Source organism: Lactuca virosa, chromosome 3, assembly GCF_052849685.1.
Source record: "Lactuca virosa cultivar CGN04683 chromosome 3, Lactuca_virosa_CGN04683_v6, whole genome shotgun sequence".
Taxonomy (NCBI): Eukaryota; Viridiplantae; Streptophyta; class Magnoliopsida; order Asterales; family Asteraceae; genus Lactuca; species Lactuca virosa.
The window spans coordinates 346,089,339-346,161,427 of NC_136428.1; the positions used below are offsets into that span (position 1 = coordinate 346,089,339).

The 72,089-nt window shown below is 37.3% G+C and overlaps 2 protein-coding genes across 3 annotated transcripts; both read right to left on the reverse strand.

Annotated features, from left to right (window-relative positions):
- Positions 1-4,656: 4,656 nt before the first annotated feature.
- Positions 4,657-11,935, reverse strand: LOC145167536 (casein kinase 1-like protein 10). Of its 2 annotated transcripts, XM_079086755.1 has the most exons (15): positions 11,154-11,935; positions 11,034-11,074; positions 10,882-10,951; positions 10,635-10,783; positions 10,366-10,461; positions 10,218-10,288; positions 10,038-10,099; positions 9,889-9,952; positions 9,690-9,774; positions 9,469-9,595; positions 8,527-8,606; positions 8,379-8,439; positions 7,816-7,949; positions 4,856-5,173; positions 4,657-4,771 (listed from the first exon to the last, which is right to left on the reverse strand). In XM_079086755.1, the coding sequence occupies exons 1-14, from the start codon at positions 11,227-11,229 to the stop codon at positions 4,889-4,891; spliced, it is 1,401 nt and encodes a 466-aa protein (XP_078942881.1). In that variant the 5' UTR covers positions 11,230-11,935; the 3' UTR covers positions 4,657-4,771; positions 4,856-4,888. The 2 variants fall into 2 exon arrangements, with proteins under 2 accessions (XP_078942881.1, XP_078942880.1); XM_079086754.1 differs by having other exon boundaries at positions 4,657-5,173.
- A 37,572-nt stretch (positions 11,936-49,507) lies between these two features.
- Positions 49,508-51,588, reverse strand: LOC145167537 (putative pentatricopeptide repeat-containing protein At3g23330). The gene has a single exon (XM_079086756.1). It carries the CDS (start codon positions 51,537-51,539, stop codon positions 49,650-49,652), a length of 1,890 nt encoding a protein of 629 aa, XP_078942882.1. The 5' UTR covers positions 51,540-51,588; the 3' UTR covers positions 49,508-49,649.
- Between the last annotated feature and the right edge of the window lie 20,501 nt (positions 51,589-72,089).

A 72,089-nucleotide genomic window follows, 5' to 3' on the forward strand; every position in this document is an offset into this window, starting at 1 on the left:
TCATTCGGGCCATCCCGACCCTTATCTGGGTCAAAAAACTACTTGAAACGGGGTAAAAACGGGTAAAATAGGCTTAAGGACCCAAAACTGAAGCTTCAGGACCGAAGTCCCTGTCATAAAGGAAGACGACACACATTTGTCTGTCGTAACCTTACGACTCGCGTGTTGATGACACGAAATGAGTATCAAGGAAGCCCCTGTCATAAAAGAAGACGACATGCATGTTTGCGTGTCATAATTTTTCCGGTTTTTCGACTACGACTTCGTTTTAACTCCGTTTTTCATTATTTTAACGTGGGATTTTCACCCAAAACTTTATTTTATAAACTAAGGCCCCAAAATATATAAATCTCCAGGGTTTTTATAAAAATGTATTAAAAGAATTGGTGGTTGGACTAATTATTGAGGGAATATTTGCTTTTCCTTATTTTATGACAAAAGCAAGCCACCACCACCTCACTCTATGATCATCCACTCTTTCCCACTACTCCTTGTCACCTTAGTGGACCTTTACACCCAATCTCCAGCTCTTCCCATGTTCTAAGAGCTGGAGGATTGATCCTCTCTCCTCATTCTCCATAAAGTTCTTTCATTCTACACTTAGCAACCAAAGGACACTCTCCAAAATTCTCTCATCTTTTCTCTCAATTTCAAGAACTTCAAGGCTTTCTCCAGGGATTTCTTCCTTCAATTAGTAAGTATCTTCATCATTCACATAATTATTAAACTCCATTCTACTCAAATCATTGATATCTTACACAAATTCCATCTTATTCGGTGTTAGATTCTCGAATCATCAAGACATCTTCTTAGTGTTCTTGGGTTGAACACTTCCTCTATCTCACTTTCATCTACTGAAATCACATAAGGTGAGTTCATACCCCTACATTTACATGTTTTTCTTAAGTTTTAAGGGGGGAATACAAGTAAAATCATCAAGAACACAATTAAACTTTTTCTAACAGATTACATCAGAAAAGATGGACGTTCATCACGGACTGTTTTGGTCAACTTAAATATTTTAGTTTTCAAAACGGTTCCAGGTGCAAGTAGTTCAAACTCTTAGCTTTAAAATGGCTACTTGCACATCTCCATATGATTTTTCTACAATTTATGGTGATTTTTACAAAACTGTCTGTCATTTCAGAGGCAAACCCGGACCAGTCTGTGATTATGAACATTTTCACCTCTGTTAGAGATCACTAAAAATCATGGTAAAATTTACGAACAAACTAGACTCATATTCCAAACTCTCAAAATTTGCGGATTTGGATTTAGAGCTTTGATGATTTTTTTATAAATTTTCTAAGAACAGTAACAGAAACTGTTTTTCAACGAAAAGTTGCTGTTAATTTCATTTCACCTTGTAACATGTTGAGCAAGGTGTATATCTTTATGTGATTATATGTTATTGCAATATATGACATTTTATCTTAATATTTAGACACACATCAGTTTACAAATGGATTTGGTCATATAAAATATAAAGAATAACAAGTGATTATAATCAAAGTACAATCGATACATTCAAACATTTAATAAACTATTTTGAATATAGTTTGCATACATTACCACGTACTACCCTTGGTTGATAAACTATAATAGGTATAGTTTATGATACATTACATAACAAATACATTTAAAAAAGGTACATTTATACAAAGGATATTTTCATTAAGCAAGGTACGGCCATACGGTACCAAGTTTTCATAACACGTAATTCCGTTAATGACTTTGTGAGACATTTACTTCAAATTACCATTAAGTCCTGTATTGTAACCAGAGTCTCCTTGAGGGAGAGCGTGATACTTGTGTATAGATCTATATTGGGTTTGACAAACCCACACCTAAGCTGCATGCAACAGCTAGACCGGCAGGTCTGGGGTGACAAATGTCATAACATTTCCGACGCCTGAAGAACGTCGTTTCAGGCCAACTAGGTCATAGCATGGTTATAATAACTCACATAAAGTATTAATAAACGTTGGAATTTACGGGAACTTCATTAAAATTTAACAAGTTTATGTCGATTTAAACTTGCATTGTTTTACTATAAATATGACAAATTACTTGTACATTTCGGTCTTTGGGTTTTAAGACTACATTTACACATTAAGGAAAATATTGGATTTTCTAACACAAATACTACTTTCACAAACGAAAGGCTTTTAATAATACCAAACAAAAGCTTATTAACTCACCAACCTTTGTGTTGACACTTTTTCAAACAACTTGTATTCTCAGGAAATCATTAAACAGGTAATCAAGTGCTTTTGAGGATGGGACGCTAAGGCGTCTACTATTTCATATTTTGTCAACATATTGTAATTGATTCGTAAACATGTAATTCATACAATGATGTAACTTTTTCAATTATATATATGTTGGTTGTGTTTGCTTGAATTACTATTACAATTGTTGTTATGATACTATACATGAAGTCCTCCACCCCCGGACGTTTCCGCCATCCTTGGTTTGGGGGTGTGACATGTTAGACCGGTAGGGTCTTGTCTATTAATCGCATGTTATTGTTAGGAGTTATGTTTGGTTAGTGTAACTGGGGAAGGCCAATTATCAGGATTGTGTCTGATTGACCAGTGAAGGACTTAATTAAGAAGTGGTCAATGGCAAGGTAACTAGGGAATGCTAGTTGCCAAGGGTGTATGATATGCTAGTGTATGTTACGTGTTATATTATATGATTATGTGGTAATGATAACATTGGTTGTATGTAGTTTAAGTTGAATAGCCTGGGAAATCTTGGTCTAATGCCTTATTGTGATGTTCTTGTCTGATTGTTCACTCAAGGGTGGATCATCTGTTCGACTGTCTATCTGATCCATGACTACATATGACTCTATGAATTGTATGGAAGACCATGATCTGGCACCTGACAATTGTATGGAATACCAGGTTCTGGCCCCTGGCAATTGTATGGAAGACCAGGATCTGGCCCCTGGCAGTTGTAGGTAAGACCGGGATTTGGCCCTCAACATTGCAAGGAAAGACCATGATTCGGTCCATAGCAGTCACTCGAGGCTGGAGGAGACCCAATATTTTGTATATGATTGATACATATGTTTATGTTGATATGAGATTTGGCAGGTCGGCGCTAAAGTCGAACACTTTGTGTGGATGCATTGTATATATGATGGAATATGTGGTATACTGGGGAACTCGCTAAGCTTAATGCTTACAGTTGTAGATTAAATCTTTTGCAGGTTGTTTCGTGGGAATAGCTCGGCAGGACTGTACACACGCATCGATGATATTCATTTCCACGGTTTTTAATTTGACTTTGATAATGTATGGTTTTAAATTTTAATCAAATTAATGTCACTCAATGGTTTTTGAAACAAGGGTTTTAATTGGTTAATCTATTTTATGAATTGAAATGCTCTTAGTAATTTGTGGGACGTTACACTTATTGTTCCTAATACACATATTACTCACACAAAAGCCTAAATACAACCAATATCTAATTCAAACGAAAATTTTCATCCATAAAGGTACTAACAAACAACATTCTGGAATAATAATCATCTACAAACAAAATAATATGCTTAAAATAACGAAAAATACCCACAAAACTTTGGGTTCTTCACCATCAGAAGGCTTTGATGTGATTTTCTTCATAAAACTGCAATTCCAAACTACCGGGAATGTTCGAAATGAAGAGCCCCTCAAGTTCGAAATGCAATTGTGAATTCATTCTCTGAAACGCTATATATAAGGGCCACAATAACGGATCGGGTTTATTATGTTGCTTATCCGAAAAAAAACGGACCTGGAATGGTGCGTTCTGGACTAGGTGGTTACTTTGCAAATTAAAGTAATATTTTTTTTGCTATTTTCTTAAAATAGAGCTTAAGCATATAGTTAGTTTAGTTAATTTCAATCACATTTAGAGAAACCAATTTTTTTTTATCTAACATAGGTTTTGAAAAACGATAAAATACCAAAAAAAAAACAAAAACAAAACAAAACATGCATTTACTATTTTACTGCTTGAATTTAATTTTTATAGCACTAGTTTATTGGTGTAATCGATAAAAGGAATAATAATTCAGATAATTAAATGTATAAAATGGTTCAAACTTCTCATGTGGTTTGTATCCCCTTGTAACAAAACACAATTAACCAAAAAAATAGGTTTTCTTAATAGTATTCAGTTCGATTCTCACCTGCTTCTACTTTTAGGTAACATGCCTAGCCTTTAGTGGTTTCCAGGTTACTGCATGGATCCAAAGTTTCGTATCAGGTTTTTAAAGTTTGTTTCGCTGGATTTATACTCATCATCCAAAACGATCACATCAGTCTGTATAAAATATAAGGGTTAATATCATAAATATAAATAACTAACTATTTTATTTTTCACAAAACACCATTTACTTCAAAAAAAATGTTACTAGAAGTTAAGCAAGTATAACTACGTATTTACAATATACCATTACTTCAATAATTTTTGTTGGTATTTAATTTACAAACACAAATATTTCATTACCTCTTTATTGTATCTTTTTGAATTAATAGTAACTCGTAAAATTGATAATAATAATAATAAATAAATAGTTCATTACTCATTTGCAACTTTACACTAAAATATAACCAGGTGTACCAAAACAATGAACAACAAATATGAACATTAACAAGCAAATACCACAAGAAAACAAGAAGCCAAATTCAATTTAAATAACATTCCTCGATGAAGTACTCAACAACATATGAACATCCACCCTAAAATGAGAATGCAATCCCTCTTTTCTTCAAGGCTACAACAACATCAACAACACAAATCTTTTACATTTTTTTCTGTAACTCGATTTTATAAAAAAAAAAAAGTCATTCATTCATACATTGATTGAAATGGGTCCCACATACTTGTCTTCTTATTTCCTCTTCCCAATAGTCAACAATTCAAAGCTTCTCAAAGCATCATCACGACCACTTCTGGATGATGGCACTGCCCGTGTGAAAGATGATGACTTGGACTCGAACCCGGGCTGTGAGTGGAGCCGTTGGGCAGTTGATATCCGCCCGCTGCCCGAACCTAACCGGTTTGACCGGTTGTCACCACTTGGCTCGCCCGATGAACTCGGCCTGCTGCCCGACACGACTGCCCGTTTTGATGTGCTGCCCGTTCGCGATATTCGACCTCTATCTGAATCACCATGCTGAAAATACAATTACAAATGTAAATTATTGAAATGAATATAAGAAATAGCAATGTACTTTCATGTATTTTTTTTTGTCTATTATAGTTATAGCGTCTTACTTTCATTTGTTTGTAAAAAGAAAATGTATATATGTACTTTCTTTTTGGGTTAATCTCAAAAAAAACTTTATATTTTGTGTTTTTTCTAGATTAAACCTTAAATTTATTTTTTTACCAAAAAAATACCTTGTATTCATTTTTTTCCAAAAAGCCCTCAACCTTTTTAGTTTTTCTCAAAAAAACCCTCACATTTTACAAATTTTTTTGGGGGGAAACTCCGATAAAATCCCAATATTTTGCGTAAGTTTACGGTTTAATCTCAGCTTTTACTTTTTGAACAGAAAAGTCCCGATTATTTTATATTTTGCCCAAATTAATGAATTAGTCATTTTTTTTCAACAGAAAATGACAGATTATCGTATAAAACCAGATATTGGGACTTTTCTGTTCAAAAATTAAACGTTGGGATTAAACCGTAAACTGATCCAAAATATTGGGAATTTATCAGAGATTTTCATTTTTTTTTTGGTAAAAGAATGACTAAAAAGGCCAGATTGGAAAAAATAAAAAAATTCAAGGTCTTTTTCAGACAAAAAAAGTTGAGGTTTAATCCGGAAAAACACAAAATATAAGGTTGCGTTTAGTTACGGAAAAACAATTTTCATTTTCCGTTTTTTGTTTTCCCTTTTCGATTTTCGATTTTCGTTTTCCGTTTTCATTTTTCATTGAAAAATTTAGAAAACGCGTTTAGTTAAACTTATTCATTTTTCATTTTCAGTTTTAGAAAATTAGAAAACGTGTTTAGATGTGTATTTTTCTATCGGTTTTCATTTTTAGAAAACGGTAGTGGTGGTAGGGTGTGGGTGGGGGCGGTGACGGTAGCGGGTCGGCGGCGGTGGTGGTGATGACAGGCGATGGTGGTGGCGGCGGCAATTGTGTCAGTGGTGGTGATGGCAGCGGCAGCGGTGGTGGTGCTAGTGACGGGTTAGTGGTGGTGGTTATGGTGATGGTAGGTCGGTGATTGTGGTGGTGGTGTTGGGTGGGTGGGGGTGCGAGTGTGTGTTTGTGTGTGTGTATGTGTGTGTTTGAGGGGGTAGGTGTGGGTTTGTGTGTGTGTGGGTGTGTGTGTCTGTGAGGGTGGGAGTGGGGGTAGGAGTGGGTTTGTGTGTGTGTGGGTGTGTGTTTGTGGGTTGGTGTGTGTAGGGGTGGGTATGTATGTGTGTGTGTATGTGGGTGGGGGGTGTTAAGGTGGGGGTAGGTAGAGGTGGATGAGGTGGGAGTGGGTGTGTGTTTATATTTTAGAAAAATTTTGGAATTAGAAAAATGTGGAAAACAATGATTATCAGTTTTCCAAAAATTTCCAACTTCTTTGTAATTTTAGAAAACGAAAAATTTTCATTTTCCGTGAAAAATTTAGAAAAATAGACGAACTAAACGCGTTTTCAAAATTCTCATTTTTCTTGGAAAATTTTTCCGGAAAACGGCCCATTTTTCCGCAACTAAACGCACCCTAAGGTTTTTTTTTAGATTACCCCTTTCCTTTTTACTTGATGCCAAAAGAACGACTTAATAAAAAGGGTTAATCTTATAAAAGACCTTATATTTTGTGTTTTTTCCCGATTAAACCTCGAATTTATTTTTTGCCTAAAAAAAACCTTGTAGTTTTTTCATTTTTTCCGAATAAACCCTCAACTTTGTCCTTTTTTCCCGAAAAAAAACTTCAACCATCAAACTGCTTCCAAATAACTTTTTTTGTTTTTGTCGAAAAAACCCTCACATTTTACAATTGGTTTTGGAAAAAAAAATGACTAGAAGGGCCACATCAGAAAAAATGAAAAAATACAAGGTTTTCTTCAGGCAAAAAATAAATTTGAGATCAACTCTAATAAAGAAAGCCTATGATATGACCTTTTTTTGGCAAATACAAAAGAACGACTAAATAAAAGGGTTATTCTAAAAAAGAAAACCTTATATTTTGTTTTTTTTTTCAGATTAAACCTCATATTATTTTTTGACTGAAAAAGACCTTGTATTTTTTCAATTTTTCTGATCTTGCCCTTTTAGTTGTTTTTTGCCAAAAAAAATTTGTAAAATGTGAGCGTTTCTTTGAGAAAAACTAAAAAAGTTGAGGGTTTATTTGGAAGCATTTAGAAGGTTGAGGGTTTTTTTCAGAAAAAAAATACAAAGTTGAGGGCTTTTTCAGAAAAAACTGAAAAAATACAAGGTTTTTTCCAGGCAAAAAATAGATTTGAGGTTTAATCCGGAAAAAACACAAAATATATAGGTCTTTTTTGAAATTAGCCCTAAATAAAATAAAATAAAGTTAGGGATGTGAAGCTTTCCCCAATAAGTGTGCACAAAAAGTCTTCTTTTCCACATGGTGATGTGGGGCCCATCAAAAAGATTAGGCAAAAATCAATAAGTTGTCATTGTACATTTGTACATTCACTTTCTATTCAACTAATACTTTTGTATACTAATCATATCATATTAGTGGAAATCGTTTTTGTCAAACTTTAATAAAGATTAAACCAAATCATCACTAACAATTGAGAAAAAAAAAATTCAAATATTTGTTAAGAATCATTATTCTATACTCACCATTTCTTTTGATGATGTGGCATGTTCTGAAGATCTGTGCCTTGAGTGTTCACCATGCAAACCACTACCAGAAACATTTCGCCTTGCAAATGCCTCAACTGCCCCTGAGTATCTATCTCTAACCTCTGCTCTCACTATAATATACACACATAAATTACCATCAAAGACTAAGGGTATGTTTGGAAAAAATAGTTGGAAGCTGGAAGCTGGAGATTTATTTGTGTAGAAGGTTTTGGAAGGTGTAAAATTACATAAAAGGACATCTGAATAAAAGATGTGTGATGCTTTTTAAGGGCAACCTAGTAATTTGTTATAATAGGCAGGAGCTTTTCTTTAAAAATGACTTGAAAGTTGAAATAGTTTTTGGATTAGGGGCTTTTTGTTCTAAAATAAAATTGGAGCTTTTACTTTGAAAGCTATAAAAAGGTTAAAATATAACACACACACTTCCATTCTTTTATTGATTCAGTGACTAAATGAAGAAAGAGTAAATTAATAAAATGGTGAAAGTAATTTTGACATTTCTAAATATATAATATAATATTATATGGAAAAAAACAAACCTGGGGTTTTTTCCACCTTTTCTGCTGAAGGCCCTGGATTCAGAGGTAGTTTGCCAACAGTCTGATTTGTAAATATAGGTTTATAAGAATAAACTTCTTCAAAAAATAAATAAATAAACAAAATTAAAAACTAGAAAAAAATACTAACACGTCCTCTAGAACTGGAACCTGAACCAATTTGAGGGTACTTCAAAATTGTCCAGTCAAATACATAGTCAAACTGATACCCTGAAATACAAACACAAATCATATTATTAAATTAAATAAAAAAAGAATAAAAGAAATCACTACAGAATCAAATCAGGGAAAGAATGGAATGAAAAAAAAAAGCAGTTTGTATTGTCTGAGGGAATAGAATAGACCATTCTTGAATGACAAATCTTTTTAAAAAAAATGATTTTAAATAATGTCTTTTATTATAATCTAGTTTAGAGTTTTTTTTATGTTTAATTTGTTACTTTTGTAGATAAAAAATAGGGTTAATCTCATAAAAGACTTATATTGTGTTTTTTCTGGATTAAACCTCAACTTTATTTTTTGCCTAAAATAGACCTTGCATTTTTTCATTTTTTCCGAAAAAAACCTCAATTTCATCTTTTTTTTCCGAAAAAAAACCCTCATCCTTCTAACTGCTTCCAAATAAACCCTCAATTTTTTTAATTTTTCTGAAAAAAACCCTCACATTTTACAATTCTTTTGGAAAAAAAATGACTGAAAGCACCAGATCAGAAGAAATGAGAAAATACAAGGTCTTTTTCAGCCAAAAAATAAATTTGAAGTTTAATCTGAAAAAAAAAAAAGAACACAAAATATAAGGTCTTTTATGAGATCAACCCTAAAAAATACATTGACTATAATTAAATTATATATAGAGTGAAATTTATACGTAATACCATACATTGTATTTACATATAATATAAAAAATCATATGTAATGTAATTTCATTACATTCCTAAGGTCCAACCAAACACGATCATGGAATGTAATAAATGATTCCATTGACATTACTTTTCTTATTCCATTCCTTCATGATTCCATTCCATTCTTTCCAACCAAACAGACATACAAAAGGGCAAAACAGACTTTTTACCTTCTCGAATGAAAAGATCACGAAAAAGTCTTTTCAAGTATGAATAATCCGGCTTATCATCAAAACGCAATGATCGACAATAATGAAAATATGATATGAACTCAGTCGGATATGACTTACAAAGCACCTGAAAATTATCAATTTTTTAAAAAAAAAAATATCACTTAATAATCATAATAAAACAACTTAAAATATTCAAATTCAACAATATGATTTATTACCTCTATAGGAGTAAGCATCTTCTTTTCACTGATTTTATCATATTTCTGCTTCTTAGTCCCAGCTTTCAGCCCCTGCCAAGGTAGGCTACAACCACATAAACATTACAAACACAATTAGAATCCCAAAATTAAAAATAAATAAATAAAAATAGAGAAAGGATATGATATTATGATATTATGATATTATGATATACTCAACCTTCCTCTCAAGAAATACATGAGCACATAACCAAGAGACTCCAGGTCATCCCTCCTGCTTTGCTCTGGAGATTACAATTAAAAAAAAAAAAAAAAAAATCATGAGGGCATTTACGTCTTTTTGCATGGGCATGAAAAAAGATTACTAACCAACTCCAAGGTGGGTGTTGACACTGGCATAACGAGCAGTACCAGTGAGATTTTTGTTTTCCCTGAAAGAAAATTGGAAAAAATATATATATATATATAAGTAATAAGAAATGGAAATATCAAAATTCAAAACTAAATCACTTAAACTTGAGTTTTCTTATTAATAATCGGTTATAATACCTGTATGGTATATGCTTATGTGTCTGTAGATCCCTATATTTTTTTGCAAGACCATAATCTATAATGTAAACCTGTTGTATAACATGTATTTTAACGTTAAAATATGCGAATATAAAAAATTAAAATTTTTAAAGAAAATAAAAAATACCTGATTTGCCTTACGTCCTAGACCCATTAAAAAGTTATCTGGTTTTATATCACGATGAAGGAAGCCTCTTGAATGCATATATTCAACTCTGTTTATCTGCATAAAACAATACAGAAGATTCAGTGTCATCAGAAAACATATAAAAGGGTAGATTTGTCAAAGTAAATGAAAGTAGGATGCTATGATACACAAATAAAGGGATGTATATTGCTAATTCTTGTATTTAACACATCTTTGTATTACACAAAGTGGCATACTTAATTACTTACCAATTGATCTGCAAGCATTAAAACTGTTTTCAAAGTGAATTTCCGATTACAATAATTGAATAAGTCTTCTAAACTTGGTCCAAGAAGGTCAATAACCATGGCATTGTATTCGCCTTCAACTCCAATCCATTTAAGGTGGGGAACACCAGCTGTGGGAGGACATTAATAAGATTGTATTGTGAGTTTCCTGACATAAAAATAGGGAAAGATAAGAAGAATGTAAAAGGGAAATATGAATAAAACTTACTTCCTCCTTGAAGAAGCATGTACAATTTGGCCTCATAGTGAAGCTGTGGGTGTTTAGTCTTAACAGATTCCTGAAAGCATAGACAAAATACGTGTGAATTGATATGAAAAGACGTTCTACAATCTTATAAATGTAAAACCCTAGATAAATACCAGTTTAACAGCAACTTCTTCTCCACTTTGAACATTTACTCCTGGAATGAAAAGAAACCATTCACGAATGCGACAAAACTATTACATAAGAGCAACAAAAGAGGGGAAGAAATAATTTACCCAAATAAAGCTCTCCAAAAGATCCACTACCAATCTTCCTCCCAAGCTTAAACTTCCCACCAATCACATGATCCATGATGAATTCCCAAACAAACAAAGGTTAAGTAGATTCACGTAGCTAATAACTTCAGTTGAACTAAGTGAAGAACTATCACGGTGTCAAAAGCTAAGATCTCCAAAATGCACTCAGATCCATCAAAACTCACAACACAAACTAGCGAATTGCAAAGCCTCCACACCAAATTTTGGTATGAAGATTTGTGAGGAAACAATCGAGCTTGATGAGGTCTAGCAATGCCAGAAACTTAAAACCCCAAGCAAGAAATTTGTGGGTATAGCTATCGCTCCTAAGACAGAGAACCGACAAAGCAATGGATCGGTAAAAACCCTAGAACCTACACCATCAATAAAACAGAAAACTTGCTCCTAGAAACCAAGTAAAAATACGATTTTTCGAAGAAACTAATCAAAAACTCAACAGCGATGATAATGCAAAGCAAAGATATACAAGATTTAGGTCGATTACCAATTGAGGAACGAAGGGATTCAAGTGAAGAATTTTTAAGTGAGATCGAAGGAGAAGAAGAAGAAGAATCTAAGAAGAAGAAGAAGAAATCAAGGCGGAAATTCCTTTGGGGGTTTCAGATTCCATAGGATCTGCAGGAAGAAAAGAAGAAAAGCAGATTGACGGATTTTGAGGAGAAATATTTTTGTTGCAAGAAAAAGTAGGGATAAGAAGGATTCGGACAGTGCGATTGTTTGATTTTGTTACCAAATATATGATTCTCAAATTATTATAATCTATATATTGTTTGATCAAAAACTATGAAAAGAGTTTTTGATGATATAGTGAACTTATTATTCTATTAATATAAAGAAAAATATTTTGTTTTTCTTAATAATAAGTTTATATAATTATTTTGGAAAAAACAGCTTACGCACACTAGGATTAATCCTTGTGTAACATGACATTGAAGTCACCACAAACTAACTCACATTAGTCACATGGTCACAGGAACAACAATCAAATTAGAACTTGGATAGATGATATAGTATTAGATTCTCTTTTATCATTAATATATTATGTTTTATTATATTTTTTAATTTTTTATTATTGATTTATGATATACAATAGTTTTAAAAAAATAAAACCTTATTGCATAAATAAGTATTACCAAAAGAAAGAATTGTAGCTACCTATAAATACAAAATTGACCCAAAAATCATAGTAGAATGTCTGAAGTTCTACACATTAGCAAGAATGGGTCACAATTGTTCTGTTCCTTCCATGTGAGAAAAAAGGTTGAAAGAAAGAACTAGAAAATAAACAAAACCAAAAATTAAAATAAATATATAAAAAAAAAAAAAAAAAAAAAAAAAAAAAACTACTTTTTACAAGAAAACAAACGGCAGAATATGCCTATTGATTGGAGCCCATGAATCATTTTGAATTATTTAAGGTATTCTAATATCATATCTTGCAAAGCAACATTATTTTGTTATATAATTTGTATTAAAAATAATATTGTTATCCATATTGATGAAAGGTACCAACAAATACAACAAGTCATTCTTCAAAGTATATTTTTAGAAGTTTTTTGTTTTTTTCCTTTTGTTTATTTCACTTTATGTGCTCTGAAAATATTATCTTGTTTTGTTTTATATAGTGTTTGTTCATGATGTTGTACACAATATGTTGGGACCATTCATCTACTTATCCTATGTGAACCGAATTGTTGGCTCATTTAATGACTATTTCAAGCATCTTTTACAATGCAACTCAAAAAATTCATCAAAAAGATTCCCTAAATTCATTTGTCACTTAATTATTACCATATACAACTGTGGACAAGAAGATGTTAATGTTCACAAGTAGGTTTACTAAAATAGCCACTAACTTGCCCCTCTTGCCAGTTCAAAAGTGGGGTTTACTTTGCCAAACATTTGTTTTTTTAAGCCAATTCACTGTACAAAAATAGTTCCTAGACTCTTATTCACAAACAACCTAATACTTGTTTATTTATTTATTTATATTTATATTTTAAAAAATTACAAGTATAGCCCCTAAAATTTCATCGATTACGCATGATTTAATTTTATTTAAAATATGGTTACTTTTAGCATTTTGTTTTTAAAATTACAGAAATGATTCCCGCCTAACAGTACAGATGGTGTCAAAAATATATAATTAATGAACTCGATGCAATACATGGATCATCCCACTAGTTTTTTACTATTCTTTTAAAGGTTTCCATACCAAGATTTCTATTTCTATTTTTTATCTTCTCCTCGTGATTTTATTCTTCTCATTTTCTATATTAATCAATATACATTTTATATTAGATAGGCTTGTGTAAACACAGGTTCAAACATATTGATTTTCGAAATATGTTTTTTTAAGTTGACATTACAAATAGGTTTTTCAATGTTCAAATACGAATAGGTTTTTCAATGTTTAAATACGAACAATATTTAAACAAAAAAATTATTTATTTATATTCAAACAAAACATTACATACATATTAAAATATTAGATATTTTTAGAAAAAAAAAAAAAAACTTCGAGATGTTTCTTCTCTTCTTCAAAGTATGCCAAAACCTCATCTAGGGTATAAATAAGAACATTATTAGTACGGTTTTGTTCAGCAATAAAATGTGATAGCCAAATTCCAAGCTGCAAAAAGGGTTGCATCCCGTATCGCCTCCAATGTTTTTCTTTTTTATGTTAACTTGATTCAAGAAAAGATTTGTTATCAATTATCAATGTGATTTAGAGTTTTAGTTTCTCTGTAACGCCCCGATTCTCAGGTATTGAATTAATATAAGAATTTTCTTGTTTTCGAGGTCTACTCGACGAGTTGGTTGCCCTACTCGTCGAGTAGCAGCGGGTTGGTCCGCGTGTTTTAGTGACCTACTCGCCGAGTCCAATAAGGGACTCGACGAGTAGGAGCTGGCAGATGAAACCCTAAATTCTGGGGTATTGCACCCTATTTAAAGGATCATTGGCCTTCTCAGCCTCCCCTTACAACCTCTTGATAATCCAGAAACCCTAATTTGTGTGAGTGTGCTCGATTTGTGTATTCTTAAGCTTTGGAAGAGGGTCTTTGGAGAAGAGAGATTGGAGAGCAAGTATCTAGAAGCAAGGGAACGTGTGGGATCTGAAATCTATCTTAGTGGCATCCATTGGAAGGTATCAAATCGCTATCTTGACCTCATTTCTTTTCTAGATCTCTTTTGGGGTAAATTTTAGGGATTTTCTAGTATGTTTGGAAGCTTTTCTTATGTATAAGCTAAAATCTGAAGTTGTAACTTCAGATCTGAACTCTCTTGGGCCTTTAAGTCCATAAAGCTTCCAACTTTAGCAAAGATGAGACTCTCCCTAGGTGCAAACCTCCATTTGCCAGCTTAGTTTGTCATTTTAAGACTTTAGGGTCTTGCATGCACGTAAAGTTTGCAACTTTACGTGATAAACATGCCTTGGGAAGCTGGATCTACAATATGGAGCCTTAGCATGGCTTAAAAAGCCATTGTATGGATGAAGGACTAAATGGACTCGGTGAGTCGGATGAACGACTCGGCGAGTCCGATGAAGATTGCATTGGGCTCGGCGAGTCAGTCGAATGACTCGGCGATTCGGCTAGGGTTTTCCCAACCTTTGGACACGTATGAACCCGACGAGCTGTAAAGGGGAAACTCGACGAGTTGGCCAAGGAGTTGCGGCCACTGACATTAGGAACTCGACGAGTCGCTTAAGTGACTCGGCGAGTTAGCGAGTTATGCAAGGAACTCGGCGAGTGGTTGGTTGTACTCGACGAGTTGAGGTCAACATGGACTGCTGACTATGACAGTTGACTTTGACTTTGACCAAGGGCTGACTATTGGACTTCTGGGGCATTTTAGGAAATTGGAAATTTACAAGCATGGTTCTATGGTGCATTCAGGTGGTGGAGTTGTACCGACAATCCAAGAGCTTGAGTTTATCTTCGAGTCGACAGTACGAGGTGAGTTACCTCACTATACTAAGGGGTCTAAGGCACCAAGGTCGGCCCATTGGATATGTTATCATAGCAGTGTTAGATGTCGAGTATGAGTTAGTGTTGCATGCTAGTGGTTATGCCAGTTAGGTAGGTCTGTAGGACTACCTGTGTTGTTATATGATTATCTGCATGCTCAGTAGATATGTTATATGTCGATATGTTATGTGTGGTGGGTTGAGGTGACACTGCTCCGTGTGGTAACCAACAAACCCGGGAGCATTCCAAATACGAGCTGAGGGCCAGGTGGGGCATGTCAGACTCGTACTGTGGGCTCGGGAGCATTCCAGATACGAGCTGATGGAGACTCGTACTGTGGGCTCGATGGCAAACCAGATGTGAGTTGTGGGCCCGGAAGGCAATCCAGATTCACACTATGGGCCCAGGGGTAATCCAGTCTGTAAAGCTGTGGACCCGGTACATGCTGTTATTTGTATATGTATTTTGTGCAGTGTATCGGTATTTTGGGGGAAACTCACTAAGCCTCGGGCTTACAGTTTTAGTTTATTGTTTCAGGTACATCAGGGGATCGCGGTAAGGCGAAGGCGTGATCGTATAGCTCCTTGTGTTTTATTTATGTTTCTGGGATGAACTCTGATATTAGACTATTTTGAAAACAAATTTGTAATAACCACTGGTTTTAAATGTTTGAAAAGTTTTAAATTAGCTTAAATTTTATGGGTGTTACAAGTTGGTATCAGAGCCTTGGTTTGAGTGAATTGGAGGAACACTCGTGTAACTCCAGTCTCAAATCAAGGAAAGGATTTTCAAAATGATTTTTCAAAAGGTTTTCAAAATAAGTAAAGGAGGATGCAGGGTGTACGATCAGCCGGAGCCAGTAAGTAGATCCCAAGATACCATACAGTTATTTGATATTACAATGTATTAGAACAGCATGCTAGTACTAGGCTAGGGATCTCAGGAATTGCATGATAGAATTGCCTGATTACATGATGCCTGCTAGCCTAGGGTTTTCTCTATATGGAATTGACATCATTATTGTAGTTTCTTAGTGTATACATCACGGTCGTACATAATTAAGATCTTATAGCCTGAGAATGTTTGGTTTGGCCTTATTTCCTGTTCTTGTTTGATGAAGGGCTTAGGGTAGGATCAGGTATTCGAAAGTCTATAGGGTCCAGCGTTATGTATGATTAGCATACACTAGTACTGCAGGGTTGGTGGAAGTTTCATGGATAGGTGGGTCGTGCGGGGCCGGGAGGCCCGTTATGAGATATTTAGCATTCCTCTAGGAGTGAGGGTTGAGTGCTTGCTATGTTATATATATTTGTTTAGGGTGTTGTGGTGATACTTGAGACAAATATGGGTAGGTGTGGAAGGTAGTATGGGCCCGTACTACTGAAAGCACATGACCCATACGCGTAGCAAGGAAGTCACAACCCCTAGGGTTCAGTCGGGAGTTGGGTCCCAGTTCTTATATGGATTATCTGATATCTTGTGGTATGTTTCAGAATGGTGACGACGAGACGCTTTGTGACTGGATCCGGTTCGGGATCAGGATCAGGAGATGGAGGCCAGGAGGGGACAACAACACCTGAGCCTGTGGTGCAGATGGGTGCAGAGGAGTTGGATGCCAGGATTCGAGAAATCCTGCATGATGAGGTTGCTGCCATGTTCCGGGCACAGCTACCGGAGATGTTTGGGTCTATTAAGACCGTTATGGTTGAGTACTTTGAAGAGCGTTATGCAGCCCTTGCAGAAACGGCTGCCGCTGCAGCTGTATTGGCTGTAACAGCGGCAGGAGGAGGTGGAGCCAGTCCGGGCTTCCAGTACCGGGACTTCGATAACACGAAGCCCCCGGCATTCGATGGTATCCAGGATCCGATTAGGGCTATGAGGTGGTTATCTGACGTGGAGGGCTGTTTCTTCACGTGTTCGTGTCCTACTGACCAAAAGGTCAGATGTGCCCTGAACATGTTGAGGCTCAGGGCCAAGGACTGGTGGAGATTGACGACATGGACGTACACTGATTATCAGAGAGCTGCTGTTACGTGGGAGCAGTTCAGGGATATGTTACGCGCTCGGTACATTCCTTGGGTTGAGCGGGAATGATTGGCACAGGAGTTTTTGAGTTTGATACAGGAGGGAGAGTCGGTGACGGAGATCACCCGGATGTTCACGGAGAGGGCGATGTTTTGCCCGGAGTTTGCATCGGAGCAGGCCCAGATGACACGTTATCTGAGCATGCTCAAGACTGACATTCGTCAATTTGTTGCCACACAGCGATGTGATACTCTGCTGGAGTTACAGGAGGCCGCTAGGCTGCGTGAGTTGGAGATCGAGCTGCAGATGAAGGAGCAGCGACAGGCCCCAGTACAGATACAGCCGGCGCCAAAGAGGTCTAAGATCACTGATTCTAGGGTTGGGATCCAGCAGAGCCGCACTTGTGGAAAGTGCGGCAAGGGTCATTCAGGGGTTTGTCGAGCTGGTAGTGGGTGCCACAAGTGTGGCAAGGAGGGGCATTATGCGAAGGATTGTCGCCAGCCCGCCACTGTTCCGAGTGTGAGATTGTGTTATCACTGCGATCAGGTTGGCCACATGAAGGCCAACTGTCTGTTGCTTGCCGCTAAGCCGACACAGGCTCCCACTCCAGCTACACTGAGGATTACGGATGGGAGGCCAGGTAGAGAAGAGCCCCCGAAGGCTCAGGGGCGCGCCTTTCAGCTCACCGCGGAGGAGGCCAGGGCCGCACCGGATGTGGTTGCTGGTATGTTTCTATCTCTTATCTTATTGATCTTATATGTTTATGCTTATCTGTCTATGCATGTGTTTAGGTACGTTTTAGTGAACTCCTTGTTTGCATTGGTTTTATTTGACTCGGTGGCAAGTCGGTCATTTGTATCTCAGACATTTAGTAGGGGGTTCAGTATGCCAGTGGGCGAGCTAGAGTGTCCGTTGCGAGTTTCGATCGCCAACGAGCACGGGGTTTCTGCTTCTTCGGTCTATCGAGGATGCGAGTTGGAGATCTTCGGAGTGTCCTTTCCGATAGATTTGATACCGATTCTCATGGGGGAAGTATGCGTGATCGTAGGGATAGATTAGCTTAGCCGTTTTGGTGCCATGATAGATTGCGAGGGCCAGCGAGTGGTAGTTCGAACCCCAAGTGGGGGTGAACTGATTGTATATGGCGAGGGCACCAGGGTGGGTTCAGGGTTTTGTTCAGCTGCCAGGGCTCGGCAGTACATTCAACACGGGTGTACGGGTTATTTAGCATATGTGTTGGATACGCGGGCCAGGGATCAGACTCCAGTTTCAGAGGTTCCAGTGTTTAGAGAGTTTGCAGATGTGTTTCCGGAGAAATTACCAGGAGTGCCTTCGGAGAGGCAGGTCGAGTTCCGGATCGACCTGGTGTCGGGTGCGGCTCCTATCGCCAAGGCGTCGTACCGGTTGGCGCCACCCGAGATGCAGGAGCTGTCATCACATCTGCCGGAACTGTTGGGCAAGCAGTTCATTCGACCTAGTAGTTCTCCATGGGGAGCACCGATCCTCTTCGTCAGGAAGAAGGACGGCTCGCACCGGATGTGCATTGATTATAGGGAGTTGAACAAGTTGACGGTGAAGAACCGTTATCCACTTCCTAGGATAGATGACCTCTTTGATCAGTTGTTGGGGGCATCTTGGTTCTCCAAGATAGATTTGAGGTCGGGGTATCATCAGGTCCGGGTCAGAGAGGAGGACGTGGAGAAGACCGCGTTCCGGACTCGTTATGGTCATTACGAGTTCGTGGTGATGCCGTTTGGGATCACCAACGCGCCAGCAGTATTTATGGACATGATGAATCAGGTCTGCAGACCGTGTGACATCCCCATTTTCACGGCCAGAAAAGACCGATTTTGTTTATGCTTTGTTTAAAAATCAGAGTAACATTTTAAATAAAAGTGTTGCGGAATTTGTTCCCAAAATAAAATATGATAAAGATTTATCAAAGCATTTCCGTAGAAATGTATTTCATTAAAAACCTCGGGATGTCATGTTCAATACAGATCAAAAGCATAAACAGTACAATATAAGCCTTACTACATTTATTCATATCTACAGGCCTATATCCGTAATCTCTCATCCCAAACATCATATCTATGCTCGTGCGCCACTACCTGTAATATAAGAAACTGAGTGGGTCAGGCTTGGGAGCCTGGTGAGCACATAGGGTTTTCAACCCACAATAAATAAGTTTATTAATTTCATCAATCATCAATAACCCGATTACCCGTTCCCGTTATCCTCACATTACGTCCCTAAAACACCTATCATAAGGGACCTAGACTAAGGATCAATATCGGGATGGACACTACTGCCAAGGGGTTTCCTCAGCAATAAATGTCCTAAAGGCAACCATGAGGGGGATGGAGTACACCGGTGAACACATCGTTCACAAACACCTACAGGTTGCGAGCCTGCTAGCGTTCCACTGGACTGTCTAGAAGAGTCCTTGGTCGTCATCCATACTCCGCTAGATGACAGAATCAATAACAACAACATCGAGGCCTCTCATCATTTTATCACACATCGTCTTATTACATCTACCCATGTTTTACCCCAACATTTTTGTAGATATAAAATACATATACAGTTTAAATTATTTAAAACATGTATAAAAATCTTTCATCAGCATAGGCAGCAAGTATTCAGATAATATGCACACATAGCACGTAATTAATATAAAATACTTCATATCTATGTGTAAGATGAAAGTAACTATGCACTCACTTGATTAGGTGGTGACTCGGTATTTGAACAGCACTTCGTTATCTCAAAACAATTTTTTTCTTGACCAAAACCTAGTATTAATACCACTAGAGTTTAGTTTTAACGTTAACCGCGACTAATTAATAGTCTAGCTATTATTATTATTATATAAGCGTTAAATAACACTCAATATAACTCATAATAATAACCCAAATAATTATTTTAAGGACCTAATAATATTACTATAATTATTTAAAAGTTATATTAAAAATTTCGTAAGCGTACCTTACTTACAGCGGGTTTTTTTTCTCAAAACCGGGCTTCGCTCGAGCAGCGTTTCCGAGCCGAAAGGTTCTTTTCTCGGGACTCCGGGAGCCTCGGGACTTCCTTCGGGTGCTAGGGGGTTTACCTAGACTTTAGGGGGCTCAAGGGAGCTTAGAGAGAGAGTTTAGAGTGAGAAAGTGGAAGAGGAAAGGTGTAAGAAATGAGAGAACCCGGCACTTCTATTTATAGTGAGTTGGGGCATGTGGTGGCCTTCTGGTGGTGCCACTTGTCCAAATTCTGGTGGTGTCACATGTCCAATTTATGGTGGTGCCATGTGTCCAATTTCTGGTGGTGCCACATGTCCAATTTTCGGTGGTGCCACATCACCCAATATCGCGTATCGGCCTCCCGTCTTAGAAAAATCATAACTCTCGCATACGAGCTCCGTTTTTGACGTTATTTATATCCACGCGAAGGCGGGAACGTAATCTACAACTTTCGTTTAGACTCCGTTGGAAAATTTCGAATTTATTTTAAAAGTTATATTTTTAACAGGCCGGGACAGGATTGGTCCGTTAAAAATTCATAACTTCTTCATCCGACGTCCGTTTTCGTCGGTCTTTTTATTGTTACGCCACAATTAAAGAGCTCTTCGATTCTCGTTTAGGTCGTGTCGGCTAAAAACTCGCTTTATCATAAATTCACTATTCACGCTTCCCGGTATCGTGCCGGTTCTGACGTGAAACTTCGTCGGGTCATAACTTCTTCGTTATAACTCGGATTTCGGCGTTCTTTATATCTCCGGAATCCTTGTTTTGACCACTACAACTTTATGTAAAGATATCGGGCTTATCTCATATTTTAATTTTGACGATTATTTTTATTCTTTATTAATTATACATTTATAATTAAATAATAAGCACATAAATTCACAAAATACTCAAATATTTCATTTTTATTACATCAAAAGAGTTACAATAGTTGACCTAGACTATTACATCGTCTAAAAATGCTTAGCCCCGAAACCCGGGCGTTACAATTCTCTCCCCCTTAGGATGATTCCGTCCCGGAATCATGCGTCAGCAAACAGATGCGGATAGCGACTCATCATGTCATCCTCTGTTTCCCAAGTGAGATTCGGCCCATTCGAATGTTTCCATCGGACTAGCACTAAGTCGATCATCTTGCGTCGTAACTTCTTAGTCTTACGGTCAACAATTGCCTCGGGCTCTTCGATTAGCCTCTTATTCTCATCCATTCTTAACTCCGAGATCAGAATTATGTTGGGAACTTCTCCCGTGAATTTCCTCAGATAACATACATGGAAGGTGTTATGAATACCATCGAGTTCTTCGGGCAATTCCAGCTTGTAAGCTTGGTTCCCAATCTTCTGAAGAACTTTGAACGGTCCAATAAACCTTGGACTCAGCTTTCCTCGTTTCCCGAATCGTATAAGTCCTTTCCACGGTGAGACTTTAAGCAAAACGGAATCCCCAACTTCGAAGGTCATCGGTCGTCTTTTCTTGTCAGCATAGCTCTTCTGACGATCCTGAGCTGCTAACATCCTTTCCTTTATCACCTTCAGTTTCTCAGCAGTCTCATGGATTATCTCGGGGCCCATAAACTGCTTTTCTCCAACCTCAAGCCAACAAGAAGGTGTACGACACTTTTGTCCGTACAAAGCTTGATAAGGTGCCATCTTGATGCTTGAGTGGAAACTGTTGTTGTAGGAAAATTCTACCAAAGGTAAGTGCTCATCCCAGTTACCTTGGAACTCGAGGGTACATGCTCTCAACATATCTTCAAGCGTTTGAATCGTTCTTTCACTCTGACCATCAGTCTGCGGATGGTAAGCTGTACTCAGACATAACTTCGTACCCAATTCCTCTTGTAGACTTCTCCAAAACCTTGACGTGAAACGACTATCACGATCCGATACAATTGTTAGAGGAACACCGTGAAGTCTCACAATTTCCTTCACGTAAGCATTTGCAAGCTTATCCATAGACCACCTTTCATTGGCAGCTATGAAGTGTGCACTCTTTGTGAAACGATCCACGACCACCCAAATCATGTCGTGACCGTTCTTCGTCCTGGGTAGTTTAGTCACAAAATCCATGGTGATGTCTTCCCATTTACCCATGGGTACAGGTAAGGGTTCTAAACTGTCATATGGTTTCTGATGTTGGGCCTTAACTCTTGCACAAGTTACACACTCGGCCACATATTTCGCAACGTCGAGCTTCATCGTCGGCCACCAGTAGTAGGGTTTTAGGTCCCTATACATTTTAGTGCTACCGGGATGAATCGAGTACATGGTCTTGTGAGCTTCTTCCATCAGAAGATCTCTTATTCCTCCAGTCTTAGGTACCCAAATCCGATCTTGGAATACCTTTAGTCCTTGACTGTTTGTACCGAACACTAATGTTTTTCCCAAACGTTCTTCTTTTCGGTCACTCTTCTCTGAAGCTTCTTCTTGAGCTTCCCTGATACTTTCCACAATGGTCGAGACAATTTCTATTCTCAACGCTCTTGGCCTTTTTCTTTCAAGGTTGACTTTTCGACTGAGAGCATCAGCGACAACGTTTGCTTTACCGGGGTGGTACAGTATCTCACAGTCATAGTCCTTGAGTAATTCTAGCCAGCGTCGTTGCCTCATGTTCAATTCTTTCTGATTAAAGAGATATTGGAGACTCTTATGATCGGTGAAAAGTTTGCACTTCGTGCCATAGAGGTAATGCCTCCATATTTTTAGAGCGAAAACTACCGCCGCCAACTCCAAGTCATGAGTCGGGTAGTTCTTTTCATGTTCCTTCAACTGTCGAGACGCATATGCGATCACCTTTTCTCTTTGGGTCAAAACACAACCCAACCCAACACCAGACGCATCGCTATAAACAGCGAAGTCTTCAACTCCATTGGGTAGAGAAAGTATCGGTGCCTCGCATAGTTTCTTCTTTAGCTTCTCGAATGCTTCTTTATGCTTATCACTCCAAGCATAGGTAGCTCCTTTGTGGGTTAACGCTGTTAATGGACTAGCGATTGAAGAAAATCCTTGGATAAACCTTCGGTAATATCCGGCTAATCCTAAAAAGCTTCGGATCTCCGTGGGACTTTTTTGGTTGTTCCCACTTCATTACCGCTTCAATCTTTGCTGGATCGACCATTATCCCTTCTTGGTTGACCACGTGACCCAAGAATTGGACTTCTCGAATCCAAAAATCACATTTGGAGAATTTAGCATACAGCTTCTCCTTCTTCAAGACTTCTAACACTTCCCGCAAGTGTCTACCATGCTCTTCTTGGCTTTTTGAGTAAATCAGAATGTCATCTATGAACACTATCACATATTTATCAAGAAACGGATTACAAACCCTGTTCATTAAATCCATGAATGCTGATGGAGCATTGGTTAGTCCAAACGACATAACCAAAAACTCGTAGTGTCCATATCGTGTTCTGAATGCAGTCTTCTCTATATCTTGCTCTCTTACCTTCAGCTGATGATATCCTGACCTTAGGTCGATCTTTGAAAAATAATTTGAACCTTGCAGTTGATCGAACAGGTCATCAATCCTTGGCAACGGATATCTATTTCTTTTTGTTGCCTTGTTCAGCTCTCTGTAATCAATACACATTCTCATACTTCCATCTTTCTTTTTCACGAATAACACCGGAGCTCCCCAGGGTGATGAACTAGGTCTAATGAAACCTTTGTCCAATAACTCCTGAAGTTGCATCATCAGCTCCTTCATCTCCGTCGGTGCTAATCGGTAAGGTTCTTTTGCTATTGGTGTCGTTCCTGGTAACAAGTCAATACGGAATTCTACTTGTCGATCAGGCGGTAATCCGGGAAGATCTTCGGGAAATACTTCCGGATAATCACACACGACAGGAATGCTCTGTATCACCTTCTTTTCCTTCTTAGCATCGATCACGAATGCTAAATATGATGTACATCCCTTGGTCAAACATTTTCTGGCTTTCATTAGAGAAATGATTCCAGAATTTACCCTGTGTTTGTCCCCATACACCATAAACGACTCTTTCCCAGGCGGGTTTACTTTTACGATCTTCTTTTTGCACAGTATTTCCGCATCATTGGTGCTAAGCCAATCCATTCCCAACACGATGTCGAAACCGTTAAGTTCGATAGGCAATAATTCCTCGTGAAACTTATTCCCGTTCAAATCAATTAAGATGTTTTTCATACGATGGCTAACAGGTACAAACTTGCCACTAGCAACTTTGACTAATAAGGCATTATCTAGTCTATCGACAGGCAAAGCTAGCTTTTTACCAAATTCATGCGAAATAAAAGAGTAGTTGGCTCCAGAATCAAATAAAATTTGGGCAGGCAATTTGTTTACGAGAAAGGTACCTGAAGCGACATCAGCTTCTTCCTTAGCAGCTTCCAGTGTCATCTGGAAGGCTCTAGCCTTCGGCTTTGATGGAATGTTTTGTCTTCCTGCTTCCTTCTTCTTCGGGCAGTCCCTCGAAATGTGCCCCTCCTCGTTGCACTCATAACAGACCTTCTTAGTGAATGTGCATTCATTGACATAGTGCCCAGGCTTCCCACATTTGAAACAAGTGACCCCTCCGTCACACTTCCCAGAGTGCTTCTTCTTGCACTTGTCACACCACTTCACTTCGCCTCCTCCACCTCCTTTCGAACTAGACTTTGAGAATTTACCCTTTTTGCTGGACCTCGAGGGTCCGTCAAACTTCCTCTTCTCACCAACCTCTGACCTTTCCAGACCTTTCTCCCTGATCTGGGTCTCAACATTTCTGGTAGCCCAGATGGCGGCTTTCAACGTGGTTGCTTGCTTAACCATTGGACCATAGTCCGCTGGTAGTCCAAGGGCAAACTTATTGACCTTTGAGAGTTCTGTTGGAACTAGGTATGGGATAAGCTTCATTTTCTCCGTGAAACTTGCAGCATATTCAGCAACGCTCATCTTTCCCTTCTTCAAATTCTGAAACTCGTTATTGATTTCTAGTAGGTCCTGCTCTGAGCAGTATTGCAGTTTCAGTTGTTCCACAAAATCTTCCCAAGACATTTTACTCGCTTCTCCCTTGGGCATAGAGTCAGCTAACAGCTTCCACCAACTCAACACGCCAGGTTTCAACAACGGGATCGCAAGAGCGGTCTTCTGCCTGTTGCTGCATTCGCAACTTTCAAACATTGTCTCCATTTCGAAGATCCAATCCATAATTTGCACCGGCGTCGGGCTTCCGGATAGACACGGTGGCTTAGACGCCATAAAATCCTTGTATTTACATCCTCCTCCATCATTTCCTCCATTACGATTGCCTTGTCTAACAATTTGTGGGTTGTCTTGACCAACGGTACCATTGAAGTTTCCACCTTCCGATGGCCCTCCATTCACTTCGGGCTCTTCAACTTGGATTGAAAGTTCTTCACGATTTTGTCGAAGCAGACGTCTAGTTTCTTCCATCTGATTATCCAACATCGCCTGAATCATCAATTGTACACCAGCCATCGTTACTGGCTCAGGTGCTGCAGCTACAACAGGTATTTGCTCAATTACAGGTGGTCGATTCCTGTTTTCGTTTGCGTTTCCAGCTCCACTGCGGGTTCTTGCCATTTTGATCTATACACCGAATAAGGTGAATTTAGATCTTTATTCGGGATAGACGTTTAAATCATCCTTATCTCTCCGAAACGTTTACATGTTAGTTCTAATATCGTAGTTGTACGTTTAGAATCCTAAACACATAAGGTTTCCAGATCCGGTCGGCAACAGACCATAGATCCGAACAAATAACAGCATATAAGGCATAAATCATTTAGCACATAAAAGCATTTTAGGCACAATTCCTAAAATAAGCTAGTGCTCACACCTCACAATCATTGCTTAGCATTCTAAGTTTAAGTCTAGAAATCCTACAAATTCCTAGTTCGCTTAAACTATTGCTCTGATACCAACTGTGACATCCCCATTTTCACGGCCAGAAAAGACCGATTTTGTTTATGCTTTGTTTAAAAATCAGAGTAACATTTTAAATAAAAGTGTTGCGGAATTTGTTCCCAAAATAAAATATGATAAAGATTTATCAAAGCATTTCCGTAGAAATGTATTTCATTAAAAACCTCGGGATGTCATGTTCAATACAGATCAAAAGCATAAACAGTACAATATAAGCCTTACTACATTTATTCATATCTACAGGCCTATATCCGTAATCTCTCATCCCAAACATCATATCTATGCTCGTGCGCCACTACCTGTAATATAAGAAACTGAGTGGGTCAGGCTTGGGAGCCTGGTGAGCACATAGGGTTTTCAACCCACAATAAATAAGTTTATTAATTTCATCAATCATCAATAACCCGATTACCAGTTCCCGTTATCCTCACATTACGTCCCTAAAACACCTATCATAAGGGACCTAGACTAAGGATCAATATCGGGATGGACACTACTGCCAAGGGGTTTCCTCAACAATAAATGTCCTAAAGGCAACCATGAGGGGGATGGAGTACACTGGTGAACACATCGTTCACAAACACCTACAGGTTGCGAGCCTGCTAGCGTTCCACTGGACTGTCTAGAAGAGTCCTTGGTCGTCATCCATACTCCGCTAGATGACAGAATCAATAACAACAACATCGAGGCCTCTCATCATTTTATCACACATCGTCTTATTACATCTACCCATGTTTTACCCCAACATTTTTGTAGATATAAAATACATATACAGTTTAAATTATTTAAAACATGTATAAAAATCTTTCATCAGCATAGGCAGCAAGTATTCAGATAATATGCACACATAGCACGTAATTAATATAAAATACTTCATATCTATGTGTAAGATGAAAGTAACTATGCACTCACTTGATTAGGTGGTGACTCGGTATTTGAACAGCACTTCGTTATCTCAAAACAATTTTTTTCTTGACCAAAACCTAGTATTAATACCACTAGAGTTTAGTTTTAACGTTAACCGCGACTAATTAATAGTCTAGCTATTATTATTATTATATAAGCGTTAAATAACACTCAATATAACTCATAATAATAACCCAAATAATTATTTTAAGGACCTAATAATATTACTATAATTATTTAAAAGTTATATTAAAAATTTCGTAGGCGTACCTTACTTACAGCGGGTTTTTTTTCTCAAAACCGGGCTTCGCTCGAGCAGCGTTTCCGAGCCGAAAGGTTCTTTTCTCGGGACTCCGGGAGCCTCGGGACTTCCTTCGGGTGCTAGGGGGTTTACCTAGACTTTAGGGGGCTCAAGGGAGCTTAGAGAGAGAGTTTAGAGTGAGAAAGTGGAAGAGGAAAGGTGTAAGAAATGAGAGAACCCGGCACTTCTATTTATAGTGAGTTGGGGCATGTGGTGGCCTTCTGGTGGTGCCACTTGTCCAAATTCTGGTGGTGTCACATGTCCAATTTATGGTGGTGCCATGTGTCCAATTTCTGGTGGTGCCACATGTCCAATTTTCGGTGGTGCCACGTCACCCAATATCGCGTATCGGCCTCCCGTCTTAGAAAAATCATAACTCTCGCATACGAGCTCCGTTTTTGACGTTATTTATATCCACGCGAAGGCGGGAACGTAATCTACAACTTTCGTTTAGACTCCGTTGGAAAATTTCGAATTTATTTTAAAAGTTATATTTTTAACAGGCCGGGACAGGATTGGTCCGTTAAAAATTCATAACTTCTTCATCCGACGTCCGTTTTCGTCGGTCTTTTTATTGTTACGCCACAATTAAAGAGCTCTTCGATTCTCGTTTAGGTCGTGTCGGCTAAAAACTCGCTTTATCATAAATTCACTATTCACGCTTCCCGGTATCGTGCCGGTTCTGACGTGAAACTTCGTCGGGTCATAACTTCTTCGTTATAACTCGGATTTCGGCGTTCTTTATATCTCCGGAATCCTTGTTTTGACCACTACAACTTTATGTAAAGATATCGGGCTTATCTCATATTTTAATTTTGACGATTATTTTTATTCTTTATTAATTATACATTTATAATTAAATAATAAGCACATAAATTCACAAAATACTCAAATATTTCATTTTTATTACATCAAAAGAGTTACAATAGTTGACCTAGACTATTACATCGTCTAAAAATGCTTAGCCCCGAAACCCGGGCGTTACAGACCGATGCTAGATCGCTCGGTCATCGTGTTTATAGATGATATCTTGGTGTATTCCAAGACTCGAGAGAAGCACAAGGAGCATCTCAGGGAGTTGTTGGGAGTTTTGAGACGAGAGCGGCTATATGCCAAGTTCTTGAAGTGCGAGTTTTGGTTACGGGAGGTCCAGTTACTCGGGCACCTCGTTAACCAGGATGGGATTTTGGTCGACCCGGCCAAAATCGAGGCAGTCATGCAGTGGGAGGTTCCGAAATCTCCCTCAGATATCAGAAGTTTCCTAGGATTGGCAGGGTACTACCGGAGATTCATACAGGATTTCTCCAAGATTGCAGTACCCCTCACTCGTCTGACGAGGAAGGGGGTGGATTTCCGGTGGGGCCCTGAGCAGCAGAGGGCATTTGAGACCCTCCATCAGCGTTTGTGTGAGGCTCCAGTTTTGACACTCCCGGAGGGAGTTGAGGATTTTGTGGTGTTCTGTGATGCATCCATCACAGGTTTAGAGGCGGTCCTCATGCAGAGAGGACGAGTGATAGCCTACACATCACGGCAGCTGAAACCGCATGAGACGAGATACCCTACGCATGATTTAGAGCTGGGAGCGGTGGTGTTCGCTCTCAAAATATGGAGACATTATCTATATGGGGTTCGTTGTACCATTTACACGGATCACAAGAGCTTGAGATATATCATGGATCAGCCGAACCTGAACATGAGGCAGCGCAGGTGGCTGGATGTAGTCAAGGACTACGATTGCGAGATCCTTTACCACCCTGGTAAAGTGAATGTGGTTGTGGATGCGTTGAGCCGCAAGTCAGCTGGGTCCTCCACCCCAGTGATATGTATGAGGATAGCGGTGGATTCTCCGCTTGTGAGTTTGATCAGAGAGGCTCAGGCCGAGGGCATGTGGCCAGAAAACTGGAAGCTGGAGAGGATCAGGGGTGAAAACACCCGGTTTGTGCAGGATAGCCGTGGATTATTAACCCGATGCGGTGGGGTATGGGTTCCGATGTCTGGTGGGGTCAGACAAACGGTCATGGAGGAGGCTCATAAGTCTCACTTATCTATTCACCCGGGGCCCACCAAGATGTACCGGGATTTGAGTTTGAGCTACTGGTGGTCGTGCATGAAGCGAGAAATCGCTTGGTACGTCGAGAGGTGCTTGACCTGTAGGATGGTCAAGGCCGAGCATCAGAGGCCGCATGACAAACTGCAGCCCCTGTAGATTCCCATGTGGAAATGGGAACAGATCACGATGGATTTTATTACCAAGTTGCCGAGAACGGCGAAAGGGTTTGATGTTATATGGGTCATTGTGGATCGATTGACCAAGAGTGCCCATTTCTTGACAATATGGGAGAGTTCGTCGTCGGAGAAGTTGGCCGACATATATGTCCGCGAGATCGTTGCTCGCCATGGGGTTCGGGTCTCCATTGTCTCCGACCGGGATGTTAGATTTACCTCCCGCTTATGGCAGAAGTTCCACGAGGAACTGGGCACACGGTTACACTTCAGCACAACATTTCATCCCCAGACAGACAGTCAGAGCGAGCAGACCATTCAGACCCTCGAGGACATGTTGAGGGCGTGTGTCATTGACTTCGGTGGGAGCTGGGATTCCCACCTACCGCTTGCGGAGTTCGCCTACAACAACAGCTATCATTCCAGCATTGGCGCCCCGCCTTTCGAGCTGTTGTATGGACGGAGATGTCGCACCCCAGTTTGTGTAACAACCCGTTATTTCAGGTCATTATAATGACTAAAAGTCGAGTCTTGTAACCTCTTGTAAAGTAATAAGAATATCATCGAAAATGAAATGTTCAAAAAGCTCTGTTTTGGGTACACTATGTGGTAGATATTGTGATAAGGTTTCCAAAAATATAAAGATCACTAAAATCCGAGTTATAACGGAAGAGTTATGACCAATCAAAGATTCGTAACACTACCGGTAAAGCGCTGTTAAGCATAAAACGAGAAATTTAAATAAAATACTTTTTTTTAGCCTTAGGTATCTAAACGAAAGTCGTAGATATCATTAAACCGTAGACATACATAAAAAGAACGCCCAAATCTGACTTCGTATGAAGAAGTTATGAATTTTCGAAGTTTCTAACCTAGCAGTAGACAGCTAAAAACTCGAAATAGAGATCGAGCGGTCTTTAGCCGACACAACCTAAACGAAAGTTGAAGACCCCGATAATAGGAATACCAAAGTAAAAAGTCTGACGAAAATGGACACCAGATGAAGGAGCTAAGGAATTTAAACGGACTTTTCCAGGTCCGGCCTGTTAAAAATAATATAATAAAAATAAAGTCAAAATTAGCCGACAGAGTCTAAACGAGAGTTGTAGAGCCTTTTCACACCTACGCGTGCATATAAAGAATGTCGAAATCGGAGCTCGTACGCGAAAGTTACGGATTTTACAAGTTCGGGACACAAAACCCGAGGCTGACTCAGCCTCACGACGCGAGGGAACCATGCTCACGACGTGAGCTCGTGACTGATGGGTTCCAGAGTGTCAGCCACGTCAAATCGTCGAAGAGGATCATGATGACTAAGCCTCACGACGTGAGAATCCAAAACTCACGACGTGAGACCCCAAATCAGCCCCTATAAATAGAACCTTAAGGGTGTCGGGTTTGGTGCTCATCTCTTTCCATCTAAGTGTCGTTACTCTACGTGATTACCTCGAGAAGCCTTCCCGAAGCCCTAGATTTTTATACTCGAGTCCCGAAAGAAGTTCTACACTCCCGAGATCCCCGAGAATCCCGAGATTTCAACTCTCTCTAGTCAAAGTTCTACTCGATTCTTCTCTCGACTACTTCAAAGCAACCACTTCAATCAAGTGAGTTCATACCCCCTTTTATACACCTTCAAATACTTTATAATGTACTTTTAATACATTTCGGGGGAGAATACAAGTAAACACACGGTTGATCCCGAGTGAAAACGTGAAAACTCTTGTTATACTTTGCATGCATTAGACTTATACAAAATGCATAGTATCCAGGGTAGCATTCCTTGTTAAACCATTTTATGCATTCAAGGAACTCATGATTTATTCTTTGTCAAACATTGTGAAAGAGGATAAACATTGCATACAAAACTACTATTTTAATACAGACTTAGTTGAGAATCCGTGAGACGATTACATCTTCAAATGCTACCTTTGTGTTACAAAGGTACTACCTAAAGTCCTGTCTATTATAACCAGAGTCTCCCGTTTGGAGAGTGTGTCAAATGTGTATAGATCTATACGGGATGTCATGATCCCGCGCCCTGACTGTTAGCTACAGTCCTTTGGGTGACAGTTTATCATAAACGTTTCGACGCCTGAAGACCGTCGCCACAGGCATATTATGTTTAGTATGGTTATAAAACTCACCGGATAGCCAATTATTATGGTATTATGCTTTTATGAATGGATAGCTATTAAAACTATTCTTCATCTAACAAGTGCGATCTTCTTATAGCTTTATTATATAAAACTATGTCTCAACCTTTCAAGTATGTCAGTTGCTTGCGATTTTCGGTCTTGGACATTAGAGACTGCCTTTTACTTTAGGAAAATAAGGGATTTTCATGTATCCAAAACAATCAACTAATAGGAAAATAAGGGATTTTCCTGGTGCAACTATTTACAATTCACAACGCGAACATTCATATGCATTTCATACTTTAATAAGGAAATAAGGGATTTTCTTGGAAAACGCACGAACTTTGGAATGGCATACATTTTCTCAAAACCGCTTATGAATTCACCAACTTAATTGTTGACACTTTTTCTTTGAAATAACTTGTATTCTCAGGGAACCGCTAAGCTGGGGATTAACGCTCTGACGTTAATTACTTCTTTTGAAAGATGTTTATGTACTTATCTTTTGAACATGTAACAAATACAATTATGTAAACATTTTGAAACCTTTATATGTATGGTGGTGTGTACTTTCCTTACTATGAACTGTTATGATACTGAATATGACGTCCTCCGCCCCCGAACGTTTCCGCCGTTCTGGTTTGGGGGTGTGACAGTTTGTTGGGGTGAGGTCGGACACAGGGTGATGGGACGGACAGAGGTAGTCTTGCAGACTACCGAGAAGATTCAGCAGATTAGGCAGCGACTGCAGACCGCCCAGAGTCGACAAAAGAGTTACACTGACAGACGCCGATCTGAGTTGGAGTTTCAGGTGGGCGATATGGTACTCCTGAAAGTCTCACCCTGGAAGGGTGTGATCCGCTTCAGGAAGATGGGGAAATTGGGTCCCCGTTACATCGGGCCGTTCAGGATCATTGTCAGGGTTGGCAAGGTGGCCTACAGGCTAGAGCTATCGCAGGAGCTTAGTCGGATCCATAACACTTTTTACGTTTCTTAATTGCGAAAATGCATTATGGATCAGGAGGCGGTAGTATCGTTGGATGATATTCAGGTCGATGAGCGCCTGAATTATGTGGAGAGGCTCGTGGCAATTCTGGAGAGGAAGAGGAAGGTTCTATGGAACAAGGAGATACCTTTGGTAAAGGTACAGTGGGAGCATCGGAGAGGATCCGAGTGGACTTGGGAGCCAGAGGCAGAGATGCGGGAGCACTATCCAGAGCTGTTCGTCGCGGCAGACTTCGAGGACGAAGTCTAGTTCAAGTGGGGGAGAATTGTAACGCCCCGATTCTCAGGTGTTGAATTAATATAAGAATTTTCTTGTTTTCGAGGTCTACTCGACGAGTTGGTTGCCCTACTCGTCGAGTAGCAGCAGGTTGGTCTGCGTGTTTTAATGACCTACTCGCTGAGTCCAATAAGGGACTCGACGAGTAGGGCCTGGCAGATGAAACCCTAAATTCTGGGGTATTTCACCCTATTTAAAGGATCATTGGCCTTCTCAGTCTCCCCTTACAACCTCTTGATAATCCAGAAACCCTAATTTGTGTGAGTGTACTCCATTTGTGTATTCTTAAGCTTTAGAAGAGGGTCTTTGGAGAGGAGAGATTGGAGAGCAAGTATCTAGAAGCAAGGGAACGTGTGGGATCTGAAATCTATCTTAGTGGCATCCATTGGAAGGTATCAAATCGCTATCTTGACCTCATTTCTTTTCTAGATCTCTTTCGGGGTAAATTTTAGGGCTTTTCTAGTATGTTTAGAAGCTTTTCTTGTGTATAAGCTAACATCTGAAGTTGTAACTTCAGATCTGAACTCTCTTGGGCCTTTAAGTCCATAAAGCTTCCAACTTTAGCAAAGATGAGACTCTCCCTAGGTGCAAACCTCCATTTGCAAGCTTAGTTTGTCATTTTAAGACTTTAGGGCCTTGTATGCACGTAAAGTTTGCAACTTTACGTGATAAACTGTCACACCCCCGAACCAGACGACGGAAACGTCCGAGGGCTCGTGTGACTTAAATTGAAATATCATCACAATGAATATATATGAAACATAACATAAACATCACCATGCATTAAACAACTGACCTTGTTCACATCAAGTACATTGTTTACATGACATATTTCAAAACATAAATTGTCTGATGATTAACATTTCACAAAAGAAATTTCCTGAGACACACTTGGAGGTTCTTCAGTCTAACGATTTCCTGAGAATACAAGTTATTTTGAAAACGGTCAACATATATAATGTTGGTGAGTTCATAAGCATGTTTGATATAAAACTAGTTTGTATTTTTTGTAAAACCCAGAAAATCCGATATTTTCTGTCACAAAAACTGTTTACGAAAAAGATGTGATGATCCCATAAGTGCATATGTATGTGATTTCAAAACATGTAAAAGTGAATGTTCTTCATAATTGTTCTTTTGTATTGTAGTTGTTGTATGTGGAAGTGAATAATGTCGTTTCCCCGGAAAACCCGATGTTTTCCAATTTACATAGTATGATAGTTTTGTATTATTGTATAAATCACTTTGCATCGTCACAGTGTATGAGTGTGATTTCCCGTGAATACTTGGATGGTAAGGGATCTCTATGTGAGTCGTTATAACCATGCATAATAGTGACTAATTCGCATGTCTTGACATTTTTTTAAACACCGGTTTTGATCAAGATTTTGTCATCCTAGACTGGCCGAGTCTAACTGTAGCGAACAACTCAGGTGTGGGGGAGTCATCCCCGTATAGATCTATACACAAACTCTCGCTCTCCCTCCAGGAGACTCTGATTATAACTACAGGCTACGGCCGACACTTATTGGTGCCACCCGTTATTTCTCACTAAGTCCCAATGAAATTGAATAACCTTGTTTTACAACCCGAATGATGTTTACGTGGATATGAAGTAATCCTAATAGACATGAAAGCGGACAACGGTGGCCCACTAATCGTGTATGTTATTATAGATTGTCGAGTATGCTATGGACACATTATGGCCCATTAAGCATATGATGAATGTTTAGGGCCATATTAGCAATGCAATTGGGCCACTAAGGCCCAGTAGCATGTTAAAGCTGATAAAGGCCCATTGGGCATGTAATTGGGTCACAAAGACCCAATAAACATGTTCGAATATATTGGGCCCAATAATCATGAAATTGGGCCACAAAGACCCAATAGCACGAACAGAAGATTTTGGGCCCAATCATTGAATCATTTATCTGTTTATCGATTTTAAGTTCGTAGCTTAGGTATTTGTTGTATGTTAAATGTTTATTCGCAATGTTAAAAATACTTTGACGTTTGATTTATAACGAAACTTTAGTTATATATATATATATATATATATATATATATATATATATATATATATATATATATATAAACATTTTTTAAAAACCATGCGTTATAAATTTAATATTCTTAGCCCAATAATTCAATATTAGCCTATTTGGCCCAAAAATATTTATTTTGGCCATTCCAGCCCCTTTATTTATAAAAATGACACTTTTAGTCCCTTTTGATGAAAATTGACATTTTTGGTCCTTAAACCATTTTTCTTGACATTTTCAGCCCAAACTTAATTTAAATAATAGATTCAGCCCAAAACTATTGTATTTACCATTTCCAGCCCTTATTTGTAAAAAGTTTACACTTTTGGCCCAAATTCCGTAAGTTTTACAATTTTGACCCCAAAATCCAAAACTTTGCATTTTTAGTCAAATTTTTGCATCAAAGTCATTTTCAGCCCCTAAAATAGTTTATTTACGTTTTAGACTCATATTTTGATAAATTTACAACTTCAGCCCCCAAAACTCTTCATTTTCACAATTTTTGGCCCAAAAACCCGTGAGGCCCAAATGTAAGCCCAATAAGCTATAATTTATGTTTTTGGCCCCTTGAAAAGTGTTATTTTCATAAAAGTCAGATTTTTATGTGAATAATACTATTTTATCCTTATAAAACCGAAAATATCATATTTTACCCAAATCTTTGTTATTATTGCAAAAATGACACTTAAAAAGATTTTTGGCTTTGTTTTCACTTCTTAAGCCTAAAGACTCTTAGATCTTTGAAGTATGTTGTTTATTATGTTATTTGTTTATGTATCCTTCACACTTTAGCCATAGATCTCGAGATTTAACAACTAATATCACATTTTCACAACACAAACCAAAGAAATCACATATAACATGCAAACACACATAGATCAACACATAACACTTGTATTCTCCCCCCAAAAACAAGTAAAAACCGAAAAAAAGGGGTATGAACTCACCTTGCTTAGTTGCTCACGGTTTTGAATAAGAAATGGAAGAGGTTGATGTGATTTTCGGCCCTAGTAAGCTTCTTGAGAGGACTTTGGTTTAGATGGATTCTAAGGAGTAGATCATGAATTTTGCATGAGTTAGGAGGATATTTTTGATGTAATAAAGAAACTAAGCCATGGATCTAAGTAACAACTTACCAAGGATGATGATTTTTATGGAAAAACCTTCTTGAAATGCCCTAGATCTCGAAATTTTTTAAAGGAAATGAGGGGTTGTTGTTGTGAGTGTTTGAGAGAAAATTCAAGTGAGGTGTGTGTGTGATCCTCGTCCGAAGACAAGAAGAAGAGAGGGAGGATAGAAGTAGTGAGGTGATAGATGCATGGGGAGGTGAACCTTGCATGGATATCCAAGAGATAAATATTAGGTGTCTAGCTCTTATTAATCTACATCTTTTTTTTGTATTGGGCCGAAATGGGCTAAAGAAAGAGGAAAGGAATCACTTTGGCCCATTCTTGGTCTTGCTCGAAAGTGTGAAGTCTCTATACAAGTTTTCGGCCCATTGGGCCTTTAGGGTAGTTCACGACCCAATAAAATCCAATTGGGAGAGGGTTTACGGTCCAATAAGGAATTTAATTCACTTATGGCCCAATAAGGCCTGTCAGTGTAAAATGATCCATTTTAGACCCATAAGGCCCAAAAGGTTAAGTTTCATGAAAGTGGGTCCAATTAGGGCCCATTTAAGGGTTCCAACTCCAAAATAGTCAAATTGGAAGCTTATTGGCCCATTAGGCCCAATAAGGAAATCCTAGTCCATAACGGAGTTAAACCAGGATTTTTAGGGTTTCCAATCTTTCGTTGACCATTTGAAGTGTTTGTATAGAGTTTTTGATGTAATTTTGTTGTCATTGAATAAACATCATGCATGCTTCCAGATTTTGTTTACAATTTTGTCCTTGATAATGATTACAAAAGCATAGAATTTCCTGGTTGTGACATCATCCCCCCGTTAGAGGGAATTTCGTCCCGAAATTCTTTTTGAAGCTAGATTTGAGAATGCGAGAATAAGTGAGGGTACTTTTGCTTCATCTGGTCTTCACGTTCCCATGTGAATTCCGGTCCACGCTTTGCGTTCCATCGAACTTTCACAATTGGAATGCGACTTTGCTTAGTACGCTTCACTTCCCTGTCCATGATTTCAACTAGTTCCTCGATGAACAGGAGATTCTCGTTGATTTCGATTTCTTCCAATGGGATGACAAGAGTTTCGTCGGATAAGCACTTTTTCAGGTTGGAAACATGGAACACGGGATGTACGCTGCTGAGCTCGGCAGGTAGCTACAGCCTATAGGCCACTGGACCGATTCGGGCTAGAATCTCGAATGTTCCAATGTATCGTGGGTTTAGTTTCCCCCGTTTCCCAAGCCTCGGTCTTATAGTTTCAGTTTATTGGACCGATTTGGGGGAAACTCACTAAGCCTCGGGCTTACAGTTTCAGTTTATTGTTTCAGGTACATCAGGGGATCGCGGCAAGGCGAAGGCGTGATCGTACAACCCGTCATGTTTTATTTATGTTTTTGGGATGAACTCTGATATTAGACTATTTTGAAAACAAATCTGTAATAACTATTGGTTTTAAATGTTTGAAAAGTTTTAAATTGGCTTAAATTTTATGGGTGTTACATTCTCATTATACGCTTCCGAAAACAAAACCACCTCGTGTTTGTAGTCTCTCTCACTCGTTGTGTTAATTGACATGTTAGTATGTTACGTATAAAATATCTTTATGATATTCTAACGCCGATGATCTATGATTATATAGGGGAGGAGAACAATGCATTTAAAAGTGAAGATGGTTGTTGAACCGTCCCAAAGGTTATGTATTAAGAAAATTGTTCACATAAATAAAAGGTAATGCTTCTAATAACCATATAAGATCAATGTGTTTAGACTTTAGACTTCAGCATATAAACACCAAAATGTCTCATCTAAACCCAAAAATTCTAGAAACAATGTATTAATATACATGCAAAGGAACTTATTATATCTATTCTTTAATGATGCATATACTATTCCTTACATACATAAGCTTACGATTAGCATGCACCAGCATATATCCCGAAAATTAAATTACTAAGAATCACATCCACATATCTATACATGACAACTTAAATATAGTCGGTCAAAGGATGAAAATTATACAAGAAACATGGGACACAATAAATGTAGTCGGCATAGAAATTAGTGATACTTTCAAGCGTTACTACTTCTCCTAAGTCTGTAAGCATGGGTATTACATGACTATATCATATTGAAGTTGTCAAGAGTGTCATTCGACAACAAAGAACCTTGGAAAAGTTATTGATGGTGCTTGAGGGTATAGTGAAGTTTAACATTTAAGTGCTTGAGATTCATGTACATCTAAAGTTTCGACATTCTCATGAAATTTCAATGTATATTTCCCTTTGTTTTTTCTAATATATATATATATATATATATATATATATATATATATATATATATATATATATATATATATAATAGTCATTGCCCTTATATTCCATTTTCAATATGATCTAATCCATTTATTATATCCATTAAAATTATAAGTAACATTATTCTTATTGTACAAACAAACCCAAAAACCTCCTAAAACCATCCACATCAGTTTCATTAGTTTCAACTTTTGTAACCAAAATGCATTAAAGTTCTACTAATGAGATTTAAGACAAAATTAATTCTTTTAATTACTAATAAACTGTTACTGTTATAATCTTCACTATAAATACAAACATTTGGTTCTCATTCCGATACAACTGCATAGCTACGAAAATACTCTTCATATGAATGAATTCTTCGATGACATTTTTAGGCAAGTGGTCATCTCCGACAGTACATTTTCTTAGATTGTTGTACCATGGGAACATGCAACTAATATGGAATCGTGCCAGACACAAACCTCATTCAATTAGCGTGAATTTTTTACTAACAATTTCTTCTGCAAATTCAAAAATTATTAAGTAGGAAATTATTTTATTTACTAACATCCTTGATACAATGCCTACTTACTAATTTCACACTCCTCCTTAACATCACTCAAAATGATGTTTGATGTCTCCAAGATTCATAAAACCAAACAAACTAAAAGCACATGGGTAGGCAACTGCCATGGCCTTCACCGACATGTTTTTGTGAAAAAACCATGTGGCTTTCCATTTTCAATGGGCAAGGTAATCACCAACAAAGCAATTTGAAAAAAACATACACATTTCCCTCCTTCAACAATGCTTCAAACCCTCTAAATTAGACTATTTTTTTACAGTATCAATGATACGGTTTCCATGACATTATCATACCAACAAATGAATAATAAAAATCTATACCAATGCAAACAAAAATGATAAAACTTTGTTATGATAGGTTGATATCTTTTTGTCCATTTAACACATATCAATGATGGTCAATTCAAATGGCTTCAAGTAAACATGTTGATTCTTTAAGCAAATAACTCTTTTTTTGAACTTCCATTAATCGGCATCAATGTTTACCTTACTAATCAAATGATATTGTGAACTCATCTCAATTACTATCATAGTTCCAACAATTATATATATATATATATATATATATATATATATATATAATTGATAAACCGCATGCCTCATATGTAACACCTGTTTTCTCAATTTGATCAACTGGAGACTCCAGGATTTCAAATATAATGTTTTGGGGAAAAATCTTATGCCACAGTGTGGTAGGTTGTTGACAGCGGTGCAACCACGTCACTTAAATGAGGCGCGCATCTGACTGGTGATCGCGACGTGGTAAGGTAATCACCACGGCGCGGTGAACGTTGTAGCCCAAGCCCATGAGGTTTAGGGTGTCTTCTATATTTAAATGCATTAACTCTAAATTTATTTTTTTCTCTTTAGCCTCCATCCACCAACTCAAAACCCTAGCCTCCATGTTTGATGTTGAGCTTGTTCTCTTGATTTTTTGAAGCTTGAGGAAGAAAGAAGCCCCTTTTGGTGCAAGGAAGCAAGGATCTAACATGGATGCATCATTTACTTCAAATTTTCGAGTCATTTGAGGTATAAAGTTCATACCTTGGCCTTTACTTTTCTAGATTTAATTTTATGCTCATTTTGGGTGGTTTTGAGTCCCTTTCTTGGATATCTTTGGAGTTGAGCAACTCCTGGACCTTTGGGTCAAACTTGAAGGATTAAGGATGTAGACTGAGGTTCGACCTTTATTTGGTGTTAGACAATTCGATGGCTTGATCGACACAACGAGTTGAGAGAGTAGTTGTGCTTCTCCGATTTTGCGATTCAGGTGAGTCTTCTCACTATACCACGTGTGACGTTGTATATCCTTTGTATGGTAGGATATGTTGAGTGTGAATCCACAGAAAAGTTAGTAAAAAATGTTGATTAAAAAGGAATGGTGATCCGGTTCTTACGGACCATGTTTTGAGGCTTTTTTCTTAAAGTCTGGTTGAAGACCCGGCTGTGTTTTTTTTTTGACTACTTCTGATTTCCATCTCTATATAAGAGATTACTCTGTATTTTGTAAATGAAAAACCAACATCACTGAAGATAAATAAAAACTCCAAGTTACCCTCGTGTGGACGTAAGTCAGAAATAGACCGAACCACCTTAAATCTTTGTGTTCTTGTTAATCTATAATTCGTGAGCTGAGAAAGAGAGTTTCGTGTTCGTGTCTCGATCCTAACAAGTGGTATCAGAGCGTTGGTTTAGCTCCAGAAGGTGATTTTCAGTTTTTTGGTCGAAATTTGTTTTCGTCAAAAACGATTTTGGTGTATACCGTTGGAAAGGTCTCGTTCCGAAGATTCCGAATATATTTTTTTCTGAATTTTTCGACCACCGGAAGACGTCCAAATCGCCGGTCAAAGGTTTGCCGGAATAGTGACCGGGAAAACAGTTTGCCGGAGAAGACGACACTGTACGCCGGAGCCTTGCCGGAGAAGACGACATTGTACGCCGGAGCCTTGCCGGAGAAGACGACACTGTACGCCGGAGACCTGCCGGAGAAGACGACACTGTAGCGTCACTGTAGCAGAATTTGAAAAACTCAGATTTGGTCCCTGAAGTTTCAGAAAATTGCAAGACAGGTCCCTTCTCTTTCAGAAAATTGCAAAAATGGCAGAAGATGGTAAAATCAAAATTGACAAGTTTGATGGAACCGATTATGGATTTTGGAAGATGCAAATTGAATATATGTTGTATCAGAAAAGTTTGCATTTGCCTATGTTGGGCGAACAACCGGATGACATGTATGATGAAGAATGGAAGTTGTTGGATCGACAAGCCTTGGGTGTAGTTAGGCTTTCATTGGCAAAGAGTGTTGCGTATAACATTGTTAATGAAACAACTACTTATGGAGTATTTAAGGCTTTGTCCAACATGTACGAGAAGCCGTCCGCTTCCAACAAAGTGTTCCTCATCAAACAATTGGTTAACACCAAAATGAAGGAAGGCATGTCAGTTACCGCTCACATAAACGAGTTTAACTCGATTATCTCTCGTTTAGCCTCAGTTGCAATAAAGTTTGAAGATGAATTACAAGCGCTCCTCCTTTTATCATCTTTGCCCGATAGTTGGTCAGGCACCGTCACAGCTGTTAGTAGTGCATCCGGCACTATTAAACTCACTTTCGAGAGTATTCGTGACTTGATTGTAAATGAAGATATCAGACGGAGAAGCAATGGTGAGACTTCTAGTTCTAGTTTTAGTTCTTTATTGCATACAGAAAGTAGAGGAAGAAGAAACGAAAGAGGACGTAGTCGAGGCAGATCAAAGTCCAGAAAAAAGGGGCAGTCCAAGAACCGAAAAGATATTGAATGTTGGAATTGCAAAGAAAAGGGTCACTTTAGAAGCCAATGCCCAAAACTACCAGCTGAAAAGAAAGAAGTAAACAATGTATCCTCTGAAGAATCGGGAGATTTTCTCATATGCTGTGTTGAGAATTCAGTGGAATCCTGGATTATGGATTCGGGTGCTTCTTTCCATGCCGTCTCATGCCCAGATATGGTCAAGAACCTACAAACAGGTGATCTTGGCAAAGTTCGTTTGGCCGATGATCAAGTGCTTGATGTTACGGGTATTGGGGACGTAGATTTGAAGACCTCCATGGGAACCAACTGGACATTGAAAGATGTCAGGGTTATCCCAAACTTAAGGAGAAAGTTGATTTCAGTTGGAAAATTGGATGATGAAGGGTTTAATGTTCACTTTGGGGGTGGACAATGGAAAGTGATCAAAGGCAACTTGGTGATTGCCAAAGGAAAGAAGAAAGGCACTCTATACATGGTAGAGATACCTGGTGATGGTGTTCATGCAGTAACCACCAATCCGAGTCCATCTAATTTATGGCACCAACGACTCGGACACATGAGCGATAAGGGATTGAAGATGTTGGCTCAGAAAGGAAAGTTTCCAGACTTGAAGAAAGTCGAAACTGAATTTTGTGAATCTTGTGTTCTCGGGAAACAAAAGCAGGTTACTTTTGTAAAAACGGGGAAGACACCGAAAGCTCAGAAGTTGGAGCTTGTTCACTCGGATGTATTTGGACCAACACCAGTTTCATCTCTAGGAGGCAAAAACTACTATGTAACCTTTATCGATGATTCAACACGCAAGGTATGGGTCTATTTTCTTAAAAATAAATCTGATGTATTTGATACTTTTAAGATATGGAAATCTGCTGTTGAAAATGAAACTGGTTTGAAGGTAAAATGCCTGAAGTCGGATAATGGTGGTGAATACATAAGCAAGGAGTTTGTTGACTATTGTGCCAAGCAAGGGATAAAGATGATCAAGACGGTCCCAGGAACCCCTCAGCAGAATGGTGTAGCTGAAAGAATGAATAGAACTCTGAATGAAAGGGCTAGAAGCATGAGGTTGAATTCTGGTTTACCTAAGACATTTTGGGCTGATGTAGTTAATACTGCAGCCTACTTGATCAACCGTTCACCGTGTGTTCCCTTGGATTTTAAATTACCAGAAGAAATGTGGCAATGGAAGGAAGTAAGTCTCAAACACCTGAAAGTCTTTGGTTGTACTGCTTACAGTTTGTTAAAAGATGGTGACAGGGATAAACTTGATTTAAAGACCAAGAAGTGTACATTCATTGGTTATGGGTCGGATGAAATGGGTTACAGGCTTTGGGATAGTGAGAGCAGAAAGATAATCCGAAGCAAGAATGTCACCTTTAACGAAGCCGAGTTATACAAAGACAGAAACAACAAAAGTCCAGAAGATCAGAAGGAGTATGTTGAGTTTGAAGGTGTTGAAAAGAAGAAAGAAGCTCCAGTCGAAATCCCTGAATCTGGGGATGATTCAAATGACAGTGGGAGCTCAGGGGATAATTCCAGTAATGATTTTGAAGATGAAGAAACCAGTCCTCCAATTCCAGAGTCCCCAGTCACACCTCAAGTTCAACTAAGAAGATCTTCCAGAGTCACAAGACCACCAAACAAATACTCACCATCTATCAACTACATTCTTTTGACAGAAAACGGTGAACCCCAGTGTTACTCTGAAGCTATAGGATTGAAAGATTCATTGCAGTGGGAGCTAGCAATGAAAGATGAAATGAAGTCACTTGAGAAGAACAACACATGGCACTTAACAAAGCTTCCAGTTGGGAAGAAGGCTCTTCAGAATAAATGGGTTTTCAGGGTCAAGGATGAACATGATGGTACCAAACGGTACAAAGCAAGATTAGTAGTCAAGGGCTTTCAACAGAAAGAAGGAATTGATTTCAATGAAATATTCTCTCCAGTAGTGAAGATGACCACTATCAGACTTGTTCTCAGTATTGTAGCAGCAGAAAGTTTGCATCTAGAGCAACTAGATGTCAAGACAGCTTTTCTACACGGTGACCTAGATGAAGACATTTACATGACACAACCAGAGGGTTTTCAGGATAAAGGCAAAGGAAACTTGGTGTGTAAATTGAAGAAGAGTTTGTATGGTCTGAAACAAGCACCCAGACAATGGTATTTGAAGTTCGATAACTTCATGAGAAAAGCTGGTTACAAGATATGTGACAATGATCATTGTTGTTACATCAAGAAGTTTAAGGGTTCTTATATCATTCTACTACTCTATGTAGATGAGATGTTGATTGCCGGTTCAGACATGTCAGAGATCAAGAAGTTGAAGAAACAGATGTCTGAAGAGTTCGAAATGAAAGACTTGGGAGATGCAAAGCAAATACTCGGGATGAGTATATTCAGAAACAAAGATGATTCTTTAACACTATCTCAAGAAAAGTACCTTGAGAAAGTATTAGAGAAATTCAGCCTTAAAGATGCCAAGATCAGAAGCACACCTTTGGGAAGTCACTTTAAGCTTTCTAAAGCTCAGTCACCCAGATCAGATGAAGACAAGAAAGAAATGGCTAAAGTTCCTTATGCATCCGCAGTTGGTAGCCTCATGTATGCAATGGTATGCACGAGACCAGATATAGCTCATGCAGTGGGAGTTGTTAGTAGATTCATGTCCAATCCGGGAAGAGAACATTGGGAAGCAGTTAAATGGTTGTTGAGATACTTGAAAGGGACTTCAAAGACGGCATTAAATTTTAAGGGAAAAGACGTAGTTCTGAATGGTTATGCAGATGCAGATCTTGGTGGTTGTAAAGATTCATACAAAAGCACCACAGGGTATGTCTTTACAGTGGGCGGCACTGCAGTAAGTTGGATGTCCAAACTACAGAAAAGTGTTGCCCTTTCAACCACAGAAGCAGAGTATATGGCAGTTGCTGAAGCAAGCAAAGAGCTTATATGGTTGAAGAATTTTCTCAACGAACTTGGCAAAGATCAAGATGATTGTGCATTATTTTGTGACAATCAAAGTGCAATTCATCTTGCAAAGAATCCCGTCTTCCATTCGAAGACAAAGCACATACAGCTGAGATATCACTTCATCAGAGAAAGAATTCATGATGGCACTCTGAGTTGAATAAGATCAAAGGAACTAAAAATCCAGCTGATATGTTGACTAAGGTTGTCACCTTCGAAAAGTTGAAGCTTTGCATAGCTTCAACTGGCCTTCAGGATAATTGAAGAGAAGGCCAGGGTAACTAGGAAGGAGTTAAGATCAAATACAGATGCACAGTTGAAGCACAAGTGAAGATTGTTTCGTGGCTTCAAGTGGGAGATTGTTGAGTGTGAATCCACAGAAAAGTTAGTCAAAAATGTTGATTAAAAAGGAATGGTGATCCGGTTCTTACGGACCATGTTTTGAGGCTTTTTTCTTAAAGTCTGGTTGAAGACCTGGCTGTGTTTTTTTTTACTACTTCTGATTTCCATCTCTATATAAGAGATTACTCTGTATTTTGTAAATGAAAAACCAACATCACTGAAGATAAATAAAAACTCCAAGTTACCCTCGTGTGGACGTAGGTCAGAAATAGACCGAACCACCTTAAATCTTTGTGTTCTTGTTAATCTATAATTCGTGAGCTGAGAGAGAGAGTTTCGTGTTCGTGTCTCGATCCTAACAGGATCTAGGTACTGTTAGAGACTTAGAGTATAAGTATGCTAGTTGGCTATGATAACTCCTTGTTATGTATGTGTAGTGTAGGACACTTGGTGTCATGGTATGATAGACAGGTAGGGTCTCGCATGTGGATTGTTTGATATTGTTAGGTGTCATGTATGGTTAGGGTAATGATAATATTGATTTATTGTTGATTGGATACACTAGGGGTCGTATGTAGTTTAAATTAGATAGCCTGAGAACTTTTGGTCTAAAGCCTTATTACATGGTTCTTGTTTGATTTATTGCTTTTGGGTAGGATCATCTGTTCAAATTTCTATCTTATTTTCATCTACATATGAATATGTATTCACAAGGCGGTCATCAATATTAGCATTGACCCGGTATGGATATGGTATGGATATAAGCCGATGATTGCATGGCAAATGAGAGCCAGTAGTAGTGGACGGTTGAGAGATGGTAGCAGTAGTTGGCTGAGAGCCAGTAACAGTAACAATATGGTGGATGAGTGCCAGTGGATGATATGTATGATTATTATGTACACATGTTGATAGGAGAGTTGGCAGATCGGCACTAGAGTTGAGAACTTGTTTGTATGCATTGTAAGATGGTGTAGTATGTGGTATACCGGTGAATTCACTAAGCTTTATGCTTATAATTGTGGATTAAATGTTTTGCAGGTAGTTTGTGGAATGGGCTCGGTGGGTCTGTATACATGTATCGAAGATATAGGTTTCCGTTGTTTTGTATTTCAATTATGTTAATCATGCGGTTTTCAAACAATTTGGATGTTACTTCATGTTTTTAAGTTAAAGGTTTTTAATTGTTCAACCTAATTTAAATGAAAATCTCTTTTGAAATTTAGGACGTTACATTATATATAAACAATAAACAATATGTTACATACAAAATTAATAGGGAGGCAGCTGAACAATCCAACCGGTTTACAATGCAACTTAGTAGCACAATGAACTGGACGTCATGTGAACACCCAAAAATGCCAACCAGAAGATCAAAATATGTCATTAAACAACCAAATATAACTCGTAATCATAGCCAACCGAAGAGCCAACCCCAATTGAATGCCACATCGAAAAATAAAGGCGTTCCAAAGCTCTATTAGGCATGCCATATGGTCTAGAAACCCTTTCCTTTTGATAATTTAGAAAAAATTATTTTAAGTTATATAGAAGGAAAATTAAGTAATCTAACCTATATAAATGAGTTTTTCAAAGAAAACAACTACTTTTTTTTCTTCAATTTTTGAACGATAACCACTTTCTCCATGAATGCCTCATGCCATACTACTGTTCATAATTCATAGTTCTTTTTTTTTCAATTTATTTCTTCAAAGAATGTTCCATTATGGGTTTGATCTTCAAATCCCAGAGTTATTTTTTTGTTTTTTTTAATTTTTTTAACGAAACATCTCACTTATGTCTAAAATGTCAATTTCAAAATGTTTAATGTAGGGATGAGTTTTTTAACCGAAAAACGGAACCGGGACCAGTTGGAACCGAATAATGGTATTCGGTATGGTTTTCGGTTCTTAGTTTAAGGCTTATTTGATTTTCAATTCTTTTTGGTTCCGGTTCTGAACACCTTTTTAGATAACACATTTTTTAATATAACTAAACCGATTAGAGCCGAATAGTGGTATTTTGGTCCGAGTTCCAATTCTTAATTTGAGGCTTATTCAGTTTTCGGTTCCAATCTGGTTCGGGCCGGTTCAACACCAAATAACATTCCTAGTTTAATGTCACAGTTTTTCAATAAAATGTCTGATTTTATACACTAATAGCGTATATACTTCACATTACTATGTTTGTATAACTTTTTGTTAGATTTAAGTAAAAAAATATTTTTATTCTTGAAATTCTGAAATTATTTATCAGATTTTGGACTTGGTCTTGAAAATCTGAAGTTTTTTTTTTTTTTTTTCCAAAATCTGATATTTTAGTTTTGAATCAGGAATGTTGCTTCGGAATTCAGTCCAATTGTAATTTTTTGTTAGAAAAAAGTGTTTTTTTAATCCGGAATGCCCGTTTCGGACCAAATGGTTATTTTTGGTAAAAACAATTTTTTGTAGTTGTTTTTTTCAAATATATGATTAAATTTCTTAATTTCCCTGTATAAAATATAGATGTGATGTTTTTGTAATTTCATATATGAGTTTGTTAATGTATTATGTTGATCATATAAAGACCGGTTATCCATTCAAGTGGAGGATTGCAACCCACGATGGTCATCGTAATTACCAATTAATTAAATATTGAATCAAACTTTTTATCAACATTATGTTGCTAGTTTACTTAAGCTTAAGAAAAATGTTTTATTGGTGATAATGAGCTATTTTTTATTCATTAATTAACGTATGATGCGGGTTTACATTGCTTCATTGAATATATTATATATGTGAGTAATCATATGCTAGTATTGATTAATTATGAAGATACAAATATTTCAAATTTTCAACCCTATTACTATTATAAGAGAAGAAGTTAAAGAGTTGAAGTTGTCATTTGGTTATAAGTTTTGTAAATGCTAGGAATTTGAAGGTGGGTTTTCTTTTATGTGAAGAATAAAACAATGATAAAGAGGGAGAGATGAGAGAAAAGCTAGAGAGAAGATTCAAGGTTGTGAAAATGCTAGTATTTCTTTAATAATTAAAGTTACATTTTTTTAACGGCAATAATTAAAGTTACTAGCTCGAAAAGATGATCTTTGGTAAGTGAAGTTTCCCCAAATCAAAGTTCTCAAAGTAAGTGTTAATCATAACATTTGGCAATTTCGGGGGCAAATAGTTATTGAATGGAGTGCAACTTATGGAATAATTATTTATGAGCAAAGTATCAATAAATAATGATACCTTATGTTTATGTGTTGGATTTGAAGGACATGAAGTGTTTAGAAAAATCATTTCTCGGGTTTGTGAGTGAAAGCGTAGAAATGAGAAGCGTGAGGATTATGCTTTAGTTTGTGTTAAATGTTAGTATCATATAATGATATACAAGATAAGTTTCAAACATATCGGGCGAGTTTTTGAAATGACAGTTGCAAAAGTATGACTTTTTTGTTTTTTTAAAAAAAAAGTAAACTGCACGAATGGTCCCTAGGTTTAGGATAATTTACGTGTTTGAACCCTAACTTATTCTTTTAATTCGAAGGTCCCTATTGTTTGTTTTTGTTACGCGTTTGGTTCATGTCTTACCTAAAAATACTATTTTTCCCTTGATTTTTTAATTTATTTAAATAAACACCCCCAACCCACCCCTCACCTTACCTTACCTACCCTACAATTTTTCCCTTTTTAAATAATAATATTTTTAGGTAAGACAGGGACCAAGTGTGTAACAAAAACAAATAGTAGGGACCAAGCGCGTAACAAAAACAAATAGTAGGGACCTTCCGAGCTAATTAGATAAGTTAGGGACCAAACGCGCAAATTACCTCAAACCATAGGGACCATTCGTGTAATTTACAAAAAAAAAAATGAGTGGTTTCATTGACTAGAATTTGATTTCAATTCCATTCCAATTCTTCCTTTAGTTGCAAATGAGTACGGAATTGGATTCTGCTGGAATCCACAATATCTTTTGGAGTAAATTACATGAATGGTCCCTATGGTTTAGGGTAATTTGCGCGTTTGGTCCATAACTTATTTTTTTAACTCGGAAGGTCCCTACTGTTTGATTTTGTTACACGCTTGGTCCCTGTCTTACCTAAAAATACTATTTTGCCCTTGATTTTTTAATTTATTTAAATAAACACACCCCAACCCCAATCATCTTCACCTTACCTTACCTACCCCACCATTTTTCCCTATTTAAATAAGTATTTTTAGGTAAGACAGAGACCAAGCGCGTAATAAAAACAAACAATAGAGACCAAACATGTAACAAAAACAAACAGTAGGGACCTTCCGAGTTAAAAAAATAAGTTAGGGACCAAGTGTGCAAATTACCACAAACCATAGAGACCATTCGTGTAATTTACTCTATCTTTTGACCAATAGATTACAATATTCCATCCTAAAACCCATGGAATTCAATTCACAACATTTCCTCTTTGTGAATAATACTCAAATGCCAGTTTAATCCTTCATATTCCAATTCTTTTCACAAATTCCAATTCTTTCAAAAACATTATGCGACTCAAATGCAAGTCATATCTGCAACATTATGCGACTCAAATGCAAGTCATATCTGCAACATATCCTTCCTTTTCCATATGTTGTAAAATAATATCCAAAGCCTCAATTACTACATCATAATCGGAATGGAATCCATCTCCGGAAATGAAAGCATGAACTTTATTCCCAATTCCAATCCAACTACAACCCGGTTCCTTTCCATTCATTTTCTTCCCCATCATACCTCTCACCTTTCCCGCATCTTCATACCTTCCAACATCAAAATACATATTCGACAACAAAACACACACACCCTTTTTCTCATCATCATCAAAATTCCATAAATACCCCTCAATCTTTTCACCCAATTCCACATTTTTATGAACCCTACAAGCCGCCAGCAATGGTAGCCACAAACCACCTCTTTTATTCTCCGGCAAACTTCTTATAAATCCAAAAGCCGCCTCCAATTCCCCCGCCCTACCCAAAAGATCCACCATACATGCATAATGCTCAAACTCAGGAATCAACTTATAATCTTTCACCATTTTTTCAAAAAACTTCAAACCTTCATCCACCATTCCTCCATGGCTACAAGCAGTTAAAACAGCTAAAAAAGCAACGGAATTTGGTCGAATTAATTCGGTTTCCATTTGTTGAAATAAAGTAATGGAATCATGGACATGGCCATGTAAAGCACAACCCATGATCATAGATGTCCATGACACTAAATCATGATGATTCATTTGATAAAAGATTTTTTTAGCAAGTTTGATGTTTCCACATTTGGCATACATGTGAACAAGTGAGCTGGATATGAATATGTTTTTGTCAAAATGGTTTCTGATTATGTACCCATGGAGTTGTTGGCCTAAAGGTAGAGTGGTTAAGTGTGCACAAGCAGGGGTAATACTGGAAATTGAAATTGGGACAGGTTTGATATTGGAAGTTAACATTTGGCGGAATAAATTCAAGCCCTCGTCAAAAAGACCATTTTGGACATGCTTTGAGATGATTGAGCACCATGAAACAATGTCTTTTTTGGGGAGGGATGAAAACAAGTGATATGAATCTTTCACCATGTTACAGTTTGCATACATGTCGGATAATCCAGTTGTGATGAACTCGTTTTGGTCAAACCCATGTCTGACTCCATACCCATGAATCTCTTTTCCCTTCCAAACATCCATATGTTTTGCAACAATTGGAAGGAGATTTGATAAAGTAAAAGCATCAGGTTTCAAGTTAGCATTACCCATGTCTTTAATCATCAACATAGCTTCATTGTACATGTTGCTTTGAGCATATCCCAAGATGAGTGTGTTATAAGAAACCACATCTCGATCTTCCATGGTTTCAAAAACTTTTCTCACACTTTGCATTTGCAGATCTAGTTCTTTATTATTGTTGTTATTGCTAACTAATATAGTCCCATTTTGATCGCTTGTCATTCTTTCAGGACTTTCATCGAACACCTGTAGAGCACTAGACCTCTGCAGCTTAGAGTACATGCTCAACAACGCGTTTCCTGTAAAAATATCGAATTCTAGTCCAACCCGGATAATACAAGCGTGAACAGATTCCCCAAACTTGAAATACATTAAATGGGTGCAAGATTTTAAGACGGAAGGGAACACATTGTGATCTGGGTATATTCCCAAAGCACGCATTTTGACGAAACAATTCAAGGATTCTGAGAAACAGGCATTGGAAGAGTAGCATTTGATGATGGACTTCCAAGCGAGGATGGGCGGAGAGGGGAGTGTGTTGAAGAGAATGAGGGATTCGGGTAAGAGATTGAGTTTAGAGTAAATGGAGAGGAGAGTAGTGGTGAATATAGGAAAGCTTTTCACGATGTGAGCATGGATTTGTTTGGCTTGAGATTTGGATTTGATTTGCGTTGGATTCTTCAGAAGGGTTTTGATGATTGTTTGAACGGATTCCATCTAGTGATCTTGTCGCAACGGGTCGTGCTCTTCAGTCTTCACGAGCTTATGTAACAAAAACTCGCATAGAAAAAGATACTACAAGACAGAAAATTTATCTAAAATTTTACCCATAGCAACGTTTTTTAATATATTTTTTAGAAAATCTACAGAAAAATTTTAATAAAATTCTAAATTTTATTTTATAAATAAAAAAGTTCTTATTTTTTAACTTTTTAAATAAAAAAGTTCAAGAAACCAGTTAATTTATTCATTTTAGTTCTTTTTGACTTGTTCAGCAGGTCATACCACCAAATTGTTAATTTTTTCAAAATAATATTTTTTTTTGCAGATTTTGTTAAAAAATATATATAATATATAAACGTATTTTTTATGTAATTATATCTATTTTTACATACTTTTGTATTTTTTAAATTTGTATATGTATATGTTTACGTATTTTTATGTATTTTAAATGTATAAATATATTTTTTACGTATTTATATATATTTTAAAGTATTTTACACATTGTTTTATATGTTTTTATATATATATATATATATATATATATATATATATATATATATATATATATATACACACGTATTTATGTCTTTTTGTAAGTTTTTATATGTATATGTTTACATTGTTTATGTATTTTAAATTTATAAACGTATTTTTTAACGTATTTATATGCATTTTTAAATATTTTTTTATTTATTTTTATGTGTTAATTTTTTTTATGTATTATGTATTTATGTATTTTTTTAAAGTTTTTTATATAGACGTTTATGTATTTTTATGTATTTTAAATGTATGAACGTATTTTTTACATATTTATACGTACTTTTAAGTCTTTTACATATTTTTATGTGTTTTGATGTGTTTTTTTTATGTATTACATATTTATATGTATTTATGTATTTTTTAAAGTTTTTATATAGATGTTTATGTATTTTAACTGTATAATTGTATTTTTTTTTACGTATTTATGTATTTTTACTTCGAGCCGTCTTCACTATTTCATCTAATTCATACAAATTTTTCGAGTATGTTTAGATGGTTTTCCAACATACCCACATATTTTAAGCTTTTTCCATTAGCTTATCTTGAAATTAAACATCGAATGGGAAAAACTTAAAATATATGGGTATGTAGTAAAATCGTCTAGACATACTTGAAGAAGCTCTGCGAATTAGATGAAATGGTGAAGACGACTTGAAGTGAAAAAATACATAAATACATAAAAAAATACGATTAAACATTTAAAATACATAAACATATATATGAAAAAAAACTAAAAAAAATACATAAATACATAAAAATATATATAAATACATAATACATAAAAAACACAAAAACAAATATGTAAAATACTTAAAAAAAGACATATAAATACGTAAAACAATACGTTTATACATTTAAAATACATAAATATACATAAACATCTATATAAAAAACTTAAAAAATACATAAATACATAAACATGTAACACATAAAAATACATTAAAAAAATATGTAAAATACTTAAAAATAGATATAAATACGTAAAAAATATGTTTATACATTTAAAATACATAAACATCTATATAAAAACTTAAACAATATATAAATACGTAAAAATACATATAAATATATAATACATAACAATAACACATAAAAATAAATAAAAAATATGTAAAATGGTTAAAAATACATACAAATAAATATAAAAATACATAAATATATACCTATAGAAACTTAAAAAATACAAAAATACGTAAAAATAGATATAAATACGTAAAAAAATATGTTTATATATTATATACAAATTTTGATAAAATCTGCAAAAAAAAAGTCTCATTATTTTCGAAAAATTTATAATTTGGTCTCATGACCTGCTGAACAGGTCAAAAAGGACTAAAGTGAATAAATTAATCGGTTTCTTGGATTTTTCTATTTAAAAAGTGAAAAAAAATCAAGATTTTTTGTTCAAAAAATAAAATTTAGGAATTTATTAAAACTTTCCCAAAATATTGGGACTTTACTGGAAATTTCTCATATTTCTTTTAAAATTTTATGTGCAATTGGATTGAAAGGTGTGAAAAGAAAGTGTTCAAAGAATTTCAAATGTTATATAATAATCAAAGATTTGGAAAATTTTATTAATTTACAAAGATAGAACTTTGTCTGTGAGCATATAATGATTAAAGAAACGTTTAAGGAAAGAAGATGAGTGGAAGCGGATAGTGTGTCAAACCTTCACCGTCAAGTTAAATATGAAGTCTCATTCAAATTTTGAGAATCGAATTAACCAAGATTAATGGATTGTATTAGTATGGAAATGAGCCAAATTTAAGGAGCAAGAATCAAAGATTTAAAAATTAATTGACGAGTGGAGGGTATAAAGGTAATTTAACTTTCAATGACAAGAGGCTAACAAATGACAAGTGACACCAAAATGATTCTTTTATTAAGTGTGTGTGTCTATATATATATATATATATATATATATATATATATATATATATATATATATATATATATATATATGTTTAGATTGTTGTATTCTAACTATCTATTGTGTGGATGTAGAATTGATTGTGGACCACTCATTTTATTTATTTCAAAAAAGTGATTAATACATATTATTAAATTAAAGATAATAAGAAAAACACCATCTAATTTCATTATAAGGGTATTTTAGTCAACTGAGATAAATTTAAAAAAAGAAAATTATAAATTTTTAGGGATAATTAATTCTCTTGATTTAAAATTTCTGATTTTTTAATTAATGAAATTTTAATTATAACTTAGTTTTTTATTATATCCGATGTTATTCCGTTAGAATGACATTCTATTATAATGATATTCTATAAGAATGTCATAATACATATTTTGATTAAATAAACTTCTTGAAAAAATACAACATTCTTGAACTATTATTTGAAAAATAACAAAAGCCTTGTATATTCATGGACATCTGAATGTAAATATAGATTCATAATTATTCTTATAGAATAATAGTCTTATACATTTTAATTATACATATTCCAACAGAATGTCATATAAATGAAATAAATTATTAAAAAACATAGCATTATTAAATATACAATCCTTGAAAGAATGCACGTCATCTTCTTCAATGGTCCCGAGTCGAAATTGATTTAGAACTTTAACCTATAAAAACAACACAACAGTAAAATTCATAAAAAAATTCTATCATAATGCACAGTCAAGCATAATAGAAACATCTAATTTCTATAAGAATGCATTATCAACATACAAATAGTAAAATTCTATCAGAATGCAAGTGTAAAATTGTGTTATATAAATTTTTATAAGAATGCATTATCAACACAAATTCATAAAACATGCCCTAGTGTTGGCAACAGGAGGAGTTGCAACTGCTTCTTCTAAGAAAAAAGTTACCAACTGAGTAATTTACTTCTACCATCTACCAAAGGTAACTTCAAAGATTCTGAAATCATAACCTCATTTGCCATGGAAATATGCAAATCATAGAACCCAATCATGTTTATTCAAGTAAACAACTAATCTTTTGCTTCAATAATCTATTAGAACTTGTGTTACCTTAGCACCATGTTGTTGAGTTAAACTCCAAACAATCTTTTTTGATTTAATATGATTTATATTTATTTTAAAAACATAAATATGCATAATAGAGAGTGAATAGCTATAAAAATAAATAAACAACAAAAAGATGTCATTACATTTAACCTCTTACACCTTCATAACAGAGTATTTCCTTACGAATTGAAAACTGCAAGATAATACTTTTGCAAATAATAATCAAGAACGAAGCAGTTTGGGCATCAAAAACCAGAAATAGATAAATTTGTCTTGGATGGGGGACTCACCATTGACAACTTAATTGGTGAAACTATTGGATGGAGTCATCAAAATAAGTCAATAGCCATCCCATAACATAACCGCAACAGTTCAATATAATCAAATATCGAAAGAAATGTGATATAAAATTCTAGAACTGTGACAACCCGAAAGATTTGGATTGAGAAAGGTCTAAATTGTAACCCTAATACAATAAAACCTTGAAAGCCAAAAAGGGCATTGATATAAGATATCATATATATATATATATATATATATATATATATATATATATATATATATATATATATATGTGTGTGTGTGTGTGTATGTGTGTGTGTATGTATATATAAGTCTTGAGGAACCATGAGGTAATTAACATTGACAAGTCAACAAGAAAGCACACATTAAACAATTTCTTAGGATTTATAGCATAACACTCCACTATGGACGAAAACACCTTGTGGGGACAAGTTAGAACCGCAAACTCCTTCCATAGGGGACCTTAAGACCGAAATCATCCTCAAAACCAACCACCTTGGCCGAAAACTACCTTAGTGGATCATTGTTGGTCGTAAATACCCTTAATGGGCCATAACTTGGCCGCAAACACCATTTTAGACCCATTAGGACCGAAATCCTCATTGTGCGAGGTGTATCAACGGTTTACGGTCATGCCTAAACCGCAAACCCCTTCCTATGGTAGTAAACCCATAAAGTAATTCACTAAAAAGTAGTTCTAGGGAGGAGTTTTCTATTAGATTTGTTGTACGTCAAAGATTTACTTAGGAAAAAGGGATTCAGCTTTACACAAATTTACCCAACAAACAGCTATGCAGAACATTCCAATGACCATCAAATATCAATACCCATTCTTTCCATATAACCACGTCCAGAGAACACATTTTTCCATCCATTCACCGCATTCTTTCATTATCTTATTTCCTTCCACCTTCATATTTCAAAACTTCTCTCAAGAACAAACTAGGTGTTTTCCAAGGATCATCATCATCTAAGTGGTCCTAGGCATTTTGGTACGCAAATTTGTGAACCCCTAGTGATTTTACACATTATTATGCTAATTTCATCATATTTACACACATTATTGTGTGTTGATATCCTTAGGGTATCATAATCTCCAATAAGTTTATCAAACACATACTAGTGTTTTAGGCTCGAAACCTCTTCACAACACTTCAAATCATCCACCAAACCAAACGAAGGTGGGTTCATACCCACACATTTTCAAGCTTTTTCTTGTTTTTTTAGGGGGGGGGGGGGATACAAGTAAAACTTTGTTTATCCCACAAATAATTTCATGTTTACATCTTTATGTTAAAGGTAAAATATTATTTGCATAAGTCATGGTTTATACTAGTTTTCGGCATAAATATTTGTGACATACATATTGTTAGAAATAAACATAATCTATGATATAAAACCATAAGAAAATTTATGATTATAGAACTACATGGTTTTGAAAACTTTTACTAAAAGATAGTTTTTCTAGCAAAAGTGGTTACATTATAGTCACTTACTAATTTAGGGGGTTTTAACCCAAAAATATTATGATCTGATTTCATATTTTCGTACTAGGCAAAAATACACTTTCATATTTATATAAAAGATTATATATATAGTTTCAAAGATATACTTACTTTGTTTTACAAGAAAAAGGAGTCGTAGTTCACGTAAATCAGTTAATGCTCTTGTGAGACGTTCTCTTCACCGTACCTACCTAGCGTACACTTTAAGTCCTGCATTATAACCAGAGTCTCCTGGAGGGAGAGTGAGACCGTTGTGTATAGATCTATATGGGATTGACAACCCCACACCTCAGATGTTCGCTACAGTTAGACCGGCAAGTCTAGGGTGACAAAAGTCTACCAATTCCGACGCCTGAAGAACATCGTTCAAGCATATCAGTCATATCAAGCATGGTTATAAGAACTCACATAGGGATTAACATACTATCTCAGTTTACGAGATTCTTACACTTCATTAGTTTTTCTAAAAAGATATAACTACATTCTATTGTTCAGTACAACAACTCTCATACATTTTTGGTCTTAGGGCTTAAGACTACAGTTTTCATACATCAGAAAATATTGGATTTTCTGGGAACATGCATCTTACAATTATAAGAAAAGTATACAAAGGAAATACATACATCTACAGTTCATACATAAGAAAATATTGGATTTTCTGGAAACATACATTATCATTTTACAAGGAAGAGATACAAAGAAAATACATACATTTTTGGTCTTGGGTATAAGATTTACAGCTTGTTTTTAAAAGAAAATATCGGATTTTCTAGAAGTATACAAAAATCAGTTTCTCGAAAACGTTACAAATCCTTTTCATACAAAATGCTTATGAACTCACCAACGTAATCGTTGACACTTTTCAAAATCACTTGTATTCTCAGGAAACAAGTAGCCCGGAATGTGACAATGCAAATTTGACGCCTCCGCGAAGAACAAGAGCACCATTCAGGAGCAATACTGAACCAGCAAGCAGAGCAGGAGGACCTTATAAACCGTCTACACTCCTTAGAGTAGGAATTGGTCACCCTGAGACAACAGATCATTGCAGCTGAGGCTAGGGCAGCCTTAGCAAAACAGAGAGCAGAAGAGGCCACTTGCGAAATGAGTGAAATGGTTGGGCACCTTGTGCGCCATTTCGGCATATGATAGACTAGGGTAGCCAAGTGAGCTAGTGACTACACTACTCGCACTATGTCCTAGGTTTATTATGTATTTCATCACAACTAGTAGTAGTAAATCAAGAGAGGTACGCCCTCCAAGAACCCATGTAATCTGAATCAACTAACTGTATTGACAGCTATGTTCTACTTAGATAAACTTAAACGTTCAAACAATGTCTACTACTACTTATCACCATAAGTAAATTTTGATGATGCGATCGAAACACTTGAGAACCAAACAACAAAACCTGTAAATTAAATACGTATAAATATAGATGAGATGCCACTAGCAACAGCCATAGTTACTCACGAACATGTTTCATGCCATACAACAGGATCATGTCGCAACAAGAAAGTAACCCGCCCACCGGCGAAACAACAGTTCTACAGATGGACCTCACTACAATTCAAGCCACCATAACAACCGTGGTTTCAGCCGTCATGACACAACTTAACACTATCAATGCAAACGGAAATGGGAGCGGTGCCAGCAGTACCAACCCCGGTGGCAACCAAGGGCACCAGCAGGTGTGTTCCTTCAAGGACACCCCAAATCACAAACCTAAGAACCCCCGCAACAAAGGAGAGGTACTACCCAAGAAATGAAAGTTTTAAGACAAGAAAGGGGGTCGTTCGACGCAGGAACCCACCAGAAGACAACAAATTGAACCAGCCCATACCACCGCTATCCCTACTGCCCCGGTACCGACGAGACCATATGCTGGAAATCTACCTGAATGCCACAAGTGTAACTTCCATCACCAAGGATCCTGCCGAAAGCTGCACTGAAAGAATTGCAACAAAAAGGGCATACCACTCGCTGTTGTAGAGTGCCAACCCAATAGGCCCCTCAAGCCGCTAGAGCTAGAATGATTCAGGATTGTTGCGAATGCGGGGAGACAGGGCATTTCAAGAGGGAGTGCCCAAGGACTAAGAACAAAGATAAAATAGATGTTGGAAACATTTCAAAAATGGAACATGAGGAGGCAATGAAGAACCCTACTGTGATTACCCTTACACTTCTCCCCAACTAACTCATGTGCATGCGTACTTTTACAATAGAGATGTAGAAACGAAACTCATAAGTCACAAGGTATAATTGCATACTAAAATCGAAACCCTCAATCATTCACGGAAATATTCCCGGTAGAGATGACTAGGGGAAGAACTAAAACCACCAACAATCCATACCTAGGATGCACTCTAACTCTAAACAAATATTTCTTTTAAAATCAACCTGACACCTGTTAAATAAGAGATTCCAAGGTCGTCGTTTGACATGGATTGGCTTGGTTCTCATCATACCAATTTCATGTTCCACGAAGAGACCCTTCGCCTTAATCGACCGAATAATAAAACCCTTTCAATCTATAACGACAAACCCTCAAATCGTCCCTTGCATCTAGAATCATAAGTACCTAAGTAAAAGGTACCATGCTCTTTCCTAGCCCACAATAGAAATAGGAAACACGAAGCAAAAGACCTCAAGGGTATTCCAGAGATTTATAACCTTTCCGAGGTATTTCCTAGAAGTTCTTTCCGATATACCACCAATGTGCCAAGTTGAGTTCGGAATCGACTCGACTCTTGGATCCATTCCCGTAGCCAAAACCCCTATGCCACTTAGCACCAACCTAAATACAAAAATTGTCCGGTCGATGGAACGACCTAATAAGTAAGGAAATTATCAGACCAAGCCTCTAACCTCAGAGAGCACCCATCTGACTCATAAGGAGGGAATGCGAATTGTCCATAGGACCACTGAATACTAAGAGTCAAACCAACCCATCATCAAGGATCGATATCCCCTATTCTGAATCGACGACCTATTCAGCCAACTTTAAGAAACAAGCAAATGTCGACATCCCACTAGTTCAGAACTCCGTAAGAAGGAACTCCCAAGACATGTTGAGATTCATAGGACCAGCGGCACCACACGCAACCTTAACCTTAGAGACCATAGTGTTCGTATCAAGGTCTAAAGACACTACCTCTAGGACGTCGAGTACACAATCTTCATTAGACCATTCGAAATCCTCGCCAGGATCGGTCTAGTAGCCTATAAACCTCAGTTACCACTAGAACTCAGCATCGAACGTCCTACATTCCACGTGTCCAACCCTAAGCGGTGTCTGACCGTCGAAACCCTTGTTGTCCCTGTAACATCCCGAACTTTACCGGTATATTTTGAACCCCTTCTCTTTATTTAATTGCCATTGTAGTCCCTGGAGTTGGTTGAGTTGGGCCATGAGGAGTAAAGGTACTAAAGTTACAGCTTTAAGTCAGGAAGGAGTACGCTGAGCGTACATAAGGGTACGTTGAGCATACTAGGCGCGCCCTAGTACGCTGGGCATACACTCATGTACGTTGGGCATACTCATGCCAGCAGAAAACCCTAATATTTAGGGTTTGGGGACTATATAAACATCCTTATGGATCATTTCCTCTGATTATCCTCAGCCCCCACTGCCTACATTCGTCCTCCCCAAAACCCTAGCTCTTCCTTGCGAGTATAAGCTTATTTGGTGTGTTTTAGTGTGTTTCAAGAGGAAGGCATTGCATTCAAGTGTCGGAGAAGAAGATCATGTTCATAGATCTGAAGATAGTTTGTGCTCAAGAAGCTCCAGAAGGTATAAAGTTCCAAACTTTATGCATATATGCTTAGATCTCATCATTTTACTTTATTAGAAGCATTCCTTGTCCCAAAAGCCATAAAGTGGTGTATTTTGTGTTGAGGACATAAAGAGCTGTCCCTCCAGGCTCTTGAAAGGACTCTGAGTAATAAAAATGAGGTCCCATAGGCTGTAGGTGTCCCATGCAAGAGAAATAAGGTCTTAATGGATTAAGACCAAGCATTTGGGACTTTATGGACGTCCAAAGTGATAAAGTTCATGACTTTATGGACCCTGGACATGTTAGGCCTCTGGATATGAGATTAGGACTTAAGTGCTTATGCAATTAAGTACTTAATAAGGTTTTGGCCAGTCGTGGGGTACGCTCAGCGTAAATCCAGTACGCCCAGCGTACTGGGTTAACCACCCCGATGGTGGTCAACATCTGGTCGCGTACGCCCGCGTACCAGAGGAGTACGCCCCGCGTACGTCCTCTGTTGGGCCATTGACAATTGGGCTTCGGGTATTGGGCTGCTTATGGACTAAAGGGATTTGGGCCTTTGCTGGACTTAGTGAATAAGATGTTTTGGGTCAGTTAGTGGTAGTGGATCTTGGGTTTAGGCCCAATAAGGAGTCTGGGCCCAATTTAGTAAATTGGGCCAATAGTGGATTTATGTAAATGGACTTCCAAGTTAAGGGCTTGGTGTGGGACTTTGGCCAACGAAAGGGAATGGACTTAATGAGTTATGAGGACACTTAGTCAAGGGAGTAATACTGGGTATTAACCTAGTATTTATTATTATGTGACAGTTCGTGATTCCCGGTGAGACAGCAGGCAGAGAATTACAGTATTTCATCACTACTTGCGAGGTGAGTTATCCTCACTATATCAACAGGGTCTAAGGCACCAAGGTCGGCCCTTATGTATTTGTATCTGGATTATGGCATGATATGTTTATTGTTTACATCCTGGTAGTTAGGATGGTGATATGCTTATGCTTGGTGACCTGGTTAGGTCGATGTTCTGGTTATAGGATAATGCTATGTTAGTTATCTGTTAGATCGGTTTGACTGTTATATGGTATGAGCTAGTTTATGATATTTATGCATACATGTTGTTTGGGTGGGGGTTGGGTTGAGGCTGTCCTGCTATGTGTTGTAGGCCAACATACCCGGCGAGCGGTCCGGATAGGTTGTAGGCCATGCGAGGCGGTCCAGTCATGCCGAAGGCTCGGGAGCGGTCCAGATAGACTGTAGGCCTGCGAGGCAGTCCAGTCAGGCTGAAGGCTCATGATGCATGCTATTATATATTGGTTGACATGATATGATTATGGTTTTATGAGGTTGGTATTTTGGGGGTAGCTCACTAAGCTTTCGGGCTTACAATTTCAGTTTGTTGTTTCAGGTACTTCTGGTGATCGTGGGAAAGCGAAGGCATGATCGTACCGCTCCTCCTGCTGTTATGATTTTATGATTTGATACTGGGATACTCTGATAATTATTATTTTGAAAATAAACTATGTATTTTAAATGGTTTTAAGTGCTTGAAAAAGTTTAAAATTGGCTTGAAATTTTTGGGTGTTACAAGTTGGTATCAGAGCCTTGGTTTGAGTGAATTGGAGGAACATTCGTATGAATCCAGTCTCAAATCAAGGAGAGGTTTTCATAATGATTTCTAAAATGGTTTTCAAAATAAGAAAATGAGGATGCAGGGTGTACGATCAGCCGGAGCCACTAAGTAGACCCTAAAATACCATACAGTTATTTGATTATGTGATATGTTAGAACAACATGCTAGTGCTAGGCTAGGGATCTTCAGGAATTGCATGATAGAATTGCATGATTACATGATTCCTGCTAGCCTAGGGTTTCCTTTACCTGAGATTGACATCATTACTGTAGTTGCTTAATGTATGCATCACGGTTATACATAATTACGATCTTATAGCCTGAGAATGTTTGATTTGGCCTTATGTTCTGTTCTTGTTTGATTGGGAGCTTAGGGTAGGATTGGATATTCGAAAGTCTATAGGGTCCATCGTTATGTATGGCTAGCATACACTAGTGCTGCAGGGTTGGTGGAAGTTTCATGGATGGGTGGGTTGTGCGAGGCCGGGAGGCCAGTTATGAGATATTTAGCATTCCTTTAGGAGTGAGGATTGAGTGCTCACTATGTTTATATATATTTGGTTAGGGTGTTGTGGTGATACTTGAGACAAATATGGGTAGGTGTGGAAGGTAGTATGGGCCCGTACTACTGAAAGCACAGGACCCATACGCGTAGCAAGGAAGTCACAACCCCTAGGGTTAGTCGGAAATTGATTCCCAGCTCTTTATGTGGACTATCTGATATTTCGTGGTATGTTTCAGAATGGTGATGACGAGACGCGTTGTGACTAGATCCGGTTCAGGATCAGGATTAGGAGATGGGGCCAGGAGGGGCCAACAGCACCTGAGCCCGTGGTGCAGATGGGTACAGAGGAGTTGGATGCCAGGATCCAAGAGATCCTGCATGATGAGGTTGCTCCTGCTTTTCGGGCACAGCTGCCGGAGATGTTTGGGTCTATTAAGACCGCCATGGTCGAGTACTTCGACGAGCGATACGTAGCCCTTGCGGAGACGGTTGTCGCTGCAGCTGCATCGGCTATAACAGCGGCAGGGGGAGGAGGAGGAGCCACACAGGGTTTCCAGTACAGGGACTTCGATAACACGAAGCCCCCTACTTTTGATGGGACACAGGATCCCATCAAGGCAATGAGGTGGATTTCAGATGTGGAGGGGTGTTTCTTTACCTGCTCGTGTCCTATTGACCAAAAGGTCAGGTGTGCTCTGAACCTGCTAAGGTCTGGGGCCAAGGACTGGTTGAGATTGGCGACTGGGTCGTACACTGATGATCAGAGAGCTGCTGTTACTTGGGAGCAGTTCTGGGATATGTTCCGCGCCCGATACATTCCGCGGGTCGAGCGGGAACGTTTGTCACAAGAGTTTTTGAGTTTGAGACAGGAGGGGGAGTCGGTGACGGAGATCACCCACATGTTCACAGATAGGGCGATGTTCTGCCCATAGTTTGCTTCTGAGCAGGCTCAGATGACCCGTTATCTAAGCATGCTCAAGACTGACATCCGTCAGTTTGTGTCTACCCAGCGATGTGATACTCTTTTGGAGTTGCAGGAGGCCGCTAGGCGGCGTGAGTTGGAGATTGAGCTACAGATGAGGGAGCAGCGGCAGGCCCCGACGCAGTCGCAGCCGGCGCCTAAGCGGTCTAAGACCGCTGATCCTAGGAGCAGGGGCCAGCAGAGCCGTACTTGTGGAAAGTGCGGCAAGAGTCATCCCGGGGTTTGTCGGACGGGTAGTGAGTGCCACAGGTGTGGCAAGGAGGGACACTATGCTAGGGATTGTCGCCAGACATCCCCTGCATCAGATATGAGGTTATGCTATCACTGTCATCAGGTTGGTCACGTGAAGACCAACTGTCCATAGCTCGCAGCTAGACCGGCGCAGGCTCCAGCGCCGGCTACATTGAAGATACCGGATGGGAGGCCAGTCAAGATGTAACATCCCAAATTTAGAGGCCAAAAAATTTCATTTTTAGTTAAGTAATTCATTAAACAATTCACCCAAACATTGTCAATATCACATCAACTTATAAAAACCTGATGGGTTTCGAGCAATACATCATTCCTATGGTGTACATGCAAACCCTAATAGCTTTTGGATCTAGTTTGTCTAATGAACATGCAATTGAATATCCAAAGCTATAAACCCTAGATTTATCAAATAAGAACTGAAATAAGGGTTTAGTAATTACCTTTTATTGTTATATAGCAATAACAATCAATTCCTTGCTTTGATTGGCTTTAGAAAGCTTAGTGCCTCAAGTGTTGCACCTCTAATGGAGTCACAAACACCACTAAGCAACTTGGATGAAGAGGGAGGAGAGAGGAGGCAGCAAAAACGGCTGGAAACCCTAAAGGAACACTTGTCCACGTTTTTGGGGCATAGGGGGCCTTTATATACATGTAGGTTATTAGGGTTTACAACTTGGAAACCCTAATCTGGCTGCTTAAGCCCTAAGCAGCCCATGGACTCCTTTAACATATCCCTTGGACGAATTCCTTATGAGCTTCCCATAGAATTCGTCCAACCTATATTATTTAGGTGATCCATAGCCCAATTGCAATTATCTTATAATTACAAATCCAGTCCCCTAAGTTTAATTAATCTCTTTTAGTCACTAAATTAATTCTTAATTAATTCTTGACTAATATTAATTAAACAATATGATTTCTCTCCTTAATTCATCCTACATATTGCTATGGTGAAGGCAACCTAAAAGGACCATGCTCATAATCGGGTCAAGTACATACCAAAATAGTTATGGACTTAGACACTAATCCAACAGTCTCCCACTTGAATAAGTCTAATAACTATTCTGTATAACTTCAGAACCTGATCAACAATCGTAGCTTTCAAAAGACGCTGTCAACTCTGATCTTATCAGATACGCGTGTCCTTTAGACAAGGGATCATATATTCCTCCATTCTCAAGATATCGTATAGACACAAGACATGAATTTCAATCATTCTCTCTATACTGTTTCCCGACTTCCGATTTATGACAACTGACAACAAACTACAATTGAATACATCAACTTAGTCCCGGCTTGGCCAAGCGCTTAGGTGTCATCACTAAATCATCGAGAGGCCCACAGATATCGCTTTTATCCCACTTTGGGTAAAAGGAATGGATAAACTTCGACTCAAATGCTCGCTTGCATTTACTGATCGAATCACACACAACAATAGGTTTTATAACACCAAGTTACTGGTGCGTTTTCTTATCATCAATGTGCAACTAACCAACAAACAACAACTCACACGTCTCGATTTCAAGAATATACAATGTTATCGTCTCGCTAATCACTTGTGATAAATCCATGAAGTGATTCAAGTGAGCGTGGGTTTAGTCCAATACTTTAATCTTATCAAAGCACTCATGAACTCTGCAACAAACTTGTGCTATGTCTAAACACTTTAGACAATCTACAGACAAATTCATGACAGTCTTCCTTCATACCTACTTCCAACGTATGACCGACTGTGGAGGTTCGAGTAACCTAGTTATTCTGGAAGTCAAAACATGCAAAGTGAAACGCAATAATAATATTAATCCTATATGACCCCAAAACTTTTGAGCGTAAATAAAAAACACTTTTATTTCAACACCATATTGATTACTCATTATTCATTGCTTACTGTTTCAGAAAATCAACTTATTACTCGAATTATAACCACAATTGTCCCATGCTCCAAGCATGCACACTTTGGTTTCCTATGGTCCATACTTTGTAAAATAGATCAATTGAAAAAACTTTTCCAATGAAACTCATTTCACAATCCCCAATCCTTATCATTAATGTAAGAATACCAGATTCTTGCCACTTTTAGAATATGTCAGATTCTAACATTTTATGCAACGATCCTTTCACAAAGTACTCTATCAGAAATTGTCACAAAACAATTCTATAGATGTGATGTCTCTCACTCAAAGTACATTTCTTCGAACATCCTTTTGCATAAAAGTTTCTAATCTACATATATTCTTAATTTCCAACTCCCATTTATGGAAACATTTCCATATTTGCTATATGACAACTCATTCTTAATAGAATCTTATCTATTCATAATAATGTCAATATAGTCCATCCAATACTATACTTCCAACTACTCACAAGCGACAAATCCTCAGTGAACTTCAGATCGTCTTTTGATAGTTGTTTAATTATTTTAGTCAAAACCGATTCTAGTCCTTTTTCCCTCTTAATGCCGTAGGCATTTGGAAAATTTCAGAATGGTCAAATATTATAGCATATGCAATCGATCCTATACCCGAAGCGTATTGGACACGATGCATAATATCTCACATAAAGACGTGATACTTTATCAGCCTTCTGCCATAATATTTTATGTGCCATGTTCCCACAATTCGAACTATGAAGAGGGATTCCGTAATCATAATCGAATTTTGAGAATACACTATGTATCCTTGACTAAATTTATTAACTTTTCTCGATCTAAGCTTTAGAATTTTGAAACGAAGTATAATATTCTCTCCCTTAATTATAGCAAAACAACTTTTCAACCTTTGCAACTTTGCAAAGTGAATCTTTGTTTTCTATAATTAATATTGCTAACTTGCAATACTTACCATAATTATCATGCTCCCACTAACATGATGATTATTTTCTTACCAGCATAACACTTATGCTCCCACTAGCTTTTACATGTATTCAGAAAACAATTGAACTTCCAGAAAACAATGCTTATTGAATTCCTTAAGTTCATATTTCTAATACCTAATGCTTTGATAAGCCTTTATCTAAGCTTTTTAAGCTCATACACCTTTGCCTTAGATAGCTCACATGTGTGTCTAAACAATTCAGAATTTATGTTACTAAGTCCCAAATGTTCAGACCAATTGCCAAATCTCACAATTCAAGCTATGAAAAGGGATGCCGTAATCATAATCGAATTTGAGAATACAATTTTTCACAATTGCTATCTTCTTAAAATCCCTCTTAGTGAAAGCATTTCCTCACAATCATTTTCATGAAGGAGGGAAACCTCATAACACTTAGATTTTAAGATGTATGTGTTCCTATCCATGTGAATTTGTCAAAACGAAGGTTTGCGACAAATCCAAAACCATATGGACTGAACTTGTTCAATCTTGATTTCTTGCCTCATGGTAACACGAGTGCCCACCATGTCTTCCAAACAACTCACCCCTACATATCAATGTACTTTCCATTGATCAATGTGCTTTGTCTTTGTGAATTCAAATGAGAACTCATAGAACTCACATGCATATTAACTCAATTGGAATGACACAGAAAAGGAGTATGTCATCCACGATAGGCTTTAAACCTCAAGTCGTGTGCTAGTGATGATCAACTAGGTTTAACTCTTGATTTGTTCTTGAAACCTTCCAAGACCATTAAGACTCCCACTGACTCCTTGACATATAAGATTCTCTTGTCAAGAAACATTTCTTGACAAACAAATATTCAAGAGTTAGTGTAGCCTTTTGTCAACTTTAACACTTCACACAATTGGTCCTGGTTGGTCTTTGTCTTATCCAAGACATCACAACTTACCAATTTCAAATGTGCAAGAATAAGAAAACTTTTCCAAATTCCACATTTGTCGAGTGTTATAAACCTACTTAATACTAGTCACTCATGTCAGAATCTTGACTCTAAGACTTGATATTGGAACGAAGTATGATTGACTTATTGATTTAACTATTTCCATAATTCTCGATTCCTCTTCTTAGACATACAAATGTACTAAGACTCACTTAGAGGACCAATTGAGAAATAGTTCTTAATCATTAAGACTTATCATAAAACACAATAAAAGGTACTCTCCCTTCTTCTTAGAATAGAGAAACTTTTATCTTTCTGCCTACTTGATTCTTCTTATTCGCTCTGCTATTGATTGAAACTCTTTCAATTAACTCAGAATTATACTTAATCTTATAAGTATAACCATATTTACTAAACTTTAGTAAATCATGACGAATATCTTTATCACTCTTGTGGTGGACTTGATCAATGCACAACCTAGTGTACTCGATCTCCTAGTCCTTCTCTTGACACTTTGTCAAAGAATTAGTCTAATTTCCAAATATGAAGTTTCTCATTCATCACGCAACCAAGTTGCATGACTCCAAGTTTCTGTCCAACTGAAACTTGGGCGATGAGAATCTTCCCTTATTTGGCAAATTCTCGACATTTCCACAAATAACATAATAAAGAATCCATTATTGCTAACAATAGAAACAATCAAACATCAATTTTTCATACACACCATTGCAAGGATAAATAAATAAGACAAAATCAAAATTTATTTTATTGCGGAAAAATTTGTCCTTACAATGCAATTCAACTGAAAAACTATGCTATTTCATATTTCTTATCATTCTATCCTAACTCTAGAGTAGCAGCTCAAAAATCTGATCCTCGAGTCCATGCGATCGAAATCCATTTCTTCATAATCAGATTCAGCACGCTTCTTCCTTAAGCTTCCTCTCTTTTCTTCGATCCTGCAAACAACATCAAAATGTAATCTTATCACATCATGTATTAAGAATCAAAGAATAGGTACTTATAGAGTTCGTTAATAGATTTTACCTGAAGTAGAGCCATACGTCTTGACTCTCCCATCTCTTAGATCTCTCAGGTAAACAGGGCAGCTTCGTCTCCAATGCCCATTCTCTTGGCAGTAGAAGCAGATGGACTCTTTTGGAATGGCACAAGGAACTATCTCAGAATTTACCTTTTCTGGATTTCTAATGTCACCATTTTCAATGTCCATTGAAGTTTGGAAGTTTGATTTGCTAGACAAATTTGCTCGATCAGCACGCCAAATCATTTCTGATTCAGTAGCTATAAGCAAATAGGTCAAATCAATGAGGGTCACGTCATGGTCCATCATATAGTACTCTCTAACGAACTCACTATATGATTCAGGAAGTGACTGAAGAATCCAGTCAACAGCTAACATTTCTGAGATATCGACACCCAATCATCCTTAACCTATCAATGTGCGACTTCATCTCTAAGATGTGTGCACACACAGGTTTTCCATCTTCGTGTTTACTTGCCAAAAGGGCTTGAGTGAGCTTGAACTTTTCAAGCCTTTGAACTTGTGGGTTAGGGAGAATAATTGGAGGAGGTGGAGGAAGTGAAGCATGACTCTCATTTCCTTGATCGTAGCGTGGAACGTCATCTTCATTTGGAAAGCTTATTCCAAGGGACTTGGGAAGACCATTGTAAGATTTAGACATCTACAAAACGGGAGAAAATTCAAGTTAGTTGATAAGAATCCTTGATGTAACACCCAAATGAAACATCAAGGCTAGGATCCAACACAATACTCTACAACCTAGAAGAGGGATGCCGTAATCTAGTTGCAGAATATTTGAAGGTAGGTAAATGACGATTTACCAATTTCCACCATGAAAAACGAAAAAGAAATTTAAGTTTTAAATGAATTGAAACTCCTAGATCTTTTGAGATTCATTGAACTTTTCAATGGCATGTTTAATCTCGATTATGCCCTTCAGGTTTGCGACTGGGATGCCGAGGATCACAAACAAGGTGTGAATAACCATATGAATCACGTGGTGCACCCAATTGCTACTATCACCTAATCAATGTGCCGGTTAGCCACACACGCTCCATTGATCTATGATAAACATCGAGCCACCCTTCGCCACCAATGTCAATCCCAAATTAGTGTGTGGGTTAACCACACACGCTCCACTAACGTTTCGACAAGGGTACAAAGTGTAATTCCATGGATTAGCATACAATTCCACATTTTTCTTAAAGTAACTAGAATTTGGGAATTTATAAAAGCATGTAGTTACTTTGTACTTCATTATACTTATAATGGAAGGTTTCGTCCTATCCTACCTGTTCGGCTAACGACCCTCCACTAGTCAAGAGTGCGGTGGGTAAGAGTGGATACCCATTCAATCGCCATTTTATAGGCAACTTCCTTAAACACCCCTTATAGACCAGCTTCATGAATGAGGCCTACTAACGGTAAGACTGACTGTTTACTTATACATATATAATATTAGACTTTTAATGTCATATATACATAGTATAGGGTGTATTTTAAACTTTTAAAATACTAGGTGGTTCAATTTAATAAATTATACTTTTAATTTAATCAAATGTAAACCAAAACTTTATGGAATTATTAAATCTCTTTTAATTATACACTTTAATTAATTAATAAAACCATAAGGGTGTAATTTGAACTTTTTCAAAAATGAGGGTTTTAGAATTTAACATTTTAAAATTAAACTTTTAATTAACTTTTAAATTCCAAAACTTGAGGGCAAGTTTTGAAACATCTCAAAACATTAGAGTTTAGAATTTAAATATTTCAAAATTAAACTTTTAATCAAAAATTTAAATTCCAAAACTTGAGGGCAAGTTTTGAAACCTTTCAAAACATTAGGGTTTAACTATTTAAATTTCAAAAACAAAACTTTTAAGTTCAAATTTAAACTATAAAACCTAAAGGGGAAAATTGAAACTTTTTCACAAGATAATTCAAATCTAAATTACAAATAATCAATCTTTATCTAATAAAACAAAAGATTATCTAAATTTTGACAATTATCTTCTATTTTGGCAAGGATAATCACCCAATATCAATAAAAATCATATTTTATGAATTAAAAACGTTTATGGTAAGTATCCCAAGCCAAAACAGCAACAAAATCGCCAAAAAAAAAACGCTGCCAGATCCATGGACTCGCGGAGTCAGGGACTAGACTCACCGAGTCGGCCTGACTCGCCGAGTTCATCGACTGACTCGCCGAGTCGGAGATTCAGAAGGCAAAAAACTTCGTCTTTCATGCAAAAATCGATCAAACAAGCATCAAATTCACTAACAAACAGCCCTAGGCTCTGATACCACTGATGGGTTTCGAGCAATACATCATTCCTATGGTGTACATGCAAACCCTAATAGCTTTTGGATCTAGTTTGTCTAATGAACATGCAATTGAATATCCAAAGCTATAAACCCTAGATATATCAAATAAGAACTGAAATAAGGGTTTAGTAATTACCTTTGATTGTTATATAGCAATAACAATCAATTCCTTGCTTTGATTGGCTTCAGAAAGCTTAGTGCCTCAAGTGGTGCACCTCTAATGGAGTCACAAACACCACTAAGCAACTTGGATGAAGAGGGAGTAGAGAGGAGGCAGCAAAAACGGCTGGAAACCCTAAAGGAACACTTGTCCACGTTTTTGGGGCATAGGGGGCCTTTATATACATGTAGGTTATTAGGGTTTACAACTTGGAAACCCTAATCTGGCTGCTTAAGCCCTAAGCAGCCCATGGACTCCTTTAACATATCCCTTGGACGAATTCCTTATGAGCTTCCCATAGAATTCGTCCAACCTATATTATTTAGGTGATCCATAGCCCAATTGCAATTATCTTATAATTACAAATCCAGTCCCCTAAGTTTAATTAATCTCTTTTAGTCACTAAATTAATTCTTAATTAATTCTTGACTAATATTAATTAAAAAATATGATTTATCTCCTTAATTCATCCTACATATTGCTATGGTGAAGGCAACCCAAAAGGACCATGCTCATAATCGGGTCAAGTATATACCAAAATAGTTATGGACTTAGACACTAATCCAACAAAACCATACTGTCATGTCTCAAAACCAAATAATTAGAAGTAATGAAAATCAGAGTACAATCCCAGAAACTCAATGCGGAAACCATATGTGTGTGATGCGCTGCTACACCGCCGACTCCTTCCCCTTAGACGAAGAGGTACCTGAAACCAAAACTAAAACTGTAAGCAC

Excerpts from the sequence above, each read along its gene's own strand:
- LOC145167537 (XM_079086756.1), bottom strand. The coding sequence starts at position 51,539 with ATGGAATCCGTTCAAACAATCATCAAAACCCTTCTGAAGAATCCAACG.
- LOC145167536 (XM_079086755.1), bottom strand. The coding sequence starts at position 11,229 with ATGGATCATGTGATTGGTGGGAAGTTTAAGCTTGGGAGGAAGATTGGT. Across the intron at positions 10,952-11,033 it reads AAGAAGTTGCTGTTAAACTG|GAATCTGTTAAGACTAAACA; the intron begins GTATTTATCTAG and ends CTATGCTTTCAG. Across the intron at positions 10,100-10,217 it reads CATAAGCATATACCATACAG|GGAAAACAAAAATCTCACTG; the intron begins GTATTATAACCG and ends ATTTTCTTTCAG.